At 42.4% G+C, this 60,948-nt stretch overlaps 4 protein-coding genes across 5 annotated transcripts; 3 read left to right on the top strand and 1 right to left on the bottom strand.

Annotated features, from left to right (window-relative positions):
* Positions 1 to 1,973: 1,973 nt before the first annotated feature.
* Positions 1,974 to 13,450, top strand: slc49a3 (solute carrier family 49 member 3). Its single transcript, XM_041944075.1, has 10 exons — positions 1,974 to 2,394; positions 5,853 to 6,011; positions 6,447 to 6,663; positions 7,164 to 7,240; positions 7,650 to 7,787; positions 8,341 to 8,457; positions 8,696 to 8,848; positions 10,188 to 10,345; positions 10,585 to 10,688; positions 11,454 to 13,450. The coding sequence occupies exons 1-10, from the start codon at positions 2,233 to 2,235 to the stop codon at positions 11,612 to 11,614; spliced, it is 1,446 nt and encodes a 481-aa protein (XP_041800009.1). The 5' UTR covers positions 1,974 to 2,232; the 3' UTR covers positions 11,615 to 13,450.
* A 701-nt stretch (positions 13,451 to 14,151) lies between these two features.
* Positions 14,152 to 23,570, bottom strand: LOC121611522 (nuclear cap-binding protein subunit 1). The gene is made up of 23 exons (XM_041944114.1): positions 23,407 to 23,570; positions 22,498 to 22,586; positions 22,144 to 22,244; positions 21,899 to 22,055; positions 21,714 to 21,821; positions 21,167 to 21,288; positions 20,943 to 21,012; positions 20,229 to 20,444; positions 20,019 to 20,116; positions 19,860 to 19,923; positions 19,651 to 19,761; positions 18,447 to 18,511; positions 18,285 to 18,347; positions 18,096 to 18,170; positions 17,752 to 17,855; positions 17,477 to 17,599; positions 16,911 to 17,013; positions 16,283 to 16,376; positions 16,065 to 16,168; positions 15,787 to 15,904; positions 15,550 to 15,690; positions 14,826 to 14,939; positions 14,152 to 14,721 (listed from the first exon to the last, which is right to left on the bottom strand). Exons 1-23 carry the CDS (start codon positions 23,438 to 23,440, stop codon positions 14,608 to 14,610), a joined length of 2,388 nt encoding a protein of 795 aa, XP_041800048.1. The 5' UTR covers positions 23,441 to 23,570; the 3' UTR covers positions 14,152 to 14,607.
* Positions 23,571 to 23,660: 90 nt separating this feature from the next.
* LOC121611658 (thiosulfate sulfurtransferase/rhodanese-like domain-containing protein 2) lies at positions 23,661 to 28,676 on the top strand. The gene is made up of 9 exons (XM_041944307.1): positions 23,661 to 24,044; positions 24,873 to 25,162; positions 25,367 to 25,475; positions 25,641 to 25,760; positions 25,907 to 26,012; positions 26,190 to 26,305; positions 26,705 to 26,863; positions 27,039 to 27,177; positions 27,302 to 28,676. The coding sequence occupies exons 1-9, from the start codon at positions 23,907 to 23,909 to the stop codon at positions 27,529 to 27,531; spliced, it is 1,407 nt and encodes a 468-aa protein (XP_041800241.1). The 5' UTR covers positions 23,661 to 23,906; the 3' UTR covers positions 27,532 to 28,676.
* Positions 28,677 to 28,870: 194 nt separating this feature from the next.
* Positions 28,871 to 52,118, top strand: sec24b (SEC24 homolog B, COPII coat complex component). 2 transcript variants are annotated; one of them, XM_041943728.1, is made up of 24 exons: positions 28,871 to 29,128; positions 29,788 to 30,468; positions 31,076 to 31,225; positions 33,506 to 33,637; positions 37,567 to 37,650; positions 38,277 to 38,440; positions 38,777 to 38,961; positions 39,313 to 39,415; positions 40,633 to 40,759; positions 40,862 to 40,971; positions 41,250 to 41,362; positions 41,519 to 41,637; positions 42,103 to 42,158; positions 42,282 to 42,488; positions 43,256 to 43,379; positions 44,119 to 44,277; positions 44,366 to 44,539; positions 45,194 to 45,304; positions 45,446 to 45,621; positions 46,162 to 46,299; positions 46,544 to 46,648; positions 47,292 to 47,384; positions 47,999 to 48,102; positions 51,107 to 52,118. In XM_041943728.1, the coding sequence occupies exons 1-24, from the start codon at positions 29,035 to 29,037 to the stop codon at positions 51,219 to 51,221; spliced, it is 3,624 nt and encodes a 1,207-aa protein (XP_041799662.1). In that variant the 5' UTR covers positions 28,871 to 29,034; the 3' UTR covers positions 51,222 to 52,118. The 2 variants fall into 2 exon arrangements, with proteins under 2 accessions (XP_041799662.1, XP_041799663.1); XM_041943729.1 differs by lacking the exon at positions 33,506 to 33,637.
* The last annotated feature ends 8,830 nt before the right edge of the window (positions 52,119 to 60,948 follow it).

Raw genomic sequence — 60,948 nt, 5'->3', positions numbered from 1 at the left:
GTTTAGGTGAGGGAGGTGTGTTGTTCAGCCCAGTGCAGTCAGTGAAGATGAAGAAGTGAAGACCTCTCACTCTGTTCCTGTTACAAGAAATACATCACCAGTCGGAGGAGAGCACATTATTCGATATTGCATGGATGTTTTTACACAAAATCGGGCAACAGGTATAGGTGTGTTTTCTACTCCTAATGAAGTGCAAACGCTGAAAGAGGACATGAAAAACGAGAAGAAACACAAAGACTGCTGGTAAAGATGGAGAACACAGCACCAGATCCAAACATACATGTGCAATAATTGTTGTCCTGTATATCGTTCAAATGTCCAATATGGCATCAGTATGCACTAATGTTTGGTAGACTTTCAAATGGGACACAAATATTTTACCAGGCCGTGGCACAGGTTTGTTTAGTAATCAGTAACCACTCAGATGATCAAAACCACCTGGGAGAAAGACAAATATCCAAATCTCAGAGAAATTATGGGAGAGCACGCTGAGGCATATTCACATTAGAACTACATCAGAATAGCAGGTGTCATTTGTCAAATATGATTGTAACCGACAGTGATTTATGATCCCTGAGTCACTGCACACCACTTGCTTCAGGATATGATGCTTTAATAAGTCTTTTAATTCACTGTTTTCCTTCATCTTATTTCATTGTAGCTCACGAAAATTACCTGTCCAGGACTGACCTCTGCAGATCAGGATGGCCGAATAGTCTGGATTAACTGTTCAGTTCAGCAAAGTCCTCACAGAAAGTTATGTCTGTATTGCATTAACTGACTGCAGAACTGTGGAACAGTAATTGCGATAAAGGCTGGTCACATCATTACTCTTCATTCATTTACAGTGGTGAAATGTAGCTAAGTATATTTACTCAAGTACTGTGCTTAAGCACAGATTTGAGGTACTTTGTTCTCCTTGAATATTTCCATATTATAAAACTTTATACTTCCACTCGACTACATCTCACAGGCAGATGTTGTATTTTTTACTCCACTACATTTTTCTGACTGCTTTAGTTACCAGTTAGTTTTCAGATTTAAATTTTTCATACCTTTCTTGTCCAGTGAAAGCCACGTACCACCTAATGTGTTGATTCTGAATGTGCATGTTTCTAGTTGCATGTTCCTGCATGGGTTGATTAAATAATCCTACCTCTTAAAACAAACTATTAAATCAATGCAGTATAAATTAAATGCATTGTCAACATGTGAAAACAGGGCTGTTTTTCTGAGCTCATGAAAACCTAGAAACATATGATGATCTTATAGAATATGATGCATTGCATCTAGATTAAACCAGCCTAACTAACAGTATATAAAGGGATTAAAATGAGCTCAATATTAATATTATTATTGATCTACAGCAGTAAAATGCAACATACACATTGATGCCGCTGGAACATTAATCCACAAACATCAGATATTTAACAATAAAACACTGACAGGGAACATTTTACAGCACAATGAGTACTTTTACTTTTAATACTTTACATAAATGTTGCTAGTCATACTTATATACTGTGTTTTGAGTGCAGGACTATTACTTGTAGTGTCGTATTTTCACAATGTTAAACTCTCACTATTGGCAGTTGAAAAGCAGCAGTTGTACAAACTGCCTGCAGGTTAATACATAATTTCAATCAGAGTCTGTGATTATCTGCACACCTGTTTTTTGAGTAATTACCTCACTGGGGAGTGCACTGGAGTCCAGCACACAGGCTGTTGATCAGTTACAAAGGCCACTACCTGGAGGTGAGGAGGCCCACAAACTGTTCAGGGCTAGGCGCTGATGGACAAGCTAGTGAGACACTGTTCAGACGTTGAGAGGACTACATTTATTGTGTCATTCCTGACATTTTGTAGTCCGTATGGTCAATACTGAGGGGCATCTGTTTTAGCGACAGAGTGGTTCATCCTGCTCGCAGAGGATCTTTGGTACAGTACGACACACCCGGCGGCTGACCCGAAACATGAAGGCGTGTTTGCGGACTTTTTCCGGCAGCTGAGCTGATTTCCAGGCGTCAATTTATGAGATAGAACAACTTAACAGTCCACCAAAAGACAACACAGTGGATTTACAGCTTGTATTGTAAAGGATTTGGCTATGATTGAACCGACCCAGTGACCGTAAACATAAACTTTGCAATGACTCGAGTGTTTGTACAGTGTCAGCTAACGTTACTAGCATAACTAGCTTAACCGGTAAACTCGCCGACATCGTAAATACTAATGGAGGATGGTGAGAAATCCTTCTCCGACGTTCAGGCTGTTTCCTCTAATGTTCCGAGGACACCAAACACCGAACTGAAGAAACTGCTGGTTTTTAAAGTTTACAAGAGGAGGTGGTTCGTCCTGCTGGTGTTGTGTCTGTTAAACTGCTCCAACGCAACGGTGAGTTAACCGGCAGAGTATGTTTAGCGAAAGTTGGTGAAGTTAGCTAGCTAAGAACAAAGTTAAGATCTGTTCCCCAGAGCCGACACCAAAGTCGTCTGCTTGCCTCAAAAATTGACAGCTGCCATTAAATAAATATAAACCCATTTAAATTAACTGTTTTTATGGCAGAAAACAACCAGAAACAAGATAAGGAACACTAAAAGTTAATAGTATGGAAGCTCATTTATGCCAAAAAACTCCAAAACAAAACAGTGGTGGAAGAAGTACTCACATCCTTTACTCACCTGCTGGTTAAAGCGCATCAATATTAGCATTGAGGTGTGCTGCAATTACCAAATGTAAAAGTAGTCATCACGCAGAATGGCTATAATATACATATTTTATTATCAGAGGATTATGCATTAATGTGTCAGCATCACTAATGTTGCAGCTTGTAAAGGTTGAGCTAATTCTAATCATTTTATGTACTGCTTAGAAAGATTACCAGTAAAATAAATATATGCGAAGAAAACTCAACATAAGTGGCTTTTTTTTTCTGAGGTGGACCCTACATCCCTAGATGAACTCCCATTAGATTGTGTAGGTCAGGCATGTCCAAACTATTCCATAAAGGGCCGTGTGGCTGCAGGTTTTTGTTCCAACCAGTCAAAGGTCATCTAATTATCAGCTGAAGACTGAGATCAGCTGATTGAATGAGTCCAGCCTGGTGTACTCCTCCTTGGTTGGAAAGAAAACCAGCAGCCAAACGGCCCTTTATGGAATGCAAGGTGTAGGTTGAAATGTGTTCTTCAACAGAAATCTCTGTTTTAATCGTGCATTCTGTTGTATTAATATTATAATATGAACATTTGAGTCACACCTTTACCTCTTTATGCACTGGCCTGTGTTGCCACATTTTACACATAAGGAAATAGTAGCTGCAACTGTAACTACTTCCTTTAGTTGACTGCTTGTTGTCCTTCACTTGGATAGCTGTAATTCTGTGACCTTTTCCTTGAGTTAAATAGCAGATGAGGTAGTGAACAGTGCAGGTGGATGACATGTGTTTGCCCTTTATGTTTGGTGGAACTTGATATAATTCCCTGGAGATGTTGTCATTGTAAAGCACAGTGTGCCTGGAGGCAAGTGTGCCCCTCTCAGTCGTGCAAACTGAGCGTCCCCCTCACCTCTTTCCAGCTCCCATGGGACTCATCCTCTCAATGGGAGCTATTGTTTCCATGGGGCTGGTGTTCCCACTCACAAAGGATGCTCAGCTGGCAGAGAGTCATTCACGGTGTGGCAAATAACAGCTGATGTGCCAGTTAGACATCAGTCTGTCTGACATTAGCAGCATACTGAGGGTGTGATTGACAAAAACCTGTGGTGTGCTGTTGATTTTTGTCTTGTAAATTGCACCATGTAAGGATATTATTTTAGGATGAGATTTTAGAATCATACTAACTTTCTGTGTTAGTTTTCAATCGCAGGAAGTGTCTTGGTAATGTGGAAAGACTTCTAAAACTGCACACAGAATGTGCAACACCACATTTTTCATTTGAAGGAAATAAAATAAAACTCTGGAGGTGGAGAAATGCCAATTAAGCTACTTATCATCAGGGTTGGGTATCAAACACCAATACTTTTTGGTTATCACCCAAATAGAGAGTAATGAAACTGTCAAATACCAAAAGCTGCCATTGAATGCTTGATTGCAAATTTTTTTGATGAGTTATTTCCTGATTTGCTAATAATAATTTGGCAGATTTTACACAGTATTTTGTTGAGGCAGGCATTGAATGGTTGCTTTGTATTATTAAATTGTAATTAAAATGTGACACATTTGAAAAGTTTGGTTTGGTTTTACTTTTATTTCATTAAAAAACTTATGTAGAAAAACGTGGTTTATATTCATCAATGTGAGATTTTGATCAGTACTGAAACTCTTTTGTTTTATTGTGGCTTGTACCAATGATACCCAGCCTCTCTTTCCATGGCGTTACGTTTCTGGGAATGTACGCCTGACACCAAATACCTTTTTTGTAACCTTTTCTTTGGTTGATCTATCATCATTTACTTATCATTTTATGGACAATCAATATGCCCATTGGTCACTTATTTGTACTTTAACGAAAATATTGGTCAAAAATTAAAAATGATCATGATAACCACAATCAAAATAATCCCCATTCTCTTTTGCTGTTATAAGGTTAATCCATTTCTGTGTGGGTTAGCCTGTATCCAATACATTATGTTGATATATAATAAGGCTTGAGTGATACTGGATCTTTGTGGCAGATTCTGATTTTGGTTTTTGGAAGTTTAAAATGAACCGGCAGTGATGTATCGGCCGGAAAGAAGTGTCACACACTCTGGCTCCATGTGCATTTCTGTGTTATTCAGATGATGTTTTGGCCCTCAGGCCTTCTTGAAGACCAACAAATGCATAACGTAGACAACAATGTTCAAAGAGACCCTGTAGATTAGTTTTGTTTTTTTATTATTGTGACCAAGATACACACTTTTTATAGTGTTGTTAATGATCTCAAACCTAGTCTGGTCTGTCTGTCCTGCAATTTCTTCTTACTTCTCTGCTGCTTATGTCTGTCTGAAGCATCATCAGACAGTCAAACAACTGATCAGAGATCTGTACACCAACCCAGCTGCATGACTTTACGTTACAGAGATTTGTACTGGTGCTGCCTCATCCTGGCCTCAGTGTTTAGTTTACAGGTTAGATTCACTCTGTTCAGTCACTTTGTGTATCAGCCGTGCATGCTGCATTTTCCTCTACATATACTTTTGTTATTGTTTTGCTTGTAATTCTTCCGACTAGTGTATGAGAAGATCTTGCCCATTCAGTTTCATCTTTAAGCCCCCATCACATTTTGGTGTCCTTGACCCTGTTATAAGATTTATGGCTGTAGTGTTGTAACCTGGATGCTGGGTCGCTGCCTTTGCACAAAACAAATCTGATTATTTGGAAAAGTCAGATTATGGCTGTAATTTGGGGAATGTCAGGATTTTTGTAGGCTCTATAGTGAGAAAGAGCACAACGTTTTTCATTGTAGTGTAAATGTGAGTTTAACAAATAGTTCACTGTTAAGCAGTAAAAACTCCAATGATTTAGGCATTTCAAAAATTGTTCTTTATCTTACATACAAGGGACGCACTGCAAATAATAATGTCATTTTATTCCTCTGCCCTGCTGCCATAGAGATCTTTGTGTCATGTATATGCACACAAACACTGAACACCCACTTGTGACGATACATGACCAAGAAATCAAGTTTCTCCTGTAGAAGTGGAGCTGTGTTAATAACAGAAACCAGGACTCTTGTTTACATGGTGTTTCAGAGATAAGGTTACGACAGCACGCAGACAGTAACCTCAGTGATCACATTGTGAGAGCAGGCATCTCTTCTCTTCAACAGATAAAGATTTCAGTTTTGAATAAATCTCTTCACATATCTTCCCAGATATGGCTGACCTTTGCACCAGTCGCGGACCAGTCTGCCCAGTATCTGAAGGTCAGTCTGGAGGAAGTCAACTGGTTGTCACTGGTCTACATGGTTGTGGCCATACCGCTGAGCTTTGGGACCACATGGATGCTGGACACCTTCGGGCTACGGATCACGGTATAAAGCATCACCAGGGGCTGTGTGTAATTTGCTTGATGCAGTGTAATGGGCTTATGTGTGGCACTCTACTGTTTCTTTTGTTTTTTTACTGGGCGAGATCTGTCTTTAGTAACACAGTTACACTGAGAGCCAATTCAAACTGTGGCATGTGGGGTTTGTTGTTTGTAACAATAACACAAAGCTGTAACCAAATGGCAAGTTATTTTAAGAGTGTGGCGTTAAGAAACAGTCAACATACAAGTCGAGAAGATATTAATAGTCTGATGAAACGCTCACAAACGCTCTTTCCGTTTGCTGTAACCACGGCTCTCTCCTGGGGAGGATCCCCTCTGCACTGGAAATGATGTTAGGACAAAGGAGGAATAGGGTGTGGATCACTTTTTGAATCTGATGCAGCATTTTAACCTTCTGCCTTCCATCTTGACTTTGCAGCTGATTCTGGGATCCTGGTTGAACATGTTAGGAGCAGTGGTGCGCTTCTGTGGGTCACCGCCGTCCCCGAGTTTTACAATCCTGTACCCTGTAGTGATGCTGGGCCAGACCCTCGGTGCCCTGGCTCAGCCCCTCATCATTTTCACCCCCACAAAGCTGGCAGCTCTCTGGTTCCCTGACCACCAGCGTGCCACAGCTAACATGATCGCCTCTATGTGTGAGTGCTTTGCTGTTCATTACTGAGTGCTGGGTGTGTGAAGGTTTTGGGAGTGTAACATGGGAACTGAAGATGGTGGAAATCATCAGAAATCCTTTTCCTCATGTCATGTTGGCCCAGTTTTTGTGCTCTGTGTAACAAATAGGAACTGAGTCAGTTTCAGCACGTGCTGTAAAGTGCAGGGAAGCACTTACATTTTTACATGTCAGCAAACTTTTAATGTGCACACAGCAAAGGAAGTGAAGGCTGAATCCAGAGATAAATAACCAGTGCAAAACAAATCGCTTTAATTTGAATGTTTACATGTAAAGATGAGAGTAATATGATTTCTTGAAGAAACAGTTTTCAAATAGTCCATGTCGTCATCAACACTTTGAAAACAGCTTAAGAACTGGGGCGACTGAAACAGGGAACAGAAAGTGTAGTAGGGCTGCACTGATTCTTAACAAAGGACAGAAACCAGAATAACACCCAATAACACTTCTCTTTTCTCTCCTCAGCCAATCCCCTGGGCCTCCTCCTCGCTAACATCATCTCTCCCATGGTGGTTGAAACATCTACACAGATCCCAGCTCTGGTAGGTGGAACTCAGGAAGAGTCTGTCACGGCAGGAGCTAAACCTAATTATTAAAATCAGGCGTCCTGGACGATGAGTGGTTTGTGGCACATAACAGATAACTTGAATCTTACGGGTGGTCTTTGAGACATAGAAACCCCTGTCTCCTCCCCCATGTTTCCTCTCACTGTCTAATGTGAACTGTCCAATAAAGGCAAAACTTTCAAAATATCTAAAAATCTGCTGGCTTTGAATTGGAGGATTTCCTCAGACCACTGTGGAAGCAGGGACTACAGAAAACTCCAACAGCTGAACTCTGGAGTGTCTGTGCCTCTGGCCACCTCACCTGCTAACGATGATAAATCGTCTTTGATTGAAGGTGCTAACATCCATTTATCATCACATTATGTGTGTTTCTTCCCTCCTCCAGCTGATTGCTTATGCGGTCCCGGCATGCTTCATCTGTTTCCTAGCAACAGTGGGGATACGGAGCAGCACCCCCCCCACGCCGCCATCGGCCAGTGCCGAGTCCTCCAGCTCCGAGCCGTTCGTACAGGGGCTCAAACTGGTAAGGACACGGGAGGTGGAAAACACGAACATGCAGGTGGACTGCAGCATGGTACATGTGTACGCTTTAGAATACAGATTGACAAATGTGGAGTCCTTTCTGCAGCTTGTCTGACCAGTGAGACAGACTATTAAAACACAAACTCAGACTTAAAGCTGCATCAAGCAGATTTGGCCTCTATTAGTTAATTACCTTCAACATTGTCACCAAGGGGAACTTTGTCCTGCAGCCAGGTGAAGCACACACAGACAGGAACATAGATAATGCTCTTTCATTCAGAAGCAAGGATGGAGCGAGGTTCACCACTTCGTGAACACATGATTGTATGAAGGATGTTACTGCATCGAACACTTCAGAAAACGGTTGTCAGCAAACACAGTTCTTTGTAGATGACTGTGTTCTGTTTTTACTTATGTTTTAAACAGTTTGCCAACTTTTTTGCAATCGGGGTTGTTTTTATTTTCACTTCTGTTGCTCAGTTTATGTTGCGTGGTGCGTGCTGATACTTTCGGTGCGACCTTATTTTAAATCCTTTTGCCTGTTTCCTCTGCAGTTACTGAAGAACAAAGCCTACCTCGTCCTGCTGCTGTGCTTCGGTTCAGGCATGGCTGTTTTCACCTGCTTCTCCGCACTGCTGGAGCAGATCCTGTGTGTGCAAGGATACACCAATGTAAGTACACCGCAGGAAAAGACGCCATACTGATTTCCATGGGGAACAATTGGGCATTAATTGGACCAATTAGTATCAAATGAGAAATAAGAGGAACACAGATGGCGTATTTAATAGTGAATGTGAGTGGATTCACACACAGTGCTGAGTTAGTGGGGTCAGTTATTGGTATTGACAGTACAAAGTGATCTTAAGTGACTGAGGATACTGAATAACCTTTAAAATCTCATCACTGCAGGACTTTGCTGGCATCTGTGGCGCTCTCTTCATCGTGTTTGGCATCGTGGGCGCCGGCGCTCTTGGTCTTTATGTCGACAAGACCAAGAAGTTCATCGAAGCCACAAAGATCAACATGAGCTTCACCGCCCTCACGTGCATCGCCTTCGCAGTGGTGAGAACGCCAGACCAGAATCATTTAAAGCTCCGCAGCTGTTTGTGTTTCCAGTTTATTTACGGGAGAGCCTCCTTCCAGTGATTTAACAGGGCCGATGGAGCAGGAGAACCACAGGTGGAGTTTGAGATGGATATTAGTTCATTTACTAATTTCTTCAAATATTAAGTTTACTGCGAAGGCGATGATGTGCCTTCATCATCATCGGATTCGTAGTATATGAGCTGGACCTGTAGATGCTTACCAGTAATAGTTTTTGTTCAGGCTTCTGATAGGCCAACGTGGCTTTAGGGTTAGGGTTATATCGCCACCTCTAGACAGCACTCAGTTTCATATGGAGAGAGAGATTTTTTTGAAATGGTGCTTGTGTAGACTGATTTTTCTTTTTTCTTTTTTTTTTTTGGAGAATGGAGATAAAAAACCCATTTAAAGAAATCCGTGTGTCTGCGTTGACAAGGCAGTAATTTAAAGTAAGTTAGTACTGTCACATGAGCTTAAGAACATGCCTTTCAAATCTTACTTTTGATGAGTGTAAAACTACAGAAGTAAACATTTAGAATATCATCTGCTGCTCCCGAAAGAAAAAAAACCCTCTGAAGTTAAATATTACAGGAAGATTGCAGCTCACAGAAGCTGCTCGCAGGCCGACGTTATCGACTTCTTTTCCCTGGCAGAAATTTAGAGTGCATTTATTTACGTGCACGTCTGCAGTGTGAGGCAGAAGCTGATGGGGTAGAATAAGAACCGCCGAAGTGTTTGATGTGCAAACACTTTAAAGATGGCTGCTGTTCATCAACGTGTTTTGACACTTACTTTATTTCACCGTTATGAATGCAGCCGCTCAATAGAGAACAGTATAAATAAAATCAGTATGAGAGGTCATCCAGAGGACACCAACATAAAGAAAAGGTCTGCTATGGTCAGAATCCTGGATTTATACTCAGCAGAGGAAGCACTTTATGAGTGAAGACATTTCATCAGGACCTACAGGGATATTTAAATATTCCTCCACGTAGTCAAGGTTCAGCATTGGAGGTGGGATTTATTGTCATTCTCTCCCTGTACAGCACTCAGTATTCAGGAGAATAAAACTGCATCCATTCAGTGTTCTGCTGAACAATCAGGAATCAAAACAAGAGTCAATCAAAAGAAGAAGAAGTACTGATGTACACTAATTTAGATTCATTTATACATTTATGTGGATGTTATTGGAAGGAAAGGTACACAGAGCACTTCTTAATGAAGCTTGACATTTGACGCTCATCATTTTGTTCCAGAGATGTTTTTCCTGCCCTGTTGATATTCAGAGCTTTTCTACGACCTGCTCTCCTCCTCTCAGGTGTCTCTGATGCAGCAGCAGAAAGCCGCCGTGGCCGCCGCCTGCTCTCTGTTTGGCTTTTTCGGTTTCTCCATCTACCCGGTGGCCATGGAGCTGTCTGTGGAGTGTTCGTACCCCGTCGGAGAAGCCACGTCGGCCGGACTCATCTTTGTATCGGGGTACTACAGTCTGAGCACAACATCCAGTACACACAGTATACAGAAAGTTATAGACCGAACAGGTGAATAATGAAAATAAATAGGCACCACAGTCCCAGCGGGTAAGAAAGAACAGAAATGCTGTGTGTGGTGCAGATGGTGTTGTATAAATGTTAAATATTCAGAATGGACACTGATCAGTTCCTGGACCTCGTCGTGGTGTTTGATCTAAACTCATGTTTCCTTGTGATCTTTTCCAGACAGGTTCAGTCTGTTCTCTACATGATCCTCCTTCAGGCTTTGACCAAACCGCTCACAGAGTCTCCTGTGTCGACCTGTGGGGACGCCGTCCTGAGCTGGAGGGGTAGGTCATGTGATGTTAAACCACGGCGAGCGTCTAACAAAGGCAGCCTCATTGAGCGAGAGCTGCGTGTGTGCAGTTCCCTGACCTCAGATCAGAGATTTAATACCCTCTGAGATTACCCTCAGAGGGTGTTGAAATAAAAAATATTTTAAGGTGCATAAGGAAACTTTGCACGAGTTCCTCAAAATGCAGGAAGTTTCCAGTTGTGTACGTTCACCTCATAGTGTTGTGTTGTTGAGCAGTTGTTCACATGTGAGTGTCGGCCTGTTTAATATGTCAACGTTTGAATTAGTAATAGTGACACTGGTGTCGCAGCTGTACTGTCAAGTTTCCACGAAAAGTTTTGAGCTGTTTGATTTGGTCCATTTAACCTTTTTTTCATCTTTATACATTTAATGTAAAGATTAAAAAAAACAAGAACTTCAGATAAGAACTACAAGACGACGTCGTTGAGTCGCAACATTTCCAATATTTTATTTATAACAACATTATAGAATGTAGAAATGATTTGTCTGAGGAGATGAACTGTATACGTTCGTTTTTGTTTTATTTAGATTATTTTGACACCACACAGCCCCCTCATATAAGCACACACACACACTCACACAGTCAGTCAGTGTGTTTTCATTATTGCAGCATATGTACATACCAGTGTTTTCAGAATCAAACATTTACTCACATTAAAGCTGTAACCTGAGGCTGCTGAGGATGTAGACTTCCTGGGACCTGGAGTTCGACTTTAACGCGGACGTTTCTCGCCCTCAGTGCCCGTGCTGGTGATGGCAGGACTGTGCAGTTTCTTCACATGCTGCTTCGTGATCTTCTTCCACACACGATACAGACGGCTGGAGGCCGAGGAAGAAGCGACTTACAGGCGGAGCAGCTGCTCGACGAACGCCGAGCACGCTCCGACTGCGGACACGTGAACCTGCTGGAGGCTCGTGACGACAGAGACGGAGGGAATTATGGGTGTGATCACACCTGCAGGTTGTTTTCATGACCTCAGATTCATGCGTAAAATTGATTCGATTTTTTTCTACGGTATTGGGGCCTTTTTTTGGTACGTCAGGTTGGGACATTCCAAAGCATCATTCCAAAAATGGAGAATCTATTCTTGTAATGCATTGAAAGATTGTATACTTTTACACTAAAAAGTAGTTTGTAGGGAGGAGATTCGTGTGTTGTTTTGTAGCCCTGAGTGGCCAGAAAATCCCAGTTAGCTGGGGAAGCAGTTCGCTTAACATTCCTACACTGATCGAGTGTATTTCAGTGATTTTTGCATTCTCTCTTGGTTTTGAGAAAAGTACATTTTCTACAAAACTTAAATAAAGACAAACCAAAAACAATCCGTTGGAGCACATGACCGAGGTATCCACCATCCTTCAGTACGCTGAATCTGCCTGCTTCAGGATTTCTTTCAGCCCTCACAGAAGCAAACTCATGAAGTGATGTACGAGCTGCGTCATGTTCTCGTCTGTTTTCTGCCACTGAAGAACAGCAGAGTCTTTTTGGACTTTACTCCATGTACAGAGAGCTGTAACTACAGAAAAGGTGAAGTTTAAAGTTTTCCAGCTCAAACGTAAGCTAGATGTAATGCCTTGTTTTTACACTGATTACTTTTAAACATAGATATGAACTAAAACTGCCTAAAGCGAAGATGGCAGCGACTTCTGCTCAGCTGGGCTGGTTACCTTTCAGCAGGTCTAGTTCAGCTGGTTTTATTCTCTGTGGCTGGATTCAGCTTCTGCATTAAGCTCTCAAATGCAGCAAACTGCTCGGGAGAGAAGTACATTTAGCTTTATTGGCTAGCTGCGATGATCTCTCCAGCTGCCTTGAACTGGATCTGGCTCTCGCTTCGACAGTTTGCTTTTTAGATGTCCTCTTTATAATGACTAATTTCTAAATAATTTACATGTTAAAGGAAATGTCTAAGTCAGACCTGGTCTTGACTGTTTTCACTACTCTAATGCAGTTTGGCTTGATAGGACAGTTTTGTCGCATCATCACTGGCACATGTGTCTCCTGTTGTACTAAAACCACTATAAAAGATGCTGAATAAAACGTAATAACTCCACATGTTTATCAGCTTGTCTGCAGGTCTCTGGAAACTGAATTTATGGATTTCAGGCCCGACCACCTGGAATTGAAACTAAGCTGTTTCCTGTCAACAACTGTGTCAGTAATACTGTGGTACCGCTAATCATCCTCTGAAGTGTGTCATTGTGTTGTGGAGACAAATGCTCTTAATAACAGCACTGAATTAATTGTTACTGCCTTAAATTTGTGAAAATGCTTCCAGCTGAAGGACTGCAGGCGTGGATCGACGGGTCTGAAGCTTGTGAGGCCTTCTGGAGACGAATGTGGGTTGTGTGCAATTCAATAAAATCATTCCTGAATGTGTAACTGTCAAACTGGTGGATCTGATGCAAATAAAGACTCTGTAGATGGTAAGAAAGGCACATCTGTACACCATGTTTATCAGTGTGTTATACTTATTAACACTTAATTCTCCCTTGTTTTGTGTTTTCCAAAGATTTGATGTTAGATTTAGAGAGTTGATGAACCTTAATCATGTAAACTGTCGACAGAGGACGTGTGTGATTTCACCTCCAATGTTTTTAGATTTGATCATCTGTAACAGACGCACACATCTGGAACGGGAACAGAAAGTTCTTTCTCACTTCAAGGTCAAGTGCACAATAATGGTAGTTTCTGCAAAGTTTTCTGTCTTAATGCCTTAAAATATCAATAAAAATGTATTGAAGTATTCAGCACCGTCTCCCTATGTTTAATTCTTGCACTGTATGTGTGTGTTTGTCTTTTGTCTTGTTTAGACCACCATGAGATACTGAAACTAGAAAATTACTCTTTGACACTTCTGTTAGCTGTTCATGTGGCCACTTCCAGGGAGAAGCTTCAGCAAACTGACCGCCACCTGTATGGAAGTTACTACGATAAGAAGACCACCACGGGTCTGACTGTCACAAGAAAAATGATCAGATATAATTTCAGTAATTATTCTGTCAGGAAAAAATAAAACTTTAGCTGGTTCAAGCTTTAAAATGTTAAACTGCTGAGAGAGAAATTTGAAGCTAAAACTTTGTTCTGTTAATTCTAAAAGGAATATGAGATTATTATCAGCATGTTGGACTAAACAATCTGAAACAGCAACTCCATAACAATACAAAACAACAGCTTTGACTTGTCTGAGGTTTCACTGCCGTTCTTTTACAGTGAATTCAGCTCGTGAGTAACGTAGCCTATCGTGCTCTATCCATGAACGAGCACCACCAGTGGGAAGGTCACCCATGGTGCCTGAAGGGATATCTTAACACATTTTTTGGATTATCTGGATTCCTCCATCTATTTTCAGAGAATCTGCATCATCAGATCATGACAAAGCAAACAGGAGGTAGAGGTGAAGAAAATGACATGACACGAACAAGCAGGCGGATAAAGACTCTGGAGAGTTTTAATTCTTTCCCAATTCCACATAAAACAAATATAAAAAAGTAGAGCGCTCTCTAGAATCTCTCCTATGATAATTTCTCCAGCTCCATCTGGACTTAGACAGTTCATACGGTTTTTAAAAAGACCCATTCAGAAGAATAAGAGCAGGATGTAAAAATGAACAAAATTCAAAACCAAGAAAAAAACAAAACAAAAAAGGAACACTACAGCAAATTAATGACAGGATTCGTCAAACGGACTCTTGTTTGAATTCCTACTGTGAAAGCCGACCTCAGGCGTGGGCGACTTCGAATGGCACCAAACACAAAACAGGTAAATTTAAAAATAAAGACTGTGATGAGATTCTTGATGCAAGAGCTGGTAGTTTCTAATGTGTAGGTTTAGCACAGGTACTGTGTGAACACAAGTACACATTTCACTTGATCCGATCCCGCATGTCAGCGTGTTCTCAGAGCTGCAGGGCACAGAACTGCTGGTAGACGGCCAGGATGTGGTGGTCCAGCTCTGCGGTGAACAGCAGATTCTCCAGGGTTCCCATGTACTGCTGGATGGTCACATGGTGCTGCAGAACGAGGAGAGACGGCACGTCATCGAGGGAACACTAACGTCAAACATACTGCCTGCAGCGCGCACGCGTGTGCGTGTGTGTGTGTACGACTGTTTTACCATGAGGAAGATCTGCTGCAGCCGCTCGATACAGTTTTTGTACCACGGCGTGCTGATGTCGACGCTGCCCGTCTCACAGCGAACCAGATGCTCCGTCAACAGCATGATGAAACGCTGCAGGAGGAAAAGCATTTAAATAAGTGCAAACAAATGTCAGTTAAAGCTGCACCAAACGGGACCAAACAAGGAATAATGTCTCCAAGATAAAAGCATAAACGATGAAGTTTGAACCAGATCATTTTCCTCTCTTGTCTATAACCAGGTTTCCATCCAAAGAAGAAAAGTCATGTGTTTCAATGCTCTTTCTATTCTTACTGCCATGGCAATAGCAAGAGTTTGGCACATCAAGATAAACAGTTGCAGAAGAAGAGAGAACACCAAGATGATGTCAACATCAACATCTGTTTCATACGGTGGCTGATAAGGGCAAATGCTCTGCAAAAGTCTAAAACATTTCCATTAGGAGAAACGTATTGCAGCTTCAGAAATGATGCCAATTCAAAAACACATACAGAATCTGGAACAAATACAACGGAAACGTGCTGCAAATGAAAAGACATGCTTCAGAAAGCCAAAACAAATGCATTAAAAGCAACAACGGTGCAAATACAGAAACGATGCAAAGTCTAAAACACATAAACGTCGTTCTGGAAAACTGGCCGAGACCTGCTAGAATCCTGCTGTCCTGGTCTAAGATTTACGATTCCTCGCCCCCCTTCAGTACCTGGAAGATGACGAGGAAGAGGTTCTTCTGTTCGCTCTGAGCTGACTCCACCTTCTCCTGTAGCCTCTCGATCTGCTCCTCCAACTGGCCCTCCTCGTCCTCGCTGGCCTTGTCCATGTCCTCATCGTCACCGCTGTCCCTCTGACACACACAGAGAGAGAGAGAGAGAGAGATTTAATGGACATTTCTTATAAGCTAACGTGACCCTGATGGACATTACATGGTGGATAAAATTACCCTCTTATGCTGCTGTTTCTCCAGTTTGTCCTTGGCCTCCTCTAACTCCTGCTGGATCTTCTGGACGTGTTTGTCCATCTTTCGGATGGTCGAGTGCAGAATCTCCCAAATGAAAAGTCTAGACGAGGATAAGACTTGTTTTTATTCTCTATTTATATAGAAGCATAAAAAAATAAAGCAGAAAACAGAGCATCGATTTTTACGTCCTGGAACAAATGGACCCTGTCCTCATGTGGAGCGCCTCCTCCTGTTAAATGTGTTGATGTCTCACATCCCACCTGGTGAACTCGTGAGCCATATCCTGAGAGAAGAGCCAGTTAGCGACAGCAGCACAGTCCACGATCTGCGTCCGAATCATTTTGTCCACCAACACGGAGATCATCTACGACGCAGCAAAGACGCGTTACTTTCATTCCCCCTCAAATTTTCACATATGAACACCCACACGGTCTGTTTTCAGGTCTGAAGCTCTTCCTATCTGACTGCTTGTTCATACCTGCGGGTGATTCCTCCACACTTCATAAACCACCTTGAGGATGTGCAGCTTGCCCTCGTCCCTCTCTGTCAGGTTCTTCAGGATCTCATGGAACCTGGAGGAATGGGATGCAGGTGAGGCCAGCAGGACTCGATTTCTTCAGTGTAATGTTAATCATGTTTTTAGTCATGGGTCGAGTTTTAATGATAATCTTTATTAGCACTAAATATTGTACAGTTCTGTTTTTGTGGTTTCTTCAGATTCAGTTTTAGTTTTTACATTTAGGGGAACTTATTTTCTTGATTGTGCTACATAAGCTCTACTTTTTATAGTGAAGTGCACTGACAATTTATGTGAAATCAACTTTTAAACACCATTTTTACTTCACTGAATATATCTGCAAATCCAGACAGCGTTGTGATTTTAATAACAGCTGGATGTATTATACATACATCCACTGTTTTAGCATTCTTGGACAGTGGATGACCAGCAAGCCCCACGTTGTGCTTTGAGCGAATATATTTGAGCGAAATGGCTGAATGAATAATAATTTCAATATACCAAATACCAGCTGCATTTATACTTTGTATTGGGAAAGACACACTTGAGAGCTGGTGAAGCGTTTGTTTTTCACGGCGGGTGAACTTACTTGCCGAGGGCACTGAAGGAGTGGCTGAAGGATTTGGCAGCCAGATGGAGCAGAGTCTGCAGGAACACGTCGACCTTCAGAGGGTTGAAACTCTCGCCCTCATCTGGAAGAAGGAGAAAGGAGTGAAAAGAAGTGAAAGAGAACAAAGTAATGAGAGTGAATAGGTGACTTTACACAAAAGGATGACATGATATTTGCGTAAATCTCAAAAACGCCTGGCTGATAACGGCTAAATGTCATTTTCATTTAAAAGCAGAAAATTGGACTTTGTGAGGTGAACTGACAGAAGTTGAGTAATCCACCCACCTGGAACAGTGAGAGGTAATGTCTTCTACACAACTTAATATGAAAATCTTTTAAAGATGATTACTGAAGGACTCTCAGCCAAACAAATGACTCATGCCATCACTTATTCTTCTATGATTGTTTTCCTACTTTCATGCAGAGCCTAATATTTGATTTTTTTTTTTACTTTGTCAGTCTGTAAAAAGTCATGAACAAGAAAAATATGAAAACTGCCAACAATAAGGGAATCAAAAATAAAACAAAAAGAAAAAAAGAGTAACCATCGTCGTCTTCTTGGTTGGGGTTGGGCACTTCTTTGAGGACGGACAGGATCTCTTCGTTAGATGCTCGGTTCTTGATGGCGTTTGCCACGGTGATGGATACTGCGTAACCTGGTAACGAAGCTGTGAGACAGAAGTGACATTTTGTTAAGAGTTCAAACTTATACGCTGGTTACAGAGAGACGTAACCAGCTGTGGGACAACTCGGGGCTGACAAAGGAGCCATAATTAAGAGGCTCTGGCGGTAGATAAATGTACATTATGCGTGTGCTTACAGGCGCTCTCGTCTTGGTATTTGTAGATAAAGGTGGGTTCGGCTGGGATGAGTGCCGAAAAGGTTGGTGGGACGATGTCTACTATACGCTGGTGGTACGAAAGTCTGCAGGGAAAAACAACTTTAGTTCAAGGAGACACTTTCCAGATTAAAGTATCAAAGAAAACTTTACACTTCAAGGAAAAAAGACACTAATGGCATATGAATAAAGGGAACTAAGCATTACCTGAGACATTTAACCCTCAGTTACCTCAGTTACACTGCCTCTAAAGTCACTTCAGCTTCATAACATGAGAGAGAGGGAGGATCCACATTTAAAAGCTTATGTGAATAACACTTAAATACCTCATGCACTTCTCCAGAACCTCTTTGACAAACTTGGGCTTGGGCTTGTCTAGATCCACAGCCAGGCAGTCAGACCTTTACAGAGGACACACAATCATGTTGTCAGCTGTGCAGCGTTTTTTTTTTTTCAACTGAAAAGAATAAAGAGGAGCTGCAGAGGCTCTCTCTGTCCATCACAGAATCACTCACCAGTCATCCCAGCTCCATCGAAACTGGAAGTTGCTCAAATGGTGAGAAAACCAGTTGATTAATCTGGAAATAAAAAGGAAATGGAAAGATGAGATGACGGTGTTAAATCACAGACAGGAAGTTGTTCACTTGTCCAGTGAAGTTAACGTGCAGTGAAATTACCTGTCTGTGCAGGTGGTGTTCATGGTGTCCAGTCTCATGTACAGCATCTCTGTGGCTTGGGCCAACTAACAGGCAGGTGTTAAGGCATAGTCTCCTTTAAAGTGAACACTTTGTAGTTGTTATTGTTAAAAACTCTGCTGAGCACTTTAAAGTTCCAGTGTGAAGGATTTAGAGGAATCTATTGGCAGAAATGGACAATAATATTCATAATGAAGCTTTCATTCATTTTTAATCACTTGAAAATAAAAACTGCTGTTTTCAAAACAAGACTTTTATATCTACAGAGGGAGCTACAGGGGGTCTCTTCCACAAAGACACCATGTTCCTACAATAGCCCAGAACAGACAAACCAAACACTGGATCTACAGAGAGCCTTTCCTGTTTTTGGCACCGTAAAGCGAGGGATATTCAGTAGGTTGCAGTTGGCAACCTCACCACTAGATGCCACTAAATCCTACACACTGGTCCATTGTACTCATAGTGATAACATGTTTGATATCCTCATATAATTAATTAGGTTGTGGTGGTAATTAAATAGTTTCTGTCTCTCAATATAATGGTATCGCGACTAAATTTTCATATCGTGGTTCACAGCTCTTGTCTAAATGACTGATAACATTTGATTTGATGATAAACATTGTAAAAATATTTGTAATTGTTTCTTTGGCCTTTATTAGATGGCAATAATGGAGAGACTTCCAGGAAACAAGGGGGAGATGTGACCAGATTCGAAGCCACTGCAATGTGGTTCATGGTCGGCATCTTAACCCTCAGCCACACAGGCCCCAGTAATAAAATCTGTCACCATGTGAAATCTAAAAAGGAATAAAAGTAAATATTCCTGTTACTTAGAGAGGAATTAAGCTGAAGCAAAACACAAAACACACTTGGCTCAATGAGAATAACAGGTTTAACTCCGACAACATGTTAAAATGATGAAAATCAAGATATTCCACAAGTTGTCCACACTGCAGACTCTAGTCTGCAGACACCACTCTATCATCAGCACAGTCTCAAGATCTGTGAGCTGCGTGTGCAGTTTCTTTATGCTCTTTTCTGCAGCAGCTTTGGACACTTAAGTCAAACACACCAGCACAACACCACGAACCCTCAGAACCAAGTTCTGACAAGAGTTCAGACATTTTAAAGCCTGTTGGAAAATTGTACTGACATAAACTGCAGTGACACAAACAATCAAGGATACAACTTGTGGCAAAGATCCAGGCTGCAGTTTGCAGAGTTCAATAAGCAGCGTGGTGTACATGACGTCGATGTGAGGTGGAACAGGCAGCTGGAAAAGTTCTCCAAAGATCACCTGAAAAAAGAAAAATAGATAAATATTTTAAATCAGCCTTTAATTTTAATTTAATTATTCATACTTGTCAGCAAGTGGTTTGTTAAAAATGCGTATACCTCCACGATGTGATAGTTGAGTGGAATCTTATTTTTCCCTGGATAGCTAAGTAACTGGGCAGCACTGAAAGGTAAAAAGAAAAATCAGAGACGTTAAAACGTTAAAGTCTGTTTTCAACATTCAGACAAAACTGAAACATGACCGAGTTTGTTAGCCACCATGTTTTCCTCTCTTTCCAGTGAGTTTTGATGATACAGTGCAGGTTTTCTTCTATGACAAATCTCTCCACTGAGTGGCTGCCGGGCATAACAGGACCCTGAAGATGAAGAGGACAAAAGTTTGTGGACTTTGCACAAAAAAAATTAAGAGTGAAAAACTCAATCAATGACATAGTGATGTGTGTTTTTCAAAGCCAAGCCATAAAGCACCTCTGGGGCATCGGTGTAGTCGAACATGCGGAAGACAACCCGGGGCATGGGGTACTGGGCGTCGGGCATGTGGCCCGGTGGGGTGAAGGGGGGCAGGTTGTGCTGCAGGGCTTCACACAGCACGCTGTCAAAGGCGATGTAAGGACGAAGGATGTGGCGCTCCTGCCAGCGATCTTTCTTTAGCTTCTGAATCTGGGCCCAGAGGCAGTCCAGGTACTGACAGGGAGAGAGGGGGTAAAATTTTAACATCGTGCTAAGAAACTGACACACGCTAAAAAGCTTCTGCAAATGCCAGACCATCACACCTTTTCTGATCTCAAGAACAGAAATATCAGCCGCCGCTGTAATAGCTCTAAAGGTGAAGCTAGCATCAGCAAGGTCAAAGCAGATAGAGCAGAAAAAGTCACGGAATTGTTCTAACCAGAAGGCTAGTTTGTGAATTCATGCAAAATCTTTCAATTTAATATCATACAAAATACCAATGGACAGTTCAGGTACGTTAGAAGAGAGACCCACAGAGAGGATCTTACTGAAAACTACTTAAAATGGTACCAGTTGTTAGCAGAAAATATTCCTCTCTTCCCTCTCTGATTCTACTTATTCTTACAAAAGATGACACCGTGAAAAACTGAAACCAAAGAGATTGTAGGACATTTTTCAATACGTTTTCTAAACAATAAAGGGAGAAATGTAGTTCTTCCATCTGGCTCTCACCTCCTCCTGGGGGTGGGGCTTCTCTGCTGTCCACACCTGCAGCATGGGAACGTGTGTCTTTACTCGCCCCCTAAAAACGGTAGAAATGTGTGACATGAACTTGACTGATAAAAGAATCCATTGCTGATTAAAGCTTTGAACAAATAACAAGAATTTTAGCAAAAACTAAAGAGACCAACAGACCAAATGACACTAATGAGCAGAACACAAGGCAGACGTCTTACTTGAGGTAGCCTTCGATCTGGCTGAGAAGTCGGTCCATCTCAACATCCTTCTTCTCGTAAAGCTCCTTACCGACCCATGGCAGACAGGACAGCACCACATACACAAACCAGTCTGACCGAACCTGGGGACACGAACAAGACCTCTTAAAAAAAAATCAAATCCTAATCACTTCAACCTCCACATGAAGCAGGACTGCAAGCAGAGCGAACTGAAAATCAAGGCGCTTTCCACAATAAAACAAGTTTTACTGTTAAGTTAAAGTTAGGTGGTGTTTAAGTCAAGGATTGTTTTGGCACATTCTTGAGGATATAGGAGGTGTAAACATATCTGTGTGATTAAACCAGCATCACATTTTAGTATAATGATTATAATTATGTTTTGTTTATAACAAACATTTTGCACATTTTACTCTCTTTAACCTACGGTTCACCACTATCCGCCACTGCTGCCATGACTGCAGTTATTAAGTTAAGTTCATGGATTTCTCTGATACTTAAGTGTAGTGAACAAAATGTCAGTATTATTCTGCCTCAGCCTTCTTCCTACCTGTGGTACATCTTCCTCTTGAGTAACACTGACAAAGTTTTCAAACATGGCCACCATTGAAGGAGCAGCAATCACATGGCAGTTGACCAAGTCAGACAGAAAACGCACCTACAAAAAGAACACAGAGTTAAAAGGAACAAAGTGTAAGCATAGTGGGCTTAAGATCTTATAAAAAGTCATCTTACCAAGTAAACAGCTTCATTGTACAAGTTGTTTTTTAGTGTCTCCTTGAGTTGTCTGATCATGGCCTCCACAAACTCGCCCCCAAAGTTGTAGTTCCTGGCATTCAGGAGGCCAACTAAAGTTGTATACACAGTCAGCTTCTCTGGTAGGAGACGGGCGCTGTCAACAAAAGATGACTCCGTGAAAAACGACCATGCAAACATGGATCATTTAAACAGTAAAACGCTGAGAACTGGTATGAACTTACACAGCACATAAAATGCGCAGGATTTTGTTTTTGTAGTTTGGAAGATCAGCCTCCAACACACCTGCGAGGCCCTCCAAGTTGCTCTCCAGGGATGATGTACTCTGTCAAGACAAATGAAATTGCAACGTCTAACAAACTCATCAACTAAAAATTAGTCCGCACTGGGTGCCAGGGGCCACATGAAATTAGGGAGCAAATTAATGTAAACCACTTCACTGTTGAGTCAGTAAAGCCATACTCTTTGTTTTGGTGATTGTTTTTAGAGGTACAGCAGTGCAGCCATTTGGATCAGAGTGAGATGGAACAGAACATTGTTGATGTAATTACAGTACATTGCCGGCCTTGACTCTTTACCTTCTCCCCCACACGACATATCAGTGACTCCAGGCGGTCTTCAATTTCAATTGGCTCAGATGTTCTCCTCCTTTTGTGGGCCTGACCTCCTGGAGGGGTAAACGAGTCACAAAATCATCACAGAGTGAATGGAATCAGAAACATCAGCTGAGACAATAACTCAGGGTCAGCCAATATGGGGAAAATCCACCTTAAAACAGAATTAACACACTACATAATAGTCCATAGGCAAGTTTTAATTAGTGATTTTGAAGTTGTCTCTCCCCACAGGGACATTTCACCGATTCAGAGGTAGAATATATTGTATCAACGTATCCAGATTATCAATGGAGTCAATCATTGTCAATGGATTCTAGCGACTCTAGCCATAGGTAACGTTAACGTTGTTAATTACGCAATTTAAAGATGCACAATGTAAATTCCGTTTTAGGGTGGATTTTAACTACTAATCAATAAGTAAACTTTTAATCAGCCCCAAGTCAGTGGATCACAACCTTATAAGGATAAGATGGGCATTAGTGCATTTCATAAAAACTACTCTCATTGAGGTATTAGTATTATTCTCATCACTGGGTTACCGCCCCCATATCTATTAGCTACCCAGGTTAACAGTAGCTAACATAGCAGCTAACGGTAACCGCGTACCGGTTAAACCTAACACACTTTTCTCAATATGCTCGCTTTCCTGCCACGATTGCGAAAACAGATACCAACAGATATGAAGTCCTTTGCAATTTTTGGATGGCCATGACGAGAGTAAAGCCTGGCCTCGTAAAAATAATCCATCAATCAGCATGCGTGAAAGCACCAAACACAAGATTAACGTTAACCTTACCGAAAACACGCTAACGGTAGGTAGCCACCACTCGTTAGCCTAACGTCTGAATTACACACGTATCGTCCACTTACCGTCATTCTCGTCGCTGTGTCGTCTCCTGGACATATTTCGCTCGTTAAAAAAGTAGCACTAAGGTAATTCGACAAGAAAATTAGTATGAAACAAAACAGTAAGTCGACTGAACAAGCTTCTAGATCCTTCAGCCTGGCCGCTACTAGTGCAGAAAAATAATAGCGGTCTGATTCAAGTGATGCACATCCGGGGCAGTCAGGGGCCAACCGGAAGGTGCACCGTCTTTTTTCGCCCGATGTTTAGTGCTGGATTTTTTTATGCACGTTTGATGATAGTTGGATATGTGACATTCGCATATTGTCATGTTTAAGACTTTCTATGGAATATTTGCCAGTGTTTGGTCAATATTGAACGCTTTACGATGCATTACTCCCACATGTTCAGACCACAAAGCTGAAGAAGCTCCTTCTGAATTTTAACGAATCTTGTAACTTGGCTAGCCAAAGAGTGTTTCCTAGCTAACTAAGTTGATGATGTCTTTTTAAAAGCGTTTAAAACCATGGCAGCGGAAGATAGATCTTGCAAAGAGTTCATGGACTGGGAACTTGACATCTCGTCATCTAATGGATTAACGTTAAAACAGGAGAAACAACTTTCTGCCTCACAAAGGAGGTACTATAGCTTCTGTAGGAGGAAGGTGAGTGACAACAAACACTGAACATGTTGTATGACCTAGTTTTTTACTACATGCAACGTCAGCAGATTAGTGAACACAGCTGAGCACATGGGTGTGAATAAATCCAACTTTCTAGGCAAATTTCACATATTTACATGATTCGGTAATGACAGATCTAGACAAACGTACTGAATTTAATCTATAAAACATCAATTTCTGTAAAAATAACATATCTAAATTTTACAAAACTTTAACATGTGTACATAAGATATAATCATTAACAGATCGAAATTACAAATTAGAGCTACACCGATAAATCAGCTGTGTGGTTATATTGACTTGTGTTAGCTTAATGTCACTATAACAGTATTGATATGTTGGCTAGCAAATAAGAGGAAATGGCATTATTGCTACGCTGAAGATGGAAAATTCTTAAAAACGTCTTGTTACTGTTGAACTTTACAACCACCTACTGGCTTTTAAGATGTCTGGGATTTATTTCGCCAAAGCCAAATCTCACATGGACAACAGAGTAAAGCACTTTGAAGGAAAAAAAAAAAGCCATCTCACAACGTTAACGAAGGTAAAAAATAAAATGTATCTGCCCCATGATTCTGATCCACTCCAGAATTTAATGGGTTCTTCTTTGGCTCATTCTACTCAGTGTACCAAAAACATGTCCTCCTTGGCGGAGGTCATAATCTTTAACAGGGGGTTGAAAGGAGACATGGCTTTTTATTATGGGGCACAAGCAAGGTTAGGAACCACAATATAAATTTTTCAGTTTCACACAGTTTAACTATGCATTTTTTTTATTTAAAATCACTTTATGCTTTTTCTTCTCTACAGTCATTTGCTGCTTTTGTGGCATCCAAGAGGGATGACCATCAGGAGGAAGGAAGCACATCTTGGCGCTGCTGCAGCCAGACCTTTAAAGAACACTCCGCCATTCACAAACATGTGGCCAGGACTCATGATGCTGAAACACAGCAGCTCACACAGGCCGCATATGAGCATTTGTTAAGCCAGCTGGAAGAAGAATCTGAATCACAGCAGCCGAATGAGCGTGAAGCTGAGCCAGCGGACATTTCTGCATGGATACCCGAGACAGGTCACATCTCTGAGGAACAACTTCAAAAGTACTGTTCAAATTATGATTCTTTCTTCTGAGATCTGTTCAGTACAGCACAGCTCATTTCATTATGATGTCCATGTCTTTTAACTGAACTTTAAAGAGGAAATCCAGCATATGATTTCATTAACAGATGTGATTTATAAAATTTGTGTTTTAAACGTGTTTCTAAATAGATACTGATGTTTCTCAATGTAATTCTTCTTCTCAGGGGTCTTGGGAAGGTTCTGCTCTATTATCACTACTGTCAAGTGGAAGATCCACATGTCATCTGTGCTTGGCAGAAAGCTTTGTGTGAGAAACTCCACTTAACTGGCAAGGTAAATAAATTCTCTTATCCTGCCTCCAGCTGGGAGACTGCAGAGTGTTTACACTGAGAACAGATAAAGATTTGTTGACATGTTTCTAAAATTCTGAAAAAGAAGGATCAACATTAAATTCAGTTTCACACTCCTCTTGAAATTTATCATGATCATCTTCCCCAGGTGAGGGTGGCGACTGAAGGCATCAATGGAACAGTTGGTGGCACCAACATGGCCACTGACATTTACATCGACGCCATGTGTTCACACCCTCTCTTTAAGATGGATAAGGTGGATTTTAAGGTCAGACTCAAGTTGGATAAAAGAATATACAGATATGCCTTTTGAGTATTAGATAACACATCACATAGTTTTTCTGTATATATATATATATATATGAAGTGTGTGTTTGCGTACATGAGCATGCGTGCCTCTGTGTTTCTCTTCAGACAAGTGATGGCGGTGCAGAGTGTTTTATAGACCTGAGGGTCGGGGTCTATAAGGAAATTGTCCCAATGGGAGTGGATCCTGATGTTATTTCCTACCGACTGGCAGGTAGAGTTCTAAAAATCAATAATACTAATTTAATACGATAGTAAAATCTTACTTTTACCACCATTGGTACTATTGCATATAGCTCTGTTATTTCTGGTTTGTTGTTTGTTACACATACAGACATTGATAGGAATTGCAATGTTACTATTTTGCTTTCAATGTTCTTCCCCGTCTCAGGGGTTCATTTAGAGCCAGAGGAGTTTCATAAAGAAGTGGAGGCTCTTTTGGCTGAAGGGGATTTGTGCAATGACACCATCCTCTTGGACTGCCGCAATTTTTATGAGAGTAAAATTGTAAGTATTATATCAGTTCTCCTCCAAAAACATTGACTTGCTCATGTTCTACAAGATACAGTAATATTAAAATTATTAGCATATTAAACTTGTGCGAAATCGACACAAGCTGCCTTAAAAAAAATACTATGTTTAACTTGTTACAGTAAGAGCGATACACCGCCAAAGAGCCATTGGTACTGTTGTTTTGACCAACTTTGTATTAAGTAGAAAATGTTAATATTTTTTTTATGAACTTATCATTTAAATGTTCTTGAATTCCTGCTAGATTCAGCTGTGTTTTCTTTACTTTGACCTTTGACATTCCCAGTAAGAACGGCAGGCATAACCATTATAATCAAATAGGACAAAATCCAGATGCCAATGTTTGCCATTCTGATATATTTTTTTTCCCTCCAGGGGCAGTTTACGCAGTGTTTGGCTCCAAACATCCGTAAGTTTAGCTACTTCCCAGACTACATCGACCAGAACCTCGAACTGTTCAGAGACAAGAAGGTGTTAATGTACTGCACAGGAGGGATCCGCTGTGAGCGCGGCTCTGCCTACCTCCGCTCGAAAGTAAGCCAGCTTGTCTTAGAGGTGAACTAAAGAATGGCCTTTTTTTAAAAGTGAAGCAGCTTCTGAAACTGGCTTTTATTATTATATATAATAATATATATTTAGCACCGAATGCAGAATGTTTGCAACATTTGCCACCAACACTGAAAATTCTTGTGCATCGTCCTACCTGTAGGATGTGTGTAAAGAGGTTTACCAGCTGAAAGGTGGAATCCACAAGTATCTGGAGAGATTTCCAGAGGGTTTCTATCGAGGGAAGCTTTTTGTGTTTGATGAACGTTACGCTATCTCCTCCAACAATGACATCATCTCAGGTTAGTGTGTGCACAAAGATCCTTATCAGCATGTTGAATGATAAAAAGAGAGTGCTACCATATCAGAAAACATTAATAAACACCAACATTTAGTTGTTGTAAATAACTCTGTGTCTCTGTCCAGACTGCAGGTACTGCCACTGTCCCTGGGACCAGTACGAGCTCTGTTCCACCCAGTTCTGCTGTCAGCTGGTTCTGTCCTGTTCGGGCTGCAGGCAGGACGGACACACCGCCTGCTGCCCCACCTGCCAGGACAAAGGACAAGCCCAGAGCAAGGCATCCCCCGCTGTTCTGCATCACAAAGAGGAGTGCGAGTGTACTGGTGGACGTCCCAGGATCCCTCAGGATGTGTAGCGATGGAAAGGTTTTGACTGAACATCAGTGCTTGCAGCCACATGTAAATGCTGCCTGTCCTGGCATATTAATCAGAATGTACAACTAGAATTTGTGGAGGGTGTCCAGTGTATTTTAAATCCACCAATTTTTTATATGAATGTTGGAAATTAAATCAGATTCACTGTATTTGCTCTGACAGACAGAGCCATCCACAAATCTGATATTTGATTTAAAAAAACCTTTATAATCTTTTATTGCAAAAATGTAAGAATGCACCTGCAAAATCAATGACTTTTATTACAAGAACTTCATAAAACTGGAATGCCTCAATGTAGATATGAAAGCTATGTGTGTATTTGTGTTAAAAAAGAAGGGGGGAGTTTCCTTATTCTTTATTTTTCAAAATCAGTGCTATGTTTTTTTTGTTCCGAACAGTAATGGTAATGTCAAATTAAAATTATTTGAAGTTATGCTGTATATAAAGTAGATACATATTGATCATGCAGTCTCTGACCAAAGCAGGTTACTGACACTAGAAGTGTCACTAAAACACTTGCAAACCACATGCAGCAGCACACCTGTGTGCCTTACTTGGAATGACACATTTTTCACAGGCTTCGCCTCAGCTTATCTGAGTGTAAGCCTGTCTGCATGAAACTATGCAAAAGCAGGCCTCAAGTAATGCCAGGTGTAGAGTTAAGTCTTACTTTCAGCAGATCTCAGCATGAGTGATATTAATCCCTGAGCCCTCATGAATAAAGATAAAGTTTCACATCATTTTACTTTACATGTTTTATGCAAGTATGGAAGCCCATAGTGGACTATATTAAAAAAAAAAAGACACAAAATAACACAACACAACACAATAGTACCATGATTTTTCATTTTTGTTTTTGTTATTTGGGTAAAGATTAAAAGGGAAATGTAACAGCTGTTTGACATATCATTTTCAAAGACTTAACCTGTTCTGAAGTGGCGATATTCAAAAGCAAGTGACGCAGCACTCTTACATGTCAGTGTTGGTTGTTTGATGACAAAAACGCATTTACATGTCATCATAGTATTATTGTGAACCTACAATTTGTGCATTGTGCAAATATCTTTGCAAATACTTATTTGCAGAAATGAGGAGTCGAGGTAGTATTGTGACTTGTTGAGTCCAAATAAAGTAGAGATAGGTATATAAAGCGTTATTTAATAGAAAATGGATTAAATGTGTCAGTATGTAAAATAAAAAAAATGAAATAACAGAGTTGGTAAGTGAAATACATAAATTATATATACTTGCAGAGAAGATCCACAAGAGGGAGTGACAGTACCAGGAGTCAGTAAAGATCCTCAACATCCCGACTGGAAGCTTCAGCTCTCAGCCGAGCGGACCTGGCCAGGCTGCCCGAGTCTTCACTGACCGGCAGCAGCCTCTGCCGCATTTCTGAGGTGAAACCAGGTTTTTGGACAGTGCAGCTCATGTGTATTTATCATCCCGTGTATCTGTGGACGTAAAGACGGGAGGACCGAGCGATGTCTTCGCCGGGTTTCACAAACCTGAACAGCTCCGTCAGCTACAGCCAGAACTCGACGCCGAACGGTGGAGCTGCGCCCCCCTACCACAATGGTAAAGCAGGCCGGATGAAGCGACTAGCCGGCTCGCTAGCGTTAGCATGCTAACTCTCTTTGATGTCAGATAGTTTGTGAGCTGGTGATTTTAAATTGTTTTTTGTACAACTGTCCTCTGGTATTAATTATAATAGTAATATTATATATTAAGGGGGAGAGCGACCTGTAAATCCGGTAAAACTGTGTTTTTACTGAGTGTTTCAGCTAAAGCTAGTCTGTTGCTAACCTTAGCTTCCTTAAGAGCTAACTTAGGTATTGAAACCCCGAGGATATAGCGGCTAATATGTAGCTATTAAGCTAACGTAAAACGAAGGCTGTATGTCAGATTGCGCATTATTATTCAATAATGTCGAATTTATACTGGAGCTTTGATCAACAAAAAGTCGCTAAAATGTACATTTAAATAATATACTTTTTAGTGATGGCTGCTGCTGTGCTGTCAGGGATTCCTTTTCAGTTGAGAGCTAGCTGGGTATTAACCCTCACTGCTGAAGTAACAGCTGCAGATGAAGCTTGTTGCTAACCTTTGCTCAGTACTTTATTTGCGAGCTTTTTCCTACTTGCCTGATTTACACAGTGACAGTAGAAGTAGAATATAATTATTTTTGACATCAAGCTAATTGAGCGTTAAGTTTACCACCTCCTCCCTCTTTCCAGGTCCAGCTCAGACATACCAATCAATGTATCCACCTACAGGCTGCTATGGAGCCCCACCTCAACAACAGAGCTACCCCACCATCCCTGCCCACTCCACTCCTGCTCCCAACAAAGCACCCATTACGAACAGTGCCCACAGCGATAACTACTACCAGAGCAACCATCAGCAACAGCAGCAGCAACAGCACCACCTCCCTCAGCATCATGTAGCACCCACTCCATATAGCACTCCCTCCAGCTCTGTCCCTCCTTCTCAGCCATATGCCACCCTCCCTTCTTCAGGACCACCACCATCAAATGCCCAGTACAACCAGCGGCAGCATCCACCTTATGCCACTCCAGGATCCTACTATGGACAGCAGCCGTACCACACTGCCCCAGCACAGCACTCCCAACCGCAGCAGCAGCAGCAGCCCAGATTGGTGCCTGCGCCAGCTAGCGGCCCTGGAGCTCCCCTCTACCCAATTGTTTCGTACCCATCTGTGCCAGGAACGAGCCAGTACGGCACCTTGAGTTCCTCCCAGAGCACCTCCACGCCTGGAGTCATGCCAACCCACATGGGTGCACCCCTACATCCATACAGCACCTCTCGTCCAGCCTCCACTACAGCGGTGCAGCCTGGGTACAGTGTGGCTCCTCCTAGTCAGCTGGTACCAACGGTTAATGGCCAAGGAAGCACAGGTATGTGTGAATACAGTACAGCAGCTGTCAAGAAAGTGAAAATTTCCCTTCACATTCCTTAAAACACTATGTTTATGCCAGAGCAGTATATGTGTTTGGTGTTGGGATGTATACTAGCTGTATCCATCAATCTTACCTTTAAAAAACATTTTCGGTATCAGTCGAACACTTTTTTTGCCAGCACTTGGTGATTTTGGAATTTGCGTTTGTTTTTTCCAGGTGTGTGTCACTTAATATAGCTTTCAAATTAACTACAGAATTAATGTCTTATTGCTTAATGATCTTTTACTTACCTTGAGTGGGCCTGTCTAAAAGAGAGCAACTGTTTAGCTGTATTTGTGCTTAGTCAAGAGAAGAGTGAGGAATCATCAAAACCTACTGGTACACATGAAACCCAACAATAATCATTCAGTATTCCTAGAAAGTTAGTTGTAGGGTTGAGAAGACTGCCCGAAGCCCGAAGTCTGTTTCAACTTTTAATGCTGTTTGTAGTTCTTGTGTTTCCTAAGTATCGGCCTTCATTCAGGTCTTTGGTTACGCAGACTTTAATTCTCCTGGGGGAAATTTCCTACCATTTTATTATTTGTGCTTTCTTTCCAAACCACAGTCCACCAACACTATGACCAAAGCCATCTGGCTTCTCAGAGCTATGACTCCTACGGCCGGGTCAGTCACAGCAGTGGTGGTGCAGACGTGGACCGACCCCCCTCAGGAACCCCCTCCACTTCAGTCCATTCCTCACCGGGCCACCGCCAAGGTAGCAATGAGATTTTAATTTTAATTTATTTAGGACTCACACGATCCACACAAAAGGATGACTCAGCATTGTTACATTGCTGCTGGTACTGATGAACAGCACCTTGTAAAGTTAGCTTGAGAATCTTTTAACAAATGAATGTTAGCAATGGGCCTCATGTATCTGAGTATGTATGTATATATGTAAAGTATGTGTATTTCTGCATGTAGGTGGAACATGGAAGTTGACAAACTGCCATTGTGAAGTTTACCCTCTAGACAAAATGTGCATTGCAGCTGCTTCAGAAGAATAATTTCAGTTTAGTTTAAATTGTAGCTATAAGTGAATGTTGAGATCAAAAACCCTTTTATACTTAAAAGGACAACATGAAATGTTGTCTTACTGCTTGCAGAATTGTCTTACTGCTTGCAGTAGAAACACACACTATCATTTGAGTTGGTGTCCTTTCATTTAATCTTTCCATTTTGGTTGTTTTTCTAACTTGCTTTGATTGTTAAAAATAAGGTAATTATATGAAAAATTACTTTTGTTGTGCTCTGGTGTCTGGGTTTTGTCTTTTCTGGTCCAAATAATTCACTGAGCCTGTGCTTAGATGTACAGTTTAAATATTCGAAATCCTGCTCTAAATTTACAGTGCACATGTATGTGAATGGTTTACGTGTTCACTTCTGCACTTTGGAAGTGTAATGTGTTGCACACACACACACTTTCAAATGTGCAGGTGTGTATCTATACAAATGTGAGGGTTTCAGTTCGGGTTTCATCAGCCAGCTGCTGATTCACTTTGGTTGTGACTTTTGATTTTTTTTTAGTTATCATAGCAGGTTCAGACCAAAGGGCTTGTGCATCAGCTGCTCCTGCATTCAATCAGAATTTGAGTTGCAAAAACCAGTTGACCAGTTGGTGAAGCTTTGCATGGTCTCACCTAGGTTTGTGCTGATTGGCAGTCAGATCTTATATTGACAGTTTAAGGGATGCTCAACGATGGGTTTTTCCTACACCTACACACAGACAAGGCGATTTTGAGTACGAGCTAAGATGTTAAGAAAATAATCTCTAGAATCTGCACCCTACTGTGAATTTAGAGATGTTTCTGCTGCTTTTTATATGCTCACCAAATCCTTGCTCTGCGCTCCATAAGACAAGTTAACATTATGGATATGCTTTGGATTGTGATATTGATGATAAGATAATGCCAAGCACAGACACACAAACCTTTTAAAGGGAGCCATTGCTGGAGAGACATTGTGAAACGTTCACACTCTTTTATAAACGCCTTATAATGGCTTGCGGTTAAGCTGTGTAACATCCTTAGGCTCACCTTTGGCATCTCGGTACAACCCACAATACAATATCCCCAAATACAAGATGTTTTCTTTGACACTAAGACTGAGTCATCTATGCTGGCATTTCACTGGCGTGCTGTGACATAACTCCCCCCACGCCCTTCTAGTCCCACCACCCCCGGCGATCAGATCACCTATCAGTGATCGAGAGTAACCACGATTGGATGATATGAAAATACAACTGCTGGGACACAGTGTAAAATGTAAATAAAAACAGAATGCAATTTTGACCTATATTCAGTTGAATCCAATACAAAGACAAGATATTTAATATTCAAATTAAAATTTATTGTTTTTTGTTAATAAACACTCACTCTGAATTTGATGCCTGCAGCACTTAAAAAGTTGGAACAGGGGCCGGTTTAACTCTGTTACATCACCATTTCTGAGGACACTAATTGTTTAAGTTTTGAAAGTGAAAATTCTTTCCTATCCTTGCTCGATGTACGTCTGCAGTTGCTCAACAGTTCGGGGTCTTCGTTGTTGTATTTTGCACTTCTTAGTTCACCACACATTTCAAATGGGCGCCAGGTCTGGACCACAGATAGTTGGCCTTTCACTGGTTTCATATGTAGACTTGAATATAGAGTTATGTGAAGCAACACACGTTGTCGAAGATTAAACTGTCACTCTCACCCTCTCTCAGAGCCTTCTCCAACTTTGCTGGAGGGTCTGTAACTCGTGAATGAAAACAAAGATTATCAATAATGTAAAGATTATTAGCAGACGGTTTTGTCTGACAAACTGGAGGAACCACCAGCTACTATCAGTTAATGGAAGAATTTAGTTCCTGGCTTCAACACACACCACACACACTTAGACACACATCACATGGAATGAAATTTACTGCCTGACCACCGCCGCCCTGTCTGCTGTCGATTACCCAGTCTTGACAGTTTTCTTATGTACCTTTCCCACTCCCCCCTTCCAACAGGCATGCAGTATGGATATGTTGCTAATAGTGGAGCTAGCTCTGCCTCTGCCACCACCTCAGGCCCAGCCACAGCCCCCTCGTCATCCAGCTCTGATGATGATGATGATGAGGAGGAGGAGGATGAGGAAGCAGGTCTGCTTTAGCTTTTTCCTCCCACTGACGCCTGTATTAAAACTTTCAACCTCCCCATGAACTCCTTCAGCTCTGTCCTGAACCTTCCCATGCCCTTACCCTTTCAGTAGAAGAAGGCTGCACCCATCATGTTTATCATTGATGTGTTTCCATTCCCTACCCATGTATCTTCCTCTTCTGTGCCTGATGGCCATCTGTCACTGCCAACACGCTTTATCAGTTTGTTGCTCATCATTCGTACCTTCCCCTTTCTAATAGGCTAATCAGATTCCCTCCTGTTCCTGCTGCCTCCTCAACACTGTTCCAAAGTTCACCCAGTGCTCACCATCTTTCCCCCTCACAGTCATCAGTACTGGCACTAAATCATCATCTAAATCTGTGTGTACTCTGCTCTGTTGCTCCATCACTGAAAACTGACGTGAAATTTTGTCTCTCAGAAAGGTGAGAGGTAAGTGGGTTAGCATTTCTGTTTATCCTCAACAGCTTCTGCCAGATTCTGCTCATCTTCATTGTTATGCTATGGAAGGAGGCATCCTTGCATGCTGTCTAGCTCTGTCTCACTCAGTGGCCTTTGGGATATGATGATCTGTCTGTAGTGCAACTCATTACCAGCAGACATCCAGCTGTGGTTTCTGATGGGGGAAAAAAAATCAATGAGTTGTGTTCTTACTCCGGGGTGGCCTACAGCTGAAGAACCCAGGTGGTAGTGAACCTCATGGCTGTGGATATGAGCTGGTTGTTATCTAATGTTCGCTCACACTAATGTGTTTTGAAACTTGACTGTTGTGATGTGTTCAGTTCTGAAACAAGTAGTCGATCGACTGGAAATTAATCACTGATTATGATAGATGATTAATGACAGATGATTAATATCTTAAGATTAATTGTTAGGTCGTAGCTTCTAAAATGTGAGGATTTGCTGCTTGTCCTGGTTTCTTCTAATTATTTATTGAATATTTTGGGGCTTTGGACTGATGGCCAGACAAAACTGGCAATGTGAAGGTTCTGGAAGATTGTGATGAGCATTTTTCATTATTTTTCTGACACCAGTTACACTAATTACTCGCTTAATCAAAAATAATGAAGAGAATAACCTTCAGACAGAGAGAGAGACAAGGTGCTGAAACAGAGAGCTTTGCCCTCCAATGAAGCTAACTAATAAATACAATCATTAGTTGCATCCCTAAAAGTTTCCACCTCAAAAGTGCTCTTGACTTTATTTTAATGTCAACCAATATGTTGACTTTAAAATCACATTAATGTCACATTCAAATTGCATTAGCATGCTTACAGCCAATAAGGATAAACTTAATTATGTGATTTGATTAAGAGAGATTGAAGTATTCTGTGTGGAAAAAGTAACTTCTTTTAATTGTTAAATATCTGGACCATGTAATACTGTACTGTGCTGAGCTCAGTCTCATGCATACAGTATGTGTGTTATGTATCACTCAGGTGTTCTGCTGATCACTGTCCCTCAGGAGCTGTGTCATCAGCCAGAGGTTAACAAGTTTTTAAATATAGCCACTCCCCTGCCAGTAGGTCCAGGCTCTCTGTGCATGTGTTTGCTGACTTGCCTGCTCCCCATGAGAAAGAACGGCTGAAGATTTTGTCTTCGCACTTAGGACTCATTTACACGTCTCTCAATTAGAAACTTTCAGCTTTTCCCACGTGACCCCTTTAATTCTCCCTCGTCAGTCTCACGGGATGTCTGCTGCAACAAAATACCAGTTGTTGCCTTCTGGATGAATCGGAATTGTGATATTAATAAATGTATTCAAACTTACATATAATCAGCGCTTATGCAGCTAACGATCTTGATTGTCGATAAATCTTTTGGTCTATGAAAAGCGGTGAACAATGCAGGTCAGAATTTCCTGAAGCCCAAAGCAACATAATCACATTGTTTTGTCAGACCAGCCGTCCAAAGCCCAAAAGTTTACAATAATATAAAATACACAAAAGAAAAGAAAAGAAAATCCCCACATTAGTGAAGCTGGAAACATCAAATGTATTGCAATGAAAAATAATAATAGTTTTAAGTAGAGCCATCTATTAAAGTCACATACAGTATTTTTCTTTGCTTTGTCCTCTTGTGTCCTCTTTTCCAAACCTGCTGAGTCACCCTGACACCAGGACCCAACAGAGGAGCATCGTCTAGAATGACATAAGATGTACTTGTTGTCATGGCAGTACTGTGGCAAGCCTCAGCTGATTGATCGAGCACATGTTTCATCTTGTAACACATAATGTAGACGCTTGATCCCGAGGAAAATCTAGAGAGGCCATGCAGCTTTTTCCCCGTTCACACCGATTGTAGATAATCAGATCAGTGTCACTTGGGAGAAACAGATTAGAGAGGGGGATCCTGTCAGCCACAGTCTGATTGGACCTTTAATTATCAGTAATCAGGGGAGGCAAAAGCCTGGAGGCAAGCAATGCTGGCTTGTGACTAAAAATCTGAGGAAGAAAAAGGAATGCTAGGCCGAATTACAAGACAACATTTACTAAGAACAGTCTATGAACAGTCTCGCTTTGCTCTTCTAACCCCTGGGCAGCATCCTTTCTACTAATGTTTGAGCTGACAGAACAAAGGAGATGAGGAGGAGGAGGTGTCAGAAGAATGTTGGAGGAGGAGGAAGAAGGCTAAGCTGTCCTGGTGCCCTCCTCCTCCAGAGCAGATAATCCAGTAGTCTGCTGGTCCGATTTAGTCGGAGATAATTGGATCCCGTCCCGTCCAATGAGCTCCGTGCCAGCGGCCTGTCGTGTCTTGGTTTGCTGTCGTTGATCCCTCCTTTTGGCCCTCATGGATTAATGGCTTCATTCAAATATTGTACACTTGTAATCCTTTTGAAAACCTATTCATTATTGGACGTGAGAGGGAAAACAGTAGCTGCAGTAGACCATAATGCAACTTATCTGCCGTATTTTTTTGCTTTTGTTTGATAGAGGACAGGAGCGAATCACGCAGGAAGTGTGAGCACAGAGAGAGATAGTGGGAGCACATGTCAAACCAGGATGTTGTGGTTATTGACCCACTGATGCCCTGATAGACACAGCTTCAAATCGGACTGTGGGTTTTAGACATTCTTGGAAATCACCACCAATCACCTGTGGAGTTTTCTTGTAAATTCCCACCACAGTTTACATTTAGTGATTCTCACCAACATGCGTTGTGTGCATCCTTGGGGCGGGTTAAAAAGAAATGTGCATTAGAAATTATAAAAGGGAGAAAGACAGTGAACATGTCTGTCTGTGTGTGTGTGAGAGAGAGAGAGTGAATGAATGGAGACGATCAGCCAAAGTACAAAACAGCAAATGAAAGACTTGAGAGTTGGAGAGGGGGAGATGATAATAATGGCTGCCATTCTGGACCCATCACATAATCTCTATAATCTTTTGCTGCTCTCATGTTTCTATCCTCATTTGTCCTCCGTTCTGTCCATGTTTTCCGTCCTGGTTCAGGCCTGTGCTGTCCACCAAACGTTCGTATGCTAGCTTGTTCAAGACTTAAGTGCATCCTTTCATCGTGATCTCTCTCCTGTGTTCACTCTGCCTCATCTCTCTCTCTTCTTTCTCAGAGGCCTGAGGGAGCCCAAACACAGCGCTCTTCATGGCCAAACAAACAAACTGCTTTTCAGTCTCTTTAATGTTTCCTCTTTTGTTCTTTTCCTCTTTAGCTCCTTTGTTTTTCTTGACCCTCCTTCCGTCGTTTTTATTGACTTCACTTACAGTTGTTGTCCTTCAGTCTCAGACCTTCCCTCTTTTTTTTTCATCCTCCCATTTTGCTTTGCTTCTTTCTTGTTCTTTTGTTTTCTTTTTGTTTTATCTACATTCATTTCATTCTTTACTCCTCCAGTCCTCTCAGCAGTCTTTGCTTTTTTCTTTCAGTTTTTAATTCTTTCCCTCGTTCTCTCTGCCTCTCTCAGGTGGCGACACTTCCTCCTCCTCTACTGGCAGTGCCTCTCCGGTGCCCAACAGCTATGATTCCCTGGAAGGGGGGAACTATCCAGGTGTGTTTTAATCCCAAACACACTCTTCATCTAAATAATAGGCAAACAAACAAATATATCACACACGGGGCTCTTTTCTTAATGTTTCTCTTCTTCACAGAGTAGATTACGTTTGGTAACATTACATGTATTAATCAGAGTAAATGTATCACGTTGCATTCTTATGCGGCCATGATCACAGATAGACTCCGACATAGTCACGCCCTCATTCAAGTCTCCAAATGGCTCACTGGGAGATACGAAAGCAGTGGAGGTTAACAGCTTGATGGAAAGTGGGGACAGCAAAACATAGACAAGCAATGCAGAACAATATAAACTAATTACAACAAGCCGAATAACCAAATACTTTTCTCCCTCAAAATAAAATGTTCACCAAGCAGGAGATCTGAGAGAGGAGATGTTTTTCTGCAGTCAAAGGATGATGAGATGCACTCCTCAAATTATGTAAAAGCCTCTGATGAAAATAGGACACACACACACACACACTTCCCACATAAATGCTATATTTCCAAAATGCACTACACAGCTACACTGATCACTGCTGTAATCATGTTAAAATATTGAAACCCCCCCCGTCTTCCAAACATACATCAGATTTCTTTAATGGTGATTTCCTTCTTGCTCAGATTCTATGCCGCCCTCCAACGACATGACCAACCAGACCGCACCCTATGGTAGCTATGGTTACCCCAGCATGCAGCCAGCCTATAGGCAGGGGCCGCCCTCCCACACTGACTCTTCCCCATCTCATGACCTGTACGGCCAGTCGAGCTACCAGCAGTACTCCCAGGTGAGGCCACAGCTGGAATGAAATGAATGCTGAGAGTTGTTTCTTATTTGCAAGTGAAGACTCCAGATGTCAGTGATTCAGGTCTGCTGATTCTCAAGTTTTTTTTTTATGCATATAACCTGATACATGACAACATGATGCGAACTGTTCATATAGTTGCTGCAGAAACCTTTTCTCCACACTGATCTTTTCATTGCAGTGTAGCTGTGAGTTTGGCTCTTAGACTGATTTCTCATCCTCTCTTGCAGCTGGAGTGTCTTGCTGTACTGACATGTTGGCCCTGATTTATCACAAGAGTCAATAAACAGCAGTTATGTCTCTCTCCCTCCTCTGCAGCCGTTCCCAAACCTGTCCCAGCTGTCTGCGGCCCTGGGGGGGCTGAGTGGGGTGCCAGAGCTGGAGGTGGAGGCCCTGAGGCCGGTCAACCTGCTGCAGGAAAGGAACCTGCTGCCCCCCAGGCCCCTTGAAGCCCCCGAACCCAACCTCAGCCCAGACCTCAAGAAGGTCAACTGTAGTCCACAGTAAGCAAAGTTTAGGGAGTCTTAATTGTTAGGATGCATTCTACTATTTTACCACCAAATAATCTACTAAACTAGCTTGTTGGCACATAAGGGAAAAATATAAATATGTAAAAGTGAGTGACGTCATGAACTGTAACACATCAAAATTCGAAGATCTTAGGAACTTTAAAGTAGCAATTAAGTTGTAAAAGAGTCAAAAATACTACAATAACTGAGGTGTTACAAACATTGCTTACTATTTTTACTCATATCTGTTATTTGAATGAATTCGTTCGTTATCTATTTCTCACATACAGTGAATCTCTCACCCTGGCATTGTCTAATCACATGCATGTGTTCTCTGCTGATCAGAACATTCAGGTGTACCCTGACGAGCATCCCCCAGACCCAGGCTTTACTCAACAAGGCCAGGCTCCCTCTGGGCCTCCTCCTCCACCCGTTCAGAGACTTACAGGTATGACCTGTTGCCTAAAACCCCCAGGCATCACATACACGGCCCATGCAAGGTTATCCCTATGTAACTTTTGTCCGTGGTGATTTTTGCCATACTCAGCTACTGTCTTGCACCTAAATTAGCTTTAAGTATTTGAGGTGATTTGGTTTTTATACAAAAGAAGATTGTGTGATTTTATATGAAATAGTTGTTAATTATTACTTAAATACTATTTCACAAACAAACTGAGCTGAGTCTGCTGTCGATGGAGGAGAATCATGATGAGTGAGTGTATTTATAGAGGTGTTTGTCGATGTGGTGTCGGGGGGTCTGAACTGCCAGAGACCAGGGAAACCGTTCGAGAAACGAGTAGGAAGTTGACACCAGCCAAATGGTTGTAAAAGTTTGGAAGTCGCTGGAAAGCAGCAGCGTAGACGTGGTTTGGCTGTTCTTTTGTGTTCTAACAGTGTCGTAGGCTGGAAAAAGATGTGAGAGGATCGAGTGTATTTTAAGTGGATCCACAGGGGAATTATTGAATAAAATGATTTTTCTCCTGATTTATATTCACTCAATAAAACAGATTCACAACCTTGAATGTGCATCCATAGTCTCAAATGGACTTGGCGATAAGGCAGGTTCAGACTCTGCAACAGCCGTCAGTGCTCCGTCACTACTGCTGTCATTGTAGATGTGTGTAACCTGGTGGATGCAGGTTTCACACTCACCATGTGCTTCACACTACACCACTCTCCAGTTTCACACTACACACCTCGGTACTTGCAATAATTTAGTTTGAATTATAGACGTTTGTTCTTAAATAAAATGAAAATACTTGGACACAATTTAGTTTTTGTAAAATGTGGGGCAGTGTTTGGCAAATTGGTAGAAATTGGTTAAAAATAAAAGTATAAAATAATCTGGGGGACAATATAGAGTGTAGCTATCGAGTGGTCTGAAGAATAAACAGCCTACACTGTAACGAAAAAGTGTAGAAGCTTCTCAGGTGACCTGAGTACACCAGCAGGAGAAGTCATACAGTCATAAAAACAGAAGATACAAAAAGTGGGTCAAACAAAGACTATGTTGTCAGTTTCCACATTCCCCAAGAAACAGAAACAAAGCTGCTCTTCAGTCGCCGGCTGCGGTGAGAGTAGAGGAATGTTTTGAAAAGGTTACAGTTGAGACAAAACGCGAAAAAACTCCCTTTTTTCCTCCTTCTCTTCTTCCTGTCTCTGCAGCAGTTACCGGTGATCACGTCCAACACGATAGTGCGCTGTCGCTCCTGTCGCACCTACATCAATCCATTTGTCACCTTCCTGGACCAGCGCAGGTGGAAGTGCAACCTCTGTTATCGGGTCAATGATGGTATGAGTCCAGTCCTGAGTCATTCTGGCTCAGAAAGTAATATTAATGATCCAGTGCCCTATACTTGTTTTATTATTTCATCTTTTTCTCGTTCTTGTTCAGTTCCAGATGAGTTTATGTACAACCCGGTCACCAGGTCGTATGGTGAGCCCCATAAGAGACCAGAGGTCCAGAACTCCACTGTGGAGTTCATTGCCTCCTCAGACTACATGGTGAGCTGCCTCTTCTTCTTCTGTCCCTAAACTTTTGACTGTTCCTGTGGCGTTTCCATGTAGTTTTATTATTTGTCCACTAGAGGGCAGTCTGGTCTTGTTGCTGAAACATCTGGAGGCAACTTTAATGAACTTCAATTTTTAATGAAGACATCTTACAGACTTCACATTTGACATGTACTAATGTGCACATATATTACATTCTGTCAGCTGTTTTAAGACTGTACAAACTTCCTCAATCATCGTGTGTGTGTGTTCTACCTTGTGTGTGTGTTCAGCTGCGGCCTCCTCAGCCAGCGGTCTACCTATTTGTTCTCGATGTGTCTCACAATGCTGTGGAAGCGGGCTACCTTAAGTACTTCTGTGACTCACTGCTGGAGAACTTGGACAAGTGAGTGCTGATATAATAATAACAATAATGACTGTTAGTGTGATTTCCTCAAAAACAGATCAAGGCAAAGATGGCAAATAAGCAGATGGTCATGAACGGCTGATGGTTTTCTGTCCACCTGAACTAGTTCTCACACAGGCTTGTTATGTGCTCCAGGTTGCCGGGGGATACACGCACCAGGGTAGGCTTCCTCACCTTTGACAACACCATCCACTTCTACAACCTGCAGGAGGGACTGTCCCAGCCGCAGATGCTGGTGGTGTCGGACATAGATGGTACGTTTGCTCATTGAAATCAGGCTTTAGATTGCACTCTCAGGACAGGAACTTTGATTTTTAACTACTTACAGAAGGTGGCAGCTGTGTCAAAAAATAAAATTAACATAATAATAACAACACATAACAAATTGTGCAGCTAGTTAAGGAATAAACAAAGTCTAGAGGACCAGTAAAGTAGCAACTGACTGAAGAGAAAGGATGATTTGTATTGATTTTTTTTATTATGAATTAATTTACAGATTTCTTTCCAGAAAGTCTTTCCTTGATTTATCCTTCATGTAATGATTTCTCCTGTTCCTTTAACAATGTATTTAATTCAATGCAAGTTATTATCGTAGAAAAACTTGCAGGTACAAGCCCATCATTTGAGTTCCTTCTTTTTTAAAATACTTTAAAATACTCTGGAAGTTTCATGAAAATTGTCATAAATTCAAATATCTGTGTTTTTTTTTCTCTTTCCAGACGTCTTCATACCGTCTCATGACAGTTTAATGGTGAACCTAAAGGAAAGCAAGGAGGTAAATAACCACTGTAACACTTCATGTAATCACACTCGTTCATCCTTTTCCTTCATTATTCTCTAATCGTTTCCTCAATCTCCCCTCTCTCTAATTGATCTCTCCCTCCTCTCCCTCCTCCAGCTGGTGAAGGACCTGCTGACGTCGCTGCCGGCCATGTTCAGCCAGAGCAGGGAGACCCACAGCGCCCTCGGCCCGGCGCTGCAAGCCGCCTTCAAGCTCATGTCGCCCACCGGGGGCCGCGTGACAGTGTTTCAGACCCAGCTGCCGACGCTGGGAGCCGGCGCGCTGCAGTCGAGGGAAGACCCCAACCAGCGCTCGAGCACGAAGGTAAGAGTGAGAAATGTTTTAGAATGTGGACCGCCGTCTTTTACCATTTGACCGGCAGATTTCATTTTTCAAACAGACCTCTAAATGAGGGTGGGGCTGCGTTCCCTGCGATGTATGAACATAAAAACCAAACCAAGCCACACATGAAATCAAGATAGAAAATGACTCTTCCAAACCTCCCTGGCGTGTGGATTTATATGTATTGTCCGAGAATTCTCAGTAATGTGTTATATTTATATTCCAGCCACAACTCCTTGTTATCTCCAACCACAACGTCATAGCTGGGTCTCATCCGTGGACAGTGCCCAGCTCGATTCTGTGTTATTGTCATCCCAGGGCCGTGATTTATTGATCTTCATCGTCTGTGTTCTATTTTTGATCTGAATAAATTGCCCAGAGGTTACAGCAGTGTTCCAGAAACCCTGAATAAAACAAACTCAGAACAGATGTGCTTTCTCTCTGAGGGAAAGTGATTTTCTGCTCTTTGGTTTCTGTGATTTCAGGAGGATTTTTGGGCTGAAGAACAAACATGGAAATAAAGGAAGACATACTTTTGACAAATCCAGCAAAGCAACTGCTCATGCTCACACACTGCAGGCACTCAGTCTGCGTATCATAGATCATTTTGTGAACACTTAAATCATCAAAACAAAAATGATAGTCTGAAGTGTGTCTGATAGTTCAGGAGGCTTGAAGGAGGGTAGAACTCCCTAAACCTGATGATGGTGATTTCGTCCTCACAGCATTCCTGTCTGTGTCTTTCACAGGGAGTTCAGCACCTCGGCCCGGCCACGGACTTCTATAAGAAACTCGCACTGGACTGCTCAGGTCAACAAATTGGTGTGGATCTTTTCCTGCTCAGCTCCCAGTACGCTGACCTCGCCTCGCTGTGTAAGAACACTCAACATTTCAACTCTGTGTCCATCTCCTCAGCCGCAAACCGGCCGTAGGTCTGTCTGTCTGTCGGTCAGCCTTTTATCTGCAGGCTCAACACTTTAAGAGTGAAATATCTTGAATTTGCTTATCTCTGTTTTGTTAGTGACAGGCTGTGTCAAAAGCTAATGACTGAATCAGCCTCAGGTGCACTTTAAAGGGATTTTTTACTGAAAATCTCCGTGTTGAGTATCAAACAGAAACTTTGTGCTTGAGTTGTGGATCTGAGAAGCTGATTGGCTGCTCCTTCACACAGGTAGGCAGCTGCACTCAGGTTTCACTCACAACACTAACAGTAAGCTCTAGTAGAGGGCCAGAAATATGGCACAGAGAGCATTAAAACAACAGCTGAAACTTTTCAAACAGCTCTGGCAGCATTATCCTTTTATCTATCTATCTTTGATCCTCTCGGCCAGTTGTGGACCAAGGGATCATAATTGAGGGGTTATAATTGCAAAGCATTGAAACTGTTAATCCAAGATGACAACAGCAGTAGTCCTCAGGGGGAGCAAGATAGAAACTTTTCAGAGCCCCCTTAAATAATCAGAATTACCATTGAGTATTCCCAATAGCTTAATGCTAACATTAACATGCTAAACATGCTCCGATTTATCTGGGATTTTATTTTGGGACTTTTCTGCATGACAGAAAAAGTTTGAGAATCACTCAGGACGCCTTTCTTCCTCCTCCTCTTCAGCGTGTATCTCCAAGTATTCAGCGGGCAGCATCTTTTACTACCCCTCCTTCCATTACATCCACAACCCCGCTCAGCTGGAGAAGTTCCAGAGAGATCTGGAGCGCTACCTCACCAGGAAGATCGGCTTTGAGGCGGTCATGAGGATACGATGCACTAAAGGTAACTGGGTCACAGGAGTCACACAAACGCTGTGGGAGTGGACAAAACAGAAAACAGAGACCTTTTTTTCTCCTCTGCTCCCCCTCAGGTTTATCCATCCATACGTTCCACGGTAACTTCTTTGTGCGCTCCACCGACCTGCTGTCCCTGGCCAATGTGAACCCAGATTCTGCCTTCGCTGTCCAGATGTCAATTGAAGACTCTCTGGCAGACTCGTCCCTGGCCTGCTTCCAGGCTGCTCTGCTCTACACCTCCAGTAAAGGTACACAGACGCTCACACACTTACGACTTGATTCGACCGGGCACGGCTGCGGCGCTTCATACCCCACCAGGCGTTTTAGAAGTGGACCGTTTTGCCTGTCTCGTTTTCTTGACTTGCTCTGATATTATTGATTCTGTCATTTTACCATGCATAGTTAGTGGTTTCTTTTTTGCCTTTTTTAATTGTTTATTTGTGATGTGATTGAGAGTCTGGGGTGTTTTATTTTGACAACTGGCCAGATTCTCTGTGTCATTTCTGCCTCTCTGCAGTTTTTAAGCGACATCTGTCAAAAATAAAGTAGGCACAGTTTTTCAGCGGAGCAGAGTAGGGAACCGCTTCTCCAACATTTCTGAAACGCACTGCAGCGCTTCTAGTGGAATCACAAACATTGTCCGTGATTAGCTACTCGTTGCAGCCGCGCCTGGTGGAATTTGCGGGTTAGATCACGATGAGGAAAATCTGCGTTTGTCAGTGAGCAAAGCTAAAACTGACGTGACACTTTTGAGTCAGACCTGCTAAAAAAGTTACAGTCTGTTTGATAAATAAAGGTTTTTACAAATATTTCTATATTCACAAATATCTGCATGAACACGTAATGATGGTATTTGCAAAGATTATTACTGTCTCTCATTAGTCGTCCTTCTGTCCCTGTAGGCAAAAGGCGAATCCGGGTTCATACTCTGTGTCTGCCTGTGGTCAACCAGCTGAGTGATGTGTATGCCGGAGCTGATGTTCAGGCCATCACTTGTCTGCTAGCCAACATGGGTGAGTCTGTAGTCTGAACCCTCAGCCATTACAATCTTTTTCAATACATCGCTGTAACTTGTTAAGAAACTCTAAAAGGAAAAAATGGAAAACGCTTACAGAGAAACATAAAACCTAATCTGTTCCGTGTTGGTGTTTCAGCTATCGACAGGTCGATATCGTCCAGCCTGTCAGATGCTCGTGACGCTCTGGTGAACGCGGTGGTGGATTTGGTGAGCGCCTACAAGAGCAACGTGTCGAACCTGCAGCAGTCTGGCCTCGTCGTCCCCGCCGCCATGCGCCTCTTCCCCGTTTACATCCTGTCTCTGCTCAAACAGGTGTGGCTGCTGCACACACACACACACACACACACACACCCATACATACTAACACCCAATAATCCACCCCTAAATCGGTGTTACACATCCTAAAATCCGAACTGCTCACACTAATAAAAGCTTTACAGCCGCACAGACGTCTATATGTTCACTGACTGTATTCATCCACCCAGGACTTGTTCATTCATACATCCAGGGTGTGTCCACTTGCAGACAGCCTCACACCCTTTGTGTCATCTGAGGCAAACACTCCTGTCGGTCTGTGAGACAACGCCTTAGTTGAATCCACCCTCATTACGATATCATGATTTTCAATTAGCGTTTGCTCTGTGTAGCAGTCAAATAAAGGTCTGTCTTAAGCAGATGTTTGTTCGAATCCAAAGACAGTAAATGAGGATTCAACTCCATCTGCTGCTCTGTAGCCGAAAACTCCAAGTGTGAAGTGCTGAGAAACAGGACAGAGCGAAATGTCAACACATGAAACGTAATTAAAGATTAACACACACGCACACACTGAAGAAGATTTCTGTTTCCTTTCAGAAAGCCTTGCGGACAGGCACCAGCACGCGGCTGGACGAGCGGGTCTTCGCCATGTGTGAGTTCAAGACGCAGCCGCTGCAGCAGCTGATGCGAATGGTTCATCCTGACTTGTACCGGCTGGACAACATGTCTGACCAGGTAGCACACCGACAAGGCTCGACATGACTACACCAAATTATGTTTCATGAGTCAGCGAAGTGAATTCAAAGTGGGGGAGTGGAGGACTGAGCTGATGGTGGACTGTTTGTGGTGTCAGTTGTTAAGCGACTGAAATAATTATTATGAATTAAACTTATTTTCAAATATCTAAATAAATAAATAAATGGAACAAACCTGATTGCCCTCCAACTGATCCATTGCACCATCTGTATTACACCTGCAGGGGGCGCTGCATCTGAACGACACAGTGGTTCCCCAACCTCATCTGCTCCACCTGTCTGCTGAGAGGCTGAGCAGAGATGGAGCGTTCCTCATGGACTGCGGCTACGTAAGATGTCCTTCGTATTTATTCATAGCACTCATCAGGGATGCCGTCCTTAAAGGGTTTTTTTCTCAGCGTGTCGGATGTTTCGAAGATGCTGTTTTTCCTTCGCCACAAACATGTCCAGTTGTCTTGTTTGCCTCGACACGTAGATTATCGTAAACTTCTGTAACCTCTTCTAGTAAATTAAAGGCAAGTGCAGTGTTATTATTGGCCTGCTGGAAGGATAACAGCAGCGTTACAGCCCAGTTGTTGTTGTTGTGCCACATGATCTAATTTAAGGGTTTTCCACCCTGACAAAAATAAAATACAGAGGATATTGAGTCGTAGTAGTTTCGGAAAAGCACATTTAATCTATGGAAATATCAGCTATGAACAGTTTTATCCCTGAACGTTTGTTGCAGATATTAAAATGATGTGTTCTAGTTGTGATGCTGTTGATTTAGTTTAGATTTATTTATTTGGTTTATTTTTTTGAAGATGCAAATTTTTGAGCATTTAACTCTCTAAACTAAACGTAAGGATGTTTTTCTGAGCCTTTTAGCTCATATTATAGCTTGTTTGTTAATATTTTAAAGACCAAGATTTAATCTGTGTCAGGAATATTAAGAAACTGTACTAACGCTGCTCTCCGTTTCCCTCTGTGCAGGTGTTTTATCTGTGGATCGGCAAATGCTGCAACGACATGTTCATCCGAGACGTTCTGGGCTGCCCCAACTACGCTTCAATTCCCCCCAACATGGTCAGTTACACAAACAAAACTGCATGTAAGCAGCTGCCGCTTGAAAGTGTGATGTTTGTCATGTGGAAAGTAGCTGAAAATCAGGCGGAGTTTCATCCAACATAGCAGGAAATGACCACGATCAAGCAAATGGTATTTTTATGCGACACACCACCGCCCCGCCGTTGCATGAATGATGCAATGCAGCATTGCACACATTCCCCCTGAAAGTGAGTCACAGATTTACAGTAAGAGGGCTGCATTTCTCTCAGTATTGTTAAAAAAACAACTCGCACAGCAAAACAGATTTGCTGGTGTAGCTTTTCTAACAAACGGTGCAGCTACCTAGAAAGCTCTGTCATGACCAGGCTGTGGGCGGGACGGTAACACCCAGAACAAACAGCAGCTGTCAGCCCTTGTTTATGCCGCTTATTGTATTTTTCTAGAAGGGGGTTGATGCGTCCGAGAGCCACCTACGAACCGCACAGTCCAGCCCGCAGGCATATTTCTGTTAACCGCGCTGTGCAGCCGAGATGACTGTGAATCCAAGTTATCCGCCTCATATCTAAAACACACAGCAGTGAAAAACAGTGTTGATCTTTTGGTTCTCCTCTCTTTCACTTTATGAATCCCAGAGTCACATTCCTGAGCTGGAGACTCCTCTGTCTGAGAGGGTGCGAGCGTTCCTCGACTGGCTGCAGGACAACAGAGCGTTCAGCTCCATCATGCACGTCGTCAAGTAAGCACTGCCACACATCTGGATCGACATCTGACTTCTGCTAACACTCAGGGTCCAGTGTGATCTCACACATCCCCTAACATCCAGATGCTGGAGTTTAGTCCCATAAAGAGCCTGTTTTGTCTGTTTTTTCAAAGTAGCGTTTTAAAATTTGGTAAAATGTGTTGTCAGTTGTCAACGCTGACCTCAAATTATCACAACAGCAGAATGAGTTTCACTTCCTGTACCACCAATGTTACCAGAGACCCAAATTCAGGAGGCTTCAGCATCAGAAGGCTCAGATTGAAGCTCAGCAGAAATGAGAACAGTTTGTATTCATGACTTTACGTCTCCTGCTGCTGTAATCCCTGCGTACGAACATGAATCCTTTGAGCTGAGATGTGGACGAGGAAATGTGAAATACCTCCAGGTTGTTGTTTAGTTCTGTTTCTTTTTCGAGCACTGAAGCCACACAATGCCCACTTTGTTCTTCACTCCACCCAAAAGGAATGTAAAACCAAAATGTTTTGTCAGGTTACAATGCCACGCTACTCAAGTATGAAGAACGTATATATAGAAATATATTTTTTGGAAACAGTGGAAAGCACAGATTCCAGTCTATTCTGTGCCGGAGATAATGGTTAGTCTGCAGTGGTGTCTGTGAGGCAGGACGGCTTTAAGCTGGAGGCTGATGCTGAAGTGATTAGAAAGAGAGAAAGAAAATCAATAAATGGTTTATCAAGTTAATTTAAACACAAGATACTTGTGCTCAAAAAGAGGATTCATTCTCAGTGAAGAACCTTGGAGCCCTAATCTGCCTCTATACATCCCAAAGAGCAGTGATTCCGAACATGTCTCTGGGGGTCATCAGGTGGATACCGCCCTTCAACAGTGTTTCGCCTACTTAGTCCCACTACACCTCCAGGAGGCTAGGCGGTGAACTCCGGCGTCCCAGAGTCACCCCCCCTAGTGCCAGTTCACACTGCTCCTACACAATCCAAACAGCACCGCCACGTTCAACTGACCCAGGCCTGTTTAGAAGATGCTCCAGGTAGTGGCCAGTACCGATGCTACCATTTAGCTAATGCTAAATGCTAAGAAAATATAGAAATAATTCTCTGGTTCCAGCCTCTCAAATGTGAGAATTTGCTGCTTTTCTCTCTTTTATATCATTGCAAACTGAATGTATTTGAGTTTGGGACTATTGGTCGAACAAAACAAGCCATTTTGAAGACCCCGGAAGATGTGTGCCTTTTTTAATGTCTTTATTCTAGCATGTAAATATTGATCGAACACTAGTCAGCAGATACGTCTTATTTTGATGGGGTCTTATTTTGGAAGGTTCCCATCTGGAATGGACCTGCACTCATGGGGGTTGTAGTTTATATGGGCTGTGTGTTAACCACCAGACCACTGAGAATCCCAGATTCACCTGTATGAAGCTAGTAATTCAGTGCAGCCATACTTCAGTGTCCAACTCACATCAAGAGGAAGTTACTGTCACATCACACCTGTAGCCATCTGAATATGTGACCGCGTGTCTCATAGCTCAGCTGTTTATGAGTAAAAGCCGACAGCAACGCAGATGTTTTGTTATTGGCTTCCTGAAACACGTTTTCAGCGAACGACCCGCCGTCGACCACACATCGCCGCACAGAAACAGGGCGCGGCCAGTTTCATGTTTAAGTGGAATCCGTCTCTCAGCGGAGATCGGCCTGAGGTTGACAGAAAAATGTTTCCAGTATAAACACATAGTAAGCAGCGAGGTCACTGATTGACAGCTGCGGTAAAGGCTTCCACCGGGAACGCATTGTTTCTGTTTCCTCTCTCCTCCTCTGTGGCACGCCATTGTTACTCAACCACATGTTTACACCACCCTGCTGTTGTGGAGGACGGCTGATGTCAGTGCAAATGGACTGAGCGGCATGTGAGCGCGTGTTTGCATCACTCTGACAGATGAGACATGTATGCGACAGGTTGGACCGGATTTTTTTCAGCCTGTTATACAAAAAGCAGATCGTTACTTCATGACTGAAACAAGAAGTTTTGATCCAACAGCAGTGACGTGTACTTAAAATGATTGAAAATTCAATATCATGCAAACACTACAGCAGTTATTGGTTGCATGTGGTGTTGTAAAGCTTTGAACTTACACTCATTCAAGGACTATACACCGTGTTAGGTAGAGCCACACCTAACAGTTATCTTTATTATACATAATCTGCTGATTAATTTCTTAATCGATTGTTTCATCAATAAATTGCCAGCGCTCACGTGTTAAATGTCTTGTTTTGTCTGACAAACAGGCCAAAGTTGTTCAGTTTACTGTCAAATTTCACAGAGAAAAGCATCAAGTTCTCACATTTGAGATGAGAAATATTTTTTTCGCTGGAGAAATAACTTAAAATGATTGACTAATAGATGAATCAGCTCATTGTTTCAGCTCTAAATGAAAGAGTTACCTAAATGTTTATAAGTGACTTGAACTGATAAAATGAAGAAAAATGGCACTTTTTAAAAATTCGAAAAGGTATTTTGGTTTTCGTCCCTTTTAGTCAGAGCAAAGTGGTGACCATGTTGTATTTGTGAGTCTGTAGATGAATCCAGCTGATTTCCAAACCCAAAAATGTTTGATATGTAGGGTTAGAGCTGTGTTTTGAGCTGACTCAGCACTGACTGGATCGTAGCACAGAGTCTGATGCTGGAGATAGAGGTGGTGGACCTGTAGGCCATCAATCGTCGGCCTGTCCACACATCAAAGTGTCTCTTGCTGAGACGCTGAGCCCCACATTTCTGTCCATGTGTTTGTTGATGAAAAGCAAATACCAAATATTGGCTTCAAATTCCTTGTCAGAATTGTATTTCTCTTTACTTCTCTGCTCAGGAAGTTCCTGATTTGAATCAAAAGTTTAACTCTTTCATTCAGACAGACTTCTTGTCTTCTTGCCTCACATAGAATCTGAAATTCAAAAACGTGCTGCGATTCCTTAAACCCTCTCGTCTTTGTTTCTTTTGTCTCCTGCAGGGACGATGCTTCGGCTAAAGCTACTTTCTTCCAGCACCTGGTGGAGGATCGGTCTGACTCGGCTTCTTCCTACTACGAATTCCTGCAGCACATTCAGCAGCAAATGTCCAAGTAGGCTCCCATCACACAGAGAGAAGCTGCAGCCGCTAGAATCCTCAAACCAGAGCCAGAAAAAGGATTTCCAAAACTAGCGTTAGCCAATGACGGTCACCCATCGCTCCTTCAGACCAGTTTCAGCGAGGTGGGTTACCTCCTGGTCCTCCGGCACAAATCCACCCGACTCGAAGCTCATTGGTCAGCCGGGATTTGAGCATCAGAAGGGGAGGAGGGGATTGTTGTAGAAAAGAATTAAAGTGCAGAAAGAAATAAGATGAAGAAGGAAAATGAATTATTGAAAACGCTCCTCGCTGCCTCTCAGTCGCTGTCGACCCCTCGTTTAGCCCCCCCGTCACATCCATCGCTGCCGGGAAGAGAAGGGGAAAGTCGAGCCAAGAAGATGCCACTTCAACACGTTTTAGTTCGATTTGTTTTCGTGAGCCTCACATGTAGCTAGTGCTGTTTGTTTTGTTTGGTTTAATTTTCTAATTTATTCCCCTCCTCACTCCCTCACTTTTATTTTAAGACTATTTGAATACACTGGAGAACAGAAACAAACATTCCTTCTGTTGTTTTTCGGCATGTGCTCTGAATACGAAACGCATGTCGCCGGTTTGTTTGCTGCTAGTCTGAGGACAGACGACAGCCGTCTGTGTAACGGGAATATTATTTGACAGTGGTTGGATGCTGAAACCCCCTCGTTGGCTCCTCTCTCCTCCGCTGTGTGAACTCCTGATTAGTCGAGATCAAACCAACCCCCGACACCGCCGCCACCACCACCACTGTCAACAATCTTCTTCTCATTTGTTTTATTTTTTCCAGGCGCTAACTGAAGTTGCTATCCACTTTGTAACTATTGAAAAGAATCTTTTATGTGCGATAATTTATGAATCAGCTTATTAAATAAAAAACAAAAACAGAACTGTGCCCGTTTGATGTGATGGTGCCATCAGTGAGAAATAAGCAGGATTTATTTACACTGAATTCTCGACATCCCAGCATCTGTGTAAAACAGTCAGTCCGCATGTTCCCACAGTTTCATTCGATGGCTTTCTGCCTTTATCTCTGGATCAGGGGTTGATGTAATGTCACTCGCTCACTGTTCTCACACGTCACGTGACTCTTCGGGACCTCGACTGATGGCGCTCATATTTCAACACGTTAACATCGTCCGCCGCTCCCTCCACCTCAGGTCTCAGTGGCTCGTATGACTCCTGCACACCTTCACCTCAACCAGGAAGAGCTTTGACTCGCTAGTCGAATCGCATTTGAGGAGTTTGACTTGATGAAGCAGAAGATATTTTACATAAGTAACACAGGATGACCCTTCAGTTTTGTCGCTCAGTGTTCATTTGGGTCCGGCTGGCCACCTCGTCCCCCCGCCACAATACAAAATGACATTAAAAATATGATGCAGATAAAGAAACAAAACTGAGTGACAATCATGCAACTTTATCGGCTGTAATTAGTTTTAATTGGTCTAAACCTGATGCAGTTTTCTGTGCTGCATCTTTTCTACATCATCACCTTTTTCACAATACTTATAAGTCACTCAAAATTTTATCAAAACTTGAGGACTCGACTCTTAAAATTCTGGTATCTCCTCTTATGGAGAATGTCCAGTTATAAATTAATATTTTCTTTCAATGGAAATCTACAGTCCAGCTAACTAAAGTCAAATATCTCAGAACTTTGTCTCCATTTTCTTTACAGTTAGTCTGAAATTACATACACACTTAAATAAAGATATATTACTGTAACTTTTCAGAAATCAAGCTTATAGAGTTTGGTTTGTTCTCAACTTTCACCCTTCAGCTCAAACCTTTCCACAGCCCTCATTAAGAGACTCACATTCGTTTCTTCAACGATATTTCTTCAGCAAATTATTTAACCTCCATCACAGTTACAGGTCAACACCACCGTCTTATAGCTGATATTTAGTGATTTGATAGTCAGTGTCCTTAATTTGAATGCTTTGATGATACCAAGTCAAGTCTTTCAGATTTCGTCTAGTTGTTTTTTTCCTGGAAGGGCAGGAACGAATCTGAAGCAACATAGATAGATAGATAGATATACTTTATTTATCCCGAGCTGGGGAATTGCAGACATTTATGCCCATGAGACACTGGAAGAAATGAAATTGAGCCATTTTACAGTTGAGAAATCTTATCAGCAAACACTAGTGTGGTTAATGGATATACTTGAAAATCTTTCCCATGCTCTTCCGGGCTTGTTCTGTTTTCTTAAATTTCCTCACAGCAGGAAATGATGAAACATTCACCCTCCAGTAGTTTGCAGACCTCGCAGACCTGCAGAAGACCCTCGCCTGAGAGTTCAGTTTGTTTTTTTTAACTGAGTCGAGCTGCTTGAGAAGGAGCTGTGAAACGCTCAGAAGCTAATTGCCTGTAGTAAACACACAAACAGCAAGCGAACTGGTCTCTGCTCCATTTGCAAACATATCTGGCTCCCACATGGTCTGACGGCTGCTGTTCTCATGGAAAACTGCAGCTGGGACCTCAAATATTTTAGCTGGTTGTGCTTTCGGTGCCAGCTGGGCAGAAAGCAAACAGTTGCGCCTGCACATGAGTCTCATGTTGTCTGTTTTTGTTTTTTAAAAGCATAAAAACATGGTACAGTCTAAAATATGAGTAAATGTGTTGGGAAAAAACGACCATATCCAGCTGGAAAAGGGCGTCAGAGAAGTGATTTGAGGCACTTCAAAGCAGCAGCGTTTTCATACTCCGTACAAATCTAAAAGTAATGTGATGCCACATGTTCCTGTTTGTGAGTCTGCTCGTCTCATTCCTGTTCACAGGCCATAACAAATGAAGCTCAGAGGTTTTCTTTGCTTTTCCAATCCGCCACCGTCAACAACACGTTGAACCAGCTCTCCTCTCTTTCTTTTTTCACCCAGCGAACAACAAGTGAGCGCTGTTCTGCCTGCTATATTTAAACTCCAGCTTTGACTGGTCCAACCCTTCACACTCCCACTTCCAGCGGCCCAGCCCACCCCTCACCCACCTCAGCCGCAGCTCCGCTCCAACTTTCCTTCTCACCACAGACCTTCTTTGATAAATTCATGATCATGAAGTCACAGTTTCCCCGTCTGGCTGTACGTTTTACCTCAAGTGTTTGACTCTGCTGTGATTCCTATACAGAGGGCCGCAGTGACAGCCGAAGTTGATTAAATCCACAATGTCCCTTTGTTCTGATGTGTTGTGGTGATGCTTTTAGTGCTTCACGTCATGTGGGAACGTTTGAGAGATTGGAATTATTCCCATGTTCATGACTTGAGTTCATCTGACGACAGTTGTTGGTTGGTTGTGTGGAGGGTTAAAACAATCTTGGCGTTGACGGTGCATCACTATATCCTTTGAATCTGGGTTGTTACCTTTGCATGTTGCTTACTTGAGACGTCCATTTCAGGGGCAGTTGTATTATTAGTTAATTTATTTTTAAAAGCTCGCATACATCCGGGTTTTCCAGCCGTAACTATGACTTTACCTTTGACTTGAAAGGTCGACTTCCGTACGCTGTGAGCGCAGCCTTGGCGTGCGCCGCTGCTGCGATTCTGCTCTGTAATTTACCTGCCAATCACACGCAGCCAGCAGTGACGCAACGTCTTTTTCTTTGTACTTTCTGTCCAAGAATTGTGAGTTTTTGTAATTTTTCAGTCTGTTCAGCCACAGTGGCAATTGCTGCTCACGCTGCCTAATTTTTCTTTACTGCTTATGGCAACAAACATTCCCTGGGGAGGAAGGATTTTTACTGAGGAGATGCTTTGTTATGGTTGTGCTGCAAGATTGAGGAACTGTTTTTCTTTCTCATAGAAGAGATTGTGTCATAAGAGACTTCCTGTTTAAATAAAAGATGAATAAGAGCGTATAGAAACACAAAAGTAGCTACCACTAGTAGTACTACTCATGACAATGGAGTTTATTTTAGTTTATAAAAAATGTTCTTTCCTTGCATAACATATAGATGAGAAATGATCTGAATATGGCACCACAGGTAAGTTAAAAACCAGAGGACAGTGGCAGCAAATATTTTTGTTTGTATGTTGATTACATCTTATAAAACAGTAAATTAAACTTTTGGCATGGACAGCGAAAAGGCTTCTTGGCAACTCATGATGAATCAAACAGGAGTGAAGAGTCACAATTATTTGGTTAGTAAAGTCATTAGAGTCGATGCAGCAGCAGCAGCCACTCGGCCTCTCAGCCAATGTCTCCACCGGTAGTTTATTCATATGGAATACACAATCATCATCTGTGAACAAAATAGCCAAGAAAAAGTTCATTTTCCAGCAGTTTCAAGGTTTGACCACGTTGAAAGCGCCAGTGGGCTGGAGGTGGATCGGGTTTGATTTGAGCCAGCCGTTAGATAAGAAGAAGATAAGCCCCCTGGCCCCCCTCCACATCTCCCGTCTTACCCTCTCTGAAATCCACACGACATTGTCAGACACATACGCAGCTCCGGCCTTGTGCTCTCGGAGGTTATCTGCCGCTGATATACTGCTCTGCAGCCTGTGGGAGTTTCTATGGGAGTCTCCTCTTGGCTTCACTCAAAAGCAGTTTCTGTGTTCATCCTGTAAGCAAACAATGGGGTATTGTTGCACCGGATATAGTTCAGATAGACACGGGCGGCAGTCAAAACACAGAGAGAACTTCTTTTTGTAGTCTGTGAGGGAAAAATATTTGAGTCGGGGGCCAGATAAGGACCTCGTGTGCCTTGTTTTCATCCCTGTGGTTCAACAAGCCTCGTCCCTCCTCATTATGAAAACCTGTATCCTTTTCCCGAAAAATGCACTCTGTGGTCGTTACTTGTGGTTTCGAACATGGCTTGAATTCGACGTTTCCATGAGTACGATGAAGTTTGCTTTCTTCCACCTGTCTGTCAGAGCATCGTTAGCGTTTCCACCTCCCGACACGTCTCGTTATGTCTGCCGCTTTGTGACGAACAAACACTGCTGTTTGTTCAGCTTTCCAGCAGCTTGACACAGCAACACGCCAGTCCTCTGCAGAATAACCTCAACGTAAGAGAGGCCCAGCTGAGTTTATTTTGATGAGCATTCCTCCTCAGATGAGCCAGAGTCCTCGACTTGAACCGCCTGCAGAACGACTTCAGAGAGAGGGAATGCTGCCGGGATGCAGAGGCCTCAAAACACACCGCAGCCACAGCAGTGTGTCGAAACTGGTGAGATTTTCTCATCCAATGGGCCTCATAAAATTGGGTTTTGGACAGCTGGTTGGACAAAACAAGCATTGCGAGGGGCAGTTTCAATTATTTTAACTAATTAATAAAAGTCAGATTGATCAATAATGAAAGTAATTGCCGTGTTGCAGAGGAACAAAGGAACAAAAACACCTAAAAATGTGCGAACAAGGCAGCATCAAGCTGTGTGAGGCTCAGATTATAATGTCTCTCTATTATTCACTCTTCTAGACTTTTTGTACAATCCTCAAAGCACAGCTTGAGTGAAACGGAGGCGTTGAATGCTCAGCGGGATTAGCTGCTCTTCAGTGCTGCCTAACTGGACAAAACGCTGGTTTAACTGCTTTGTTTTTAGAGCTCAGTTTAATACTCCTCCATAAAAAGGTGGCAGTTCTTCGATCTGTTGCTCTGGACTGTTGTACTTGGCCGGCAGCACCAGTAGGGTTTCAGACTCAACCCCTTCTCCAGAGAAGTCCATTACCTACTGAGGGCCCCCCGTGTTTGACGTGGAGCGTTTAAATCCGCCCAGTTACGTAAGAGATCCTGCATTTATGCTGCCCAAAGTGCAGCTCCTCTGCAACTTTGTGCTTCCTCTGTATTGGTTGGATCCCCAAACCGCCTCAGGAAGCTGTTTCCTGCTGTCAAGTCTTGGCTTCCCTTGTTGGCTGTTTGAAACGTCTTTAGCACTTCCTCTATGAAGGCCTGCCTAAGAGCCTGAGAAGAACAAGCGGAAAATATCTGGGCAGAAATCTTTCTGTCGCCGTCAACATGGCTCTTGTGCTGCCGTGGTGAAGCGCTCCCATCCCAGTGGGGAAAACCACGGTAAAAATGCAGCCACACATGGTGCTGTAAGCCAGTTTGGATATGAAAACACATGGGATTTGTTGTACGAACATTTAGAGCAGAGCTGCAATGGAGACGCTTGAGCCAATAAGATAAGATTTTTCTGGCTTAAAATTACAGCCCATAATGCAAATGTGCACAGAGCAGTCCACCAGCAAAATTCAAAACACAGGAGGTGGTTTGATTTGCCGACCAACAGGAGGACATTTGAAGGAGACGAGCTGCAATCGGGAGAGGCACACCTCACAGCAGGTCCAGTGCATGCTGGAGCAAACGCATATCCCACCTGACCTGAAGGAGGCCATAGGATTGGTGGTTAAGAGCAAGGCTGGATTAGTACCCTCAGGGGTCCCTTGGCGCTCAGGCTAATCCGCCTTGCCACCCACCTTTACCATTAGCCAGTCTATACAGCGCTTTGCTGCTTGCCCACCAGTCACCACTTGCACAGCCAATGAATCGATCAATCATGAGCATTTTCTTGGAAACGTTTGTGGTCATGTTTGCCATCTTCATTACCAACACAAGCTGCTCACGCCTCTTTCTCTCAGCAGTGTGTTGTGAGCAGCGGCAGCCTCTCTCAGGTCAATGTGACTTCTATTCTTCACTCCCAGATGTTTCTGTTTGATGAGGGAGTGGGTGGGCAGCCGGGGGCCGAGACTTGTGTCAGGGCCATGTGCTGACCGCAAACCTCGGCCAATAATGAACTCTGCCTTCCAGGCGTCGGCCCCGGCTCGCGGCCTCTCTTTAATGAAAACAAGCCTCTGTGAATTACGAGGGTTAAACGGTGAGGACGGAGGACCCGGCTGGTGAGACTACCAGAGATCTGTTTTCTGTGCTTCCCACAGGACTCAGAGATTTATTAATAGTAACCTACTGCAAATATCAGATTCTCCATGGACTCGCTGTCTCACGAGGAGGACGAGGCTCTTTCTCTGAACACAAAGCTCAGTGTTTGTCTTGGATTTTCCTTTTGCTTTTCTTCTCAGTGGTTAAGTCACTGGTTAAACATCCTCTTTGCTTTTTATTTTTTGAATTTGGGATGTTATACATTGGTATTTCAGTAAAGATCTTTTTTCAAAATAAGCTCCGAACCAATTAATTCAACTTCTTTAAACTTTGACTGACTTTTTCCAGCCTTTAATGAAACCTCATCAGGATTAGAATTCTATATAGATAATGGAGGGCTTGGTAAAGCCTTTAGGAGCCGTGATTGCATTGATGTGGACTGGATCTTAAAGGAGCATCCACAGGTAGATTGTTTTGACTCCTGACAGTGCTGATGTACTTGAATCCGACTCCTGATATGACATCAGCCTCTGACTCAGAAGTCAACAGCTGTGTATGTGACGGAGCATCTGCAATTCAAGCCGGCCGAGTGTGAGAAATCACAGGAGCTGCTGTGCTGAGAGTTCGTGACGGGACTTTGACACTTGTACCTGTAATTATGTGTAAAAACAACTCTTTACTACATGCCTGCACGGTGCAATAATGCATCTCACCTGCAGACTTGCGGATGATCCCGTGTCTCGCTGCAGGGACGCCACATGAGATCGTCATGATTCAGACTTTGTCACGAGTGCATTTACCTCGGGGCTGTTTTATTTTCCCAACAGAAATCACGTCCTGAAGGAACAGAAGGCCGCTTTTGATCCAGACAGCACTGACGATAGCATTTTTATAAAAGGTCGGTCATGCTGAGCTAGTGTTGGCCTTTAGAGCCAGATTTGAGCGTAAAAAAACTCACATAAATGTTAGATAATTGTTACATATGTGGCTGAAAAGGTCATTTCATAGAAGTTAGTGTAGAAAGTTAATGTTTTCCCTTTTGAATCAGGTCAAATCTGTCATCAGGTAAGTCCATAAGTTTTATATAATGTTCATCAAACCCAGCAATTACAGTGAGCAATGAAAAACAATAAGACAAACAAGTCAACACTAAAAATTAAGATCAGGTAACAAGAATGAATGCCACTAATTTACTTAAATGTTCGTCAGCTGCATTGCATTGTGGGAGAACAGCATCCATTGACGGCACACATTCTGTCTGGTTTAAGTTGTCTTCATTTAGTCCCTCTTCCCGTCCTCAGCTGCTCAGAGTTAGTGTGTGTTGTAGATGTGGGACACAGCTGATGTCTCAGCGTTCGTGTTTCTTATCTTCAACCACGTCAGTGAGCAAACACTGTTCTAAACGCAGCACGGCGTGTTTCAGGCTTATCAGGACGGTTTGTGAATGAGACGGCCTGCTGGGAACCAGGATATCGATGGTGTCGGACGGTTTGAGACACAGGACAGCAGGCGACATAAAATCATCCAACTTCAAATCAGTATTTGCTTGTTTGATGGTGCTTTTATGGCACCGCTTGGTTTGTATTTGTGTTCACGATGATGCACGTTGGATCATCTAAAGTCCGTGACTTGTAGTCCAGGTCCTGTCCGATCTGGCTCAGGTGTTTCTGTAATACTTGTGACACTTGGACGACACAATGACCAGATGAACAAAGAAGTTAAGTGCCTTGAAACAGGAAACAGCTCCATTTGCTCTGCTAGAGGATTCCTGGTTGCTCACAACATGGAAGAACCTTCCAGACCAGAAGTTGAATCAATCCAATCAATCAATCAGCTTTCTTTACGTGAAGGTCTTCACTACAGATTCACGGCTATGATATATTCAGCAACCAATCGCAGACGTGCTTCTCGAACGTACAGGCTATCGTGAGTCTGCTGACCATCAGGACAGAGAAACGCTGGCTCACAGTGATCGTCACGAGGGTCACGACCTGTGATATTTTTACTGTCGTATCCATTTTGGACTGGCAGCCGCTCACTGTTATCATGGTGCTTCTCTATTTCTGGCTCTTTATAAGTCCTGTTATCTCACACCTACCGTGGAAGGAAAACTACTGACCCGCTCGCTGTGTCAGCACTCTATCAAATATCTGTTTATTTATGTGAAGACTCAGAGTTTTCGGACACAACAGTTCCCTCAGTAGCTGCAGGAATGACTGTTGCCAAAATAAACTCTCGTGAGACAAACTCTTACCTAGTCACGAAAAAATGAAGTGACGTACAGGAAGAAAGGAAGTTTATCTGGAGCTCTTATTCTGAACACTTAAAGGATTATTCAAAAGTAGTCGTGGTTGTTGAATAAAATCAGTGAGACTAATGAAGCTGGATTCTGCAGCAGATCTTTCCCCTTTATTTTGTTTTGTGCAGTTATTCAGTAGCTTTCAGCTGCTCATTTATTCATTTATCATTTCACTATTTGTCCAGGTAAAGAAGAATTCATGTTAATAGTAATCAATTTGATTTTAAATGTAAGTAATTAGAGTATTAGTAATTAGTAATAAAAAAAGATTAATCGTGGCAAAACGGCACAGTAGGAAACAACACAACATAAGCTGAAAACAAGCTGAAAAGCCCCCCTCCATCTTTATAATACACAAGCGGTTACATAAGACAAGGGAGCATTTATGCTGCTCTGTATTTATATTAGATTTTCCTCTTTGCTTCCTAAACATGCACATTCATCTCAAGTCATACCGTCTTATTTTAAACCGCTGTTACTTCCAGGTACTCGTGTGACAGGTGGAGTTAATCGCCTAATTCACACAGGAGCCAACATTTAATAACTTGTGCAAACAGTAAAAGTAAGTTGCCGTTCTACTTCATGCCATTTACAACAACATGAG

This window comes from Chelmon rostratus, chromosome 9, assembly GCF_017976325.1.
Source record: "Chelmon rostratus isolate fCheRos1 chromosome 9, fCheRos1.pri, whole genome shotgun sequence".
NCBI lineage: Eukaryota > Metazoa > Chordata > Actinopteri > Chaetodontiformes > Chaetodontidae > Chelmon > Chelmon rostratus.
The sequence above is the reverse complement of the archived record's forward strand: the minus strand, read 5'-3'. Positions and strand labels throughout refer to the sequence as shown.

What these genes read in the sequence shown, in the direction of transcription:
- slc49a3 (XM_041944075.1), top strand. Translation starts at nt 2,233, where the DNA reads ATGGAGGATGGTGAGAAATCCTTCTCCGACGTTCAGGCTGTTTCCTCT. An exon ending in TAAACTGCTCCAACGCAACG is followed by an intron (nt 2,395 to 5,852) that starts GTGAGTTAACCG and finishes ATATCTTCCCAG; the next exon opens with ATATGGCTGACCTTTGCACC. An exon ending in CCTTCGGGCTACGGATCACG is followed by an intron (nt 6,012 to 6,446) that starts GTATAAAGCATC and finishes TTGACTTTGCAG; the next exon opens with CTGATTCTGGGATCCTGGTT.
- sec24b (XM_041943728.1), top strand. Translation starts at nt 29,035, where the DNA reads ATGTCTTCGCCGGGTTTCACAAACCTGAACAGCTCCGTCAGCTACAGC. An exon ending in ACCAGCGCTCGAGCACGAAG is followed by an intron (nt 42,489 to 43,255) that starts GTAAGAGTGAGA and finishes TGTCTTTCACAG; the next exon opens with GGAGTTCAGCACCTCGGCCC. An exon ending in TCCTCATGGACTGCGGCTAC is followed by an intron (nt 46,649 to 47,291) that starts GTAAGATGTCCT and finishes CCCTCTGTGCAG; the next exon opens with GTGTTTTATCTGTGGATCGG.
- LOC121611522 (XM_041944114.1), bottom strand. Translation starts at nt 23,440, where the DNA reads ATGTCCAGGAGACGACACAGCGACGAGAATGACG. An exon ending in ACAATGAAGCTGTTTACTTG is followed by an intron (nt 21,822 to 21,898) that starts GTAAGATGACTT and finishes TTCTTTTTGTAG; the next exon opens with GTGCGTTTTCTGTCTGACTT. An exon ending in ATACCAAGACGAGAGCGCCT is followed by an intron (nt 17,600 to 17,751) that starts GTAAGCACACGC and finishes TCTGTCTCACAG; the next exon opens with CTTCGTTACCAGGTTACGCA.
- LOC121611658 (XM_041944307.1), top strand. Translation starts at nt 23,907, where the DNA reads ATGGCAGCGGAAGATAGATCTTGCAAAGAGTTCATGGACTGGGAACTT. An exon ending in TCTGAGGAACAACTTCAAAA is followed by an intron (nt 25,163 to 25,366) that starts GTACTGTTCAAA and finishes TCTTCTTCTCAG; the next exon opens with GGGTCTTGGGAAGGTTCTGC. An exon ending in CAACAATGACATCATCTCAG is followed by an intron (nt 27,178 to 27,301) that starts GTTAGTGTGTGC and finishes GTCTCTGTCCAG; the next exon opens with ACTGCAGGTACTGCCACTGT.